The sequence below is a fragment of the Panthera onca genome, chromosome X (assembly GCF_046562875.1).
Source record: "Panthera onca isolate mPanOnc1 chromosome X, mPanOnc1 haplotype 2, whole genome shotgun sequence".
NCBI lineage: Eukaryota > Metazoa > Chordata > Mammalia > Carnivora > Felidae > Panthera > Panthera onca.
In genome coordinates, this window is record NC_138357.1 from 35,974,093 (window position 1) to 36,046,181 (window position 72,089).

Here is a 72,089-nt window from a genome sequence, read left to right on the forward strand (position 1 = left end):
GGTCAAAAGTCACAAATTTCCAGTTAGAAGACACATAGATCCTGGGGATATAATGTACTGCATGGTGACTACAGTTAACAATACTGCATTACATACTTGAAAGTTGCCAAGAGAGTAAATCTTAAATGTGCTTATCATAGGAAAAACATGCTAATTATGTGAGGTGATAAAGCTGTTAACTAACCCTATTGTGGTTACCATTGAAATACCTAAGTATATCAAATCTTCATGGCTGTACAATAAAGGTAGGGGGATAAAGTAAAGTAACGTGATTATTACCCTTCGGTAATTCACCGACTAGTAAAAGAGAAACATGTATAAAGGTACGCTGAATTACAAAAATGACTACAACGGGGGCAGCTGGGGTTCAGTCAGTTAAGCATCTGATTCTCGGTTTGGGCTTAGGTCACCATCTCACACTTCATGGGGTGGAGCCCCGCATCGGGCTCCATGCTCACAGCACAGAGCCTACTTGGGATTCTCTCTTTCCCTCTCTCTCTCTGCCCCTGCCCTGCTCATGCTCCATCTCTCTCAAAATAAATAAAGTCTTAAAAAACCAGCAAATAAAAAGCAAAAAGGACTACAGCAGAAGCTGTTACAATATTCTAAGAGAACAATAGCTAGGAAGCCGTTGGAATGATTCGGGTATTATTTTGAGCCTATACAGGGGTATTGTTAGGGGGAATGGATAGTACTGCCCAGAAAGAAACAACAGTTCCTAACTGATCACTTCAGGAGACAACGAATGAAAGAGAATCACAGATACTCTGAAATATTGAGCACAGGAAGACCATTGGGGATGGTGGTGCCATTGACTAAATTAGTTGAGGAAAAACAGTAAATCAGGGAAGAATGATGTACATGCATTTTACTGGAGTTGGTCCTTGCATGATCTGATTAATCTGAGGGTACTGTTCCCTCCGCATATATTTAAACATTTTGAGAGATGCTTTACATCCTTTGAATATGTATATGGAATTAAGCTAATGCTACAATCATCAGCATTCATTACAGTTTTTTTTTTTTTCAACAAGAGTAACGCTTACTGATAAACAGAGAGACATCCAAAGAAATAACCAACCACTTCCCAAAATAGGCTCCAGAGAATCTTGAAGAACCTCCATCACCCTTTCTTGGTGTCGTGAGAAACTCCAAGTGTTGGAGCTGGATGGTGTCAGGTGTTCCATTTAGCCAGCGTCATGATTTGCAGGTACTTACTTGCCTTACTCTCCAAGCGTCCATTTTTTCATGTATAAAATGAGTATAAAAATGATATATTATAGGTTAATTTTGGATATTGAATCCGATAACCGATATGTAAAATATCTACCTAAGGCCCTATCATATAGTAGGTACTCAAAAATAAAAACCTGTCTCATCCCCTTCTCGAGGTCCATGAATTCAGATAAGGTTCTTGTTTTCAAAAATTTTAAACGTGCTAAAGATAACATTATTAAAAATGGTTGTGTTTAGCATTCTTTGTTGTACAAATGTCCAATCAGGAGTTGAGATTGTTGCTATGAGATTTTGAAATGGGGTTGAGAAATACTTTGAACCATTCTAAATGTTTTGTAAACAAGAAATTCAATTCTTGAAAGCATCCTTTGTAACAATTATGGATTCTTTTTTTTTTAATTTTTTTTAACGTTTTATTTATTTTTGAGACAGAGAGAGACAGAGCATGAACGGGGGAGGGGCAGAGAGAGAGGGAGTCATAGCATCTGAAGCAGGCTCCAGGCTCTGAGCCATCAGCCCAGAGCCCGACGCGGGGCTCGAACTCATGGACCGCGAGATCGTGACCTGAGCTGAAGTCGGACGCCCAACCGACTGAGCCACCCAGGCGCCCCACAATTACGGATTCTTAATTAGGATTCCATGATTAAGTCTTCCCTCTCCTAGAAACATCTTTCTTTGATCCTTACTCAAAATACTGTGATCACTTCCTTCCTTACTTTACTAAAAAGCTTCTTTAAATAATTAGCCTGTCCTGGATTCTTTCACTTGTTTCCCCTTTTTCCCTAGATTCTAGGTGGGTCCCTCCAAGCTACTGATACCAATCTCTTAAAAATCATCCCAATTGTCAAGTTTAATGGCCCCTTTAACCGAAGAAGTATCAGTCGAAAGATACAGTGTTCCGGATTCACCTCTGTGAAAAGAACAGCACATTATAGGAGACCAATCGCCCCTGACATTCTGAGACAGACAACTTAGTAGTGATGTGCAAGGAGAGTTGGCTTTGTTTGGACGGATGGTAAAGAGAGTTGGCTTCGTTTGGATGGACAGCAAGGAGAGTTGACTCTGGATGGATACTAAAAGTATCAGACTTCAGTGTCTTGTATAGGGTGGGGTTAATTCCTCCAAGAACTGAACAATTATAGAAGAAGGAAAGATAATTAAGTTCTCCTGTCTCACTTCTATTTGTGCTTTCTGCTACCGAATACACTGAAATCATGAATGACATCTTGCGGTCTGCGGGCAAAGACATTTTCTGCTAAGTCCATGACTAGGATAGCATCATAATAGGCCATCAAGACAAAAAGGGGGAGAAAAAAAAGCATCTGCTGGAAGCAACAGAAATGCCAAACAGAAAACCCTGATTTGGAATACCTTCAATAAGTAACGATCATCACTTGAACTTCTGCAAGCACACTGTCAATTGTGATGAAGGACTTCCTTCCCAGTGAAATCACCAAGAATTCACCTGATTGGCAACACTGCTTTGTAATTGGATTATTCACAAAGCACTCATGTTTTCCACAGTGTCGGACTTCGCTTTCATCTTGTAGTACCAGATAGGGCTGAATCCACTCTAGGAGCTCAGAGAATGAATAGGGAGGAAGACTGAAGGCCCCTGAAACTATCAACTCTTCAAGCTCTTCTCCCTCTACCCTTGCCCCATCCCTCCAAAATGAGAGAGAGAAAAAAAAGTATGTTCCTAAATTTTATGATAAAATCACTTCAGTTTCCCTTTATATGCTCTTATTTTCCTGGAACATACCCTGGGGAATCTGCTGACAATGCCTTCCTTTAAACAGTCTGTCCTAAAATCACATTTGCCTTAGATTCGAATTCCTGATTTGTCTGAATTGTTTTCTTTTTCCGAAAATGTTTTTGAGTCTTGCCTTTGCAGCAAGGAATGGATATATCTTTCTGAGAGAACAGTGTTGTAATTTAGTTTCAAAAGCACTGGCTATACCAACCTTTTATTTGACATTGTAACCTTGGAAAACATAGGGTCTTTGCATCTTTGGCAAAAGGTAGTTTTAAAATGATTTTATAAGATATGCCTTTATCAACCTTTGAGATACCGAGTCGACTTTAATATTATAGTGTTGGCTATTTATTAGGGCAATATCTGGAAATACCTTGCCTTCTAGTCTTAGAATAGGACAGAGCTCATATACCTTACTATCTAAAAAATAATCCAGATACCAGGTAATCCGAAGTGCTCTGAAAGTTCCTTGATTTCCTTCAAATGAATTTCAAAAGACGTTTCTCTTATGAAGACTTTCCATACTGCATTTTACTACACTGGGTTCTGTAAACAGACAATTAGTGCAATCATTTGCATCTCAATGAGAGCTTTTTACTGCCTGAGTTGATTGTTGGATCTTCTGTGACATGAGTTTTTTTTTGACCTGGCTGTCAAAAATTACAATCATGGCAATTAATTTCATTCTTTTGCCAATTTGCATGAAAATGAGAGAGTAACAGAGCATGGAATAGTGGCCAAAGCTTGGTAGATTACCGAGACATTCGAGTTTTAGTCTTGCCTCTGATACTAAAGAGCTAGTGACCTTGGATATGTCTTTTCCATCCGCTAAACCTTGTTTTCTTCGTGTCAGACTACGGTGTAGTTTAAGAGGCATGGGCTCTCATTCCATTCTCTGTGGACTGAAATCCTGGCTCTGCTTTTACCACATGTGTGACCGTGGATAATATATTTAATTTATGTGTCCCGCAGTGGAGACAATAATCTTACTTTATAGGGTTGCTGGGAAGATTAAGTGAGTTTAAGGCAAAGAAATTTGAACACTGTTTGGCGCTTACAAAATTTTCACCTTATATTAGAAATGCTGATGTAAAAAAATAAGGCTAGTGGACTAGATAAAATTTATAAAGTCTTCCAGTTCTACAATTGTTTCCATAATCGTATATTGTAAACTCCTTAAGAACAGTGCCTGTGTGACTTATTTCACTTAGCATCACACTCTCCAGTTCCATCCACATTGCTACAAAAGGCCATATTTCATTCTTTCTCATTGCCAAAGAGTTTTCACTCTTCTGTGGATCCTGAGAAACTTAACAGAAGACCATGGGGGAGGGGAAGGGGAGAAAAAAGTTAGAGAGGGAGGGGGCCAAACCATAAGAGACTCTTAAAAACTGAGAATAAACTGAGGGTTGATGGGGGGTGGGAGGGAGGGGAGGGTGGGTGATGGGCACCTGTTGGGATGAGCCCTGGGTGTTGTATGGAAACCGATTTGACAATAAATTTCATATTAAAGCAAACATGAACAGTGCCTGTGTAAAATTATTCTCCCAGAGTATTTATTAAGCACAGCATTTGCCACATCGTGCATGCTCAGACATGCTTGATGAATTAAATGTACCAAAGTAATAGAAAAACCTATATTAAAGCAAAGACAACCCTTTGTTATCTAGTACGGCCAGGTAATTTTCACTGATTGGTATTTCAAAACCTGTACAGAATTTTTATTTTTTATTTATTTATTTAAAATTTTTTTTTTAATGTTTATTTATTTCTGAGACAGAGAGAGACAGAGCATGAGTGGGGAAGAGGCAGAGAGAGAGGGAGACACAGAATCCCAAGCAGGCTCCGGGCTCTGAGCTGTCAGCACAGAGCCTGACTTGGGGCTCGAACTCACAAACCGTGAGATCGTGACCTGAGCCGAAGTCGGTCGCTCAACCGACTGAGCCACCCAGGCGCCCCTGTACAGAATTTTTTAAAAAAGTTTTCTAAAAACATCACTACCAATTAGGAAGAACTGCTTTAATTTGTTGACAAGATGGAACTGATGCTCTCTCATGAGTAGTGTTAGATTGTCGGAGAAGCAGGGCACTTTTAAAATATAGTGGGGCTGCCTGGATGGCTCAGTCGTTAAGTGTCTGACTCTTGATTTTGGCTCAGGTCATGATCCACATCGGGGTTCAGCACAGAGCCTGCTTGGGATATTCTCTCTCCCTCTCTCTCCCTGCTCCTCCCTCGCTTGCTCGCTCTCTCGCTCTCTGTCTCAAAATAAATAAGCTGTAAAAAATAAAAATAAATAAAATATAGTGATATTTTAAATCCCCTAAGCTATTTAGACAGTTCAAGATGAAGAGCAAAGTAAATTTAGAAAGCAATATACAATGTCAATAGATGGTAAATCTGACATTTAAAACTTATTTTATAATTTGCAGTTTTCTCCTATGGATATGAAATTCTTTTATGTTCTCTTAAAAATGACCACAAAGTCAAATTAGGGAAAGAGCGCAAATGTACACTGACCGAAGAATGGATGAAGCAGATTGGTGTATACACATACACACGTGTGTGCGCGCACCCACACACACACACACACACACACACACACACACACACACACTGGAATGTTACTCAGCCATAAAAAAAAAAAAAAAAAAAAGAATGAAATCTTGCCACTTGCGACATGCCCGGAGCTAGAGTGCATTATGCTAAGTGAAGTCAGTCAGTCAGAAAAAGACAAATGCCTTATGATTAAACTCCTATGTGGAATTTAACAAATGAAACCGATGAACATAGGGGAGGGGGTAAAACAGACGGGAGGCAAAGCATAGGAAAGTTAACTACAGGGGCATCAGGGTGGCTTAGTCGGTTGAGTAACCAACTTCTGCTCAGGTCATGATCTTGCAGGTTCATGAGTTCTAGCCCTGCTTCAGGCTCTGTGCTGACAGCTCAGAGCCTGGAGCCTGCTTCGGATTCTGTGTCTCCCTCTCTCTCTGCCCCTCCCTGCTCCCTCTCTCTCTCAAAAATAAATAAACATTAACAAAAATTAAAAAGAAAACTCTTAACTACAGGGAACAAACAAGGTTGATGGAGGAGAGGTAGGTGGGAGATGGGCTAAATGGCTGATGGGCATGAAGGAGGGCACTTGTGATCAGCACTGGGTGTTATACGTAAGTGATGAATCATTAAATTCTACTCCTGAAACTAATATTACACTATATGTCAACTAACTGGAATTTAAATAAACACTTGAAACAAACAAAACTTAAAGCCTCTGTCCTTATAAATAAGCTGGATGTTAAGCAAAAAGAGAGAGAAAAGAAAGTTGATAGGATGGTTTTAAAAAGTTGAATACCACTATAGATGCTGGAGAGGATGTGGAGAAACGGGAACCCTCTTGCACTGTTGGTGGGAATGCAAATTGGTGCAGCCTCTCTGGAAAGCAGTGTGGAGGTTCCTCAGAAAATTAAAAATAGACCTACCCTAGGACCCAGCAATAGCACTGCTAGGAATTTACCCAAGGGATACAGGAGTACTGATGCATGGGGGCACTTGTACCCCAATGTTTCTAGCAGCACTCTCAACAATAGCCAAATTATGGAAAGAGCGTAAATGTCCATCAACTGATGAATGGATAAAGAAATTGTGGTTTGTATACACAATGGAATACTACGTGGCAATGAGAAAGAATGAAATATGGCCTTTTGTAGCAACGTGGATGGAACTGGAGAGTGTGATGCTAAGTGAAATAAGCCATACAGAGAAAGACAGATACCATATGTGTTCACTCTTATGTGGATCCTGAGAAACTTAACAGAAACCCATGGGGGAGGGGAAGGAAAAAAAAAGGGGTTAGAGTGGGAGAGAACCAAAGCATAAGAGACTGTTAAAAACTGAGAACAAACTGAGGGTTGATGGGGGGTGGGAGGGAGGGCAGGGTGGGAGGGAGGGCAGGGTGGGTGATGGGTATTGAGGAGGGCACCTTTTGGGATGATCACTGGGTGTTGTATGGAAACCAATTTGACAATAAATTTCATATATTAAAAAAAAAATAAAAATAAAAAAAAATACCCCCCCCAAAAAATTAAAAAAAAATAAAAATAAATAAAAATAAAAATAAAAAGTTGAATACCAAGCCTTCCTCTACTCCCATCATCACTAATATATATTCTTCATGGTAACTATTCCATACATTAAAATGACTTATGTGTGTGACTTTCTCTTGAAAAGATTGAGTTTATACAGCAGGGACTTTGTGTCCTTACCGATGTTTGTATCTCCCATGTTTATTTCATTTCCTGATACATAGTTGGTGTTCAATAAATATTTGTGAAATAATTAAAAACATGGAAGGAAAAATGAACGAGTCAACTCACTATTATCTTTTATGTCTCTGGGAGTTAAGACATCCCAACAAAAGTTTCTTTTCAGATGTTTGTCCTATTGTTTCCTCCTGAGCAATTATTTAAACGGAATCGCAAAGAGAATGGATGAGTACATGGTGTGGGTTCTCAGGATTAGAAAAGTAATTCTGATGTCAGCCTGAAGCTACAAAGTGGTTGAAGAACAATTTAGTAATAGAAACCCGCAGAGAAGAGCAGGGAGAGACAAGTTGAAGAAGCCACATTCAGAGGGAACAGTAAATATGGTTAATGAGGTAAATTTGATGGCTACATACTGAATTCAGAAGTTCAATAATACCGAGTGGGTCTTCTTTTCAATTGCCCACAGATGCTTCACGGATCTGGCCTCTTTTATTCATCACTCCATCCCTAGCACACAGCACAGTGCTCTGTACGCGGGGTATGTTCAATAAACAGCCAATGAAGGTTAAATGGAAGCTTGTTAGATAGTGGTGTGTAACTCCTCCTCTTCTACAGAATATTTCCATCGATTAGTGTACTTGGGACAACACGAACAAATTACTCATTTGTGGAATCTGATGACAGTGTTCAAGATATCTGGTGTTGAGGACTTCCCCACTGTCCCTCACATTTGAAAACCTGTTGTCTAATGCATCTGTTTCCATTGCCATTATTCCCAAGAACACTTACTTGAAAAGGCTATTAATAGCCTTTTAATAAGCTATTAATTTAATAGCGCTAATAAGAAATTAATATCTATGGAAACTTTAATTTTTTTTGAATTTTTTAAATGTTTATTTATTTTTAAGAGAGAGAGAGAGAGAGCAAGTGGGGGAGGGACAGAGAGAGAGGGAGACACAGAATCCGAAGCAGGCTCCAGGCTCGGAGCTGTCAGCACAGAGCCCGATGCAGGACTCGAACTCGCGAACAAGGAGATCATGACATGAGCCGAAGTCGGACGCTTAACCGACTGAGCCACCCAGGCGCCCCAGGAAACTTTAATATTAAAATAGGGAGCTAGAGGTTTTTCTTCTTTTTCTTCAATCTTCTGTCATTTTGTGATACCATTTCTCTAACACTTTATATAATATTTTAACAAGTTTGGTTTGGCCCAAATTCATCAGCGACATCCTTGTTCACTATTTCTCCAGAGAATTCATAGTATCCTGAATATTGAGGGAAGAACTCAAAGAGCCTAGTACAAGACTGGTTAAATACAGCCTCCGTGTAGATTTACCAAACATTAAAAATGTCTTTACCCCAAAGACTTAAAAAGACACTTCACTAAAGGAGATATCCAGACGGAAAATAAACTCATGAATATCTGTTCAATATCACTAGTCAGAAGGGCCATGCAAATAAAAAATCACAGTGAGATACAACTCTGCATCTCCTAGAATGACTAAAATTAAAAAGGTGACCATACCACGTGCTGAGAAAGATACAGAGTAATTGGAACTCTCATAAATTGCTGGTGGGAATACAAAAGGAGGCAGCCCCTTTAGAAAACAATTTGGCAGTTTCTTAGGAAGTTGAATATAAACGTACCATACAAAATAGGAATCCACTCTAGGAAGCATACTCAAAGGTAAATGAAACATACCTTCCCAAAAGACTGATGCATGTGTGTTCTCAGAAGCAATAATTAGTTTCTCGATGGGAAGCAAATGCCCATCAGGTCATGATTGAATGAACAGTGATACATCTATTGTGATATTACTACTATGTGATACTACTCTGTGATAAAAATAAACAGAGTACTGAAACATTTAGCAACACAGATCTTAAGGGACATAAATTGGGCATAAAAGACCGTATATCATATACTACCAATTAAATGAAATTCTAGAAAAGGCAAAACTATAGTGACAGAAAGTAGATCACTGGTTTCTAGGGCCCAGGTAGGGGGCGGGGGGGAAGGGATTGACCGAAATAAGCACTGAAGAAACACTGTATGGTGACAGAATGTTCTGTATCTTGATTGTGGTGATGGCTACATGATTGTATGCGTGTATGTATGTATGTACTTATGTATCAATACTCTTGGAACAATATACTTAAAATTGGTTTTATTATATTTATTTATTTTATTATATGTAAATTATACCTCATTAAAGCTACTAGTCTAAAAAACACTTCGCCTGGGGGGCGTCCAGGAGGCTCAGTTAAGCATTTGCCTCTGAATCTTAGCTCGTGTCTTGATCTCAGGGTTGTGAGTTCAAGCCCTGTGTTGGGCTCTGCGCCGAGCATGAAGCCTACTTAAAAAGAATTTTTTTTTGGCCTGCAAAGGTTTCCCTCAGCAGCCAGCCATAATACTTGAAAGGACTCAACATTAGTCCTTCTCTTGCTGAAGTCCTAAAAGGCCTCTGCTTGAAATGTAAGTCGCGACTGGATGATGTCATATATGAAGTTGTTATTCTTCATTAACAATTTATGAATGTATTTTTCCATCTGGCTTTGAGTCCCCCACAGTGACATGTAAGAATGAGACGTGAGAGATATGATAAACTGGAAAGGAATACACATCAGAGGCCAGGAGAGAGGGGCTAGTAATATGGGGGATCATAATAGGTATCATAATAGAGATTATGCGAACCAACAGAGTCAGTATAGGACATGAAACGATGGAATTGGGAAGAAATGAAAGGATAATGGAATGAGAAAGAAAAAGGTCATTTACTGTATGCCTAATTAAAACTGCTTTCCAAATTTAATCATCAAAATAACCACACAGCAAAGGTAAGTATCGTCAGTCACCAGGGCAAATATACTTATCACTAGTCACAAGTTTACAGATGTGGAAACTGAGGCACAGGGAGGTGAGGTAACTTGTCTAACATCATAGCCAATGAGCAGCAGAGTTGGGGTTTAAAACTATGAATGTGTTGTAGTTGAAGAATAGTTCAAAGTGTAGTTCAAAATGTGTTGAAAGTACGTACATTCTAAAGTTCCCATGTTATCAATAAAGGGGATCAACAATTGCTACCGAAGTTGCACACACAATTCCTTATTTTTTGTTACCTAAGTGATGCATAGGTTTAAAGTTGGAAGTGGCAAATCCAATTTACTGCAAAAATTATCTTGAATTGGGAAGTATGAAACTAGGGAGCTGGCTTCGAATGGGTAATTAATCCTAAAAAGTTATTGTGACTAAGAAAAAGACTGAAAATGCAAGGCATAGAAAGACTGTAACCTATTTTATTAGCTATGGAATTGAATTTAGATCAAAGGACCTTTCTACAATAAACATGAAAAGGCAAGAAAAGCACTTTCGGCCCAACACATGGCCTGCCTCAAATAGTTATTTAAAAAAAAAAAATCTTGGGGCGCCTCGGTGGCTCAGTCGGTTAAGGGTCCGACTTCGGCTCAGGTCATGATCTCACGGTCCGTGAGTTCGAGCCCCGCGTCCGGCTCTGTGCTGACGGCTCAGAGCCTGGAGCCTGTTTCGGATTCTGTGTCTCCCTCTCTCTCTGCCCCTCCCCTGCTTACGTTCTGTCTCTCTCTGTCTCAAAAATAAATAAAACATTAAAAAAAATTTTTTTTAAAAAATCTTACTTACAGAGTTATGGAAAAAGGTTATATTTTTCATGAATAACATAAGTGGGTTTTTAGCTTCCTTGATACTCATAGTTTACTGTCACCAATTCTAGGTAAAATTATGTGATATTAACTTTATTTCCTCATGCTGATGTTTTCACTCTTTCAAATTTTACATCCGATTAGACACATACAGTCTCCTTAAGAAAGTCACAAGTCAACACAAGAACTAAGTCAGATGAGCAGTTGTATCAAAAAAAGAGTACATTTAAAAATGTATCATTTAAAAATTCTATTGTGGAACAATGACATACAATTAAAAGGGAGAGTTCCCATTGTACTTCTAATTAAAAGATATGAACTTCACTACTGACGTTGCCACATTCTAAGATTTAAAAATATATTTCAGTTCATTTCCTGACTGCAGGCCAAATTTCCAGAGAGGACCCCACCATTGGCTTCCTGCAGTTTTTTGTTTGTTTGCTTGTTTGTTTAATTGTTTAAATTGTTTAATTTGTTTGTTTCCATAATTGACAGCTGTAGTGACACGTTAGGTCCTATCATTCTTTGTTGTCTGGGCACCATCTTAGCACGACCTAGAGAAAACTACCTCAATAATCAGCTACTTTAGGGAAGCTGAATAGTGTACTTTACCAGGAGAAGCACATGGAAAGAAGAAATTTCTTAAATGTGCATGGTACATTTCACAAAGTTAAGTGTAAGATGTATTTAGCCCAAGTCAGGTCAGGTTGAAGCCCCAGGGGCAAATGTGAAGTATGAAGTGCCTGAAGAGGGATTCTCCATGTGCAAAAAAGGACATGTAGGTTAAAGAGCTCAAAACGGTGCGTTAAAAATAAAACAGTGTGGAGGTTCCTCAAAAAATTAAAAATAGATCCACCCTGTGACCCAGCAATAGCACTGCTAGGAATTTACCCAACGGACACAGGAGGGCTGATGCATAGGGACACACGTACCCCAATGTTTATAGCAGCGCTTTCAACAATAGCCAAATCATGGAAAGAGCCTAAATGTCCATCGACTGACAAATGGATAAGGAAGATGTGGTTTATATATACAATGGAATAGTACTTGGCAATGAGAAAGAATGAAATCGGGCCATTTGCAGCAACTTGGATGGAACTGGAGGGTATTATGCTAAGTGAAATAAGCCAGTCAGAGAAAGACAGATACCATATGTTTTCACTCATATGTGGATCTTGAGAAACTTAACAGAAGTTAAGGGGGAAGGGAAGGGGGAAAATAGTTACAAAGAGGAAGGGAGGCAAACTAAAAGAGAATCTTGGATACTGAGAACAAACTGAAGGTTTATGTGGGGTTGGGGAGAGGGGAAAGTGGGTTATGGGCTCAGAGGAAGGCACTTGTTGGGATGAACACGGGGTGTTGTATGGAAACCAAGTTGACAATAAATTATATTAAAAAAAATAACTAGGTATATTTGCACTTCCAACCTGTGAGCACAAATAATATCTCATGGATTGGGAGACCCAATATCGTGAAAATGTCCACACTACCCAAATCAATCTACAGATTTAATGCAATCCCTATCAAAATATCAACAGCATTTTTCATGAATGAAGCTAGAGCTAGAACGAAGAATCCTAAAATTTGCGTGGAACCACAAAAGACCTCAAATACTCAAAGCAATCTTGAAAAAGAACAAAACTGGAGGTGTTATAACCCCAGACTTCAAAATATACTACAAGCCTATTGTAATCAAAACAGTATGGTACTGGGGATAAATAGACACATAGATCAATGGAAAAGAATAGAGATCCCAGAAATACAGCCACAATTCTATGGTCAATTAATCTATGACAAGGAAGCAGGAATATACAGTGGGGAAAGAAACAGTCTCTTCAAAAAATGGCACTGGGAACACTGGACAGCTACATGTGGAAGAATGAACTGGACCACATACTTATACAATACACAAAAATAAACTCAAAATGGATTAAGAACCTAAATATGAGACGTGAAACCTTAAAATTCCTCAAAGAAAACACGGGCAGCGATCTCTTTGACATCAGCTATAGAAATATTTTTCTAAATACATCCCCCGAGGCAAGGAAAACAAAAGCAAAATTAAACTATTGAGACTACATCCAAACAAAAAGCTTTTTACAGCAACAGAAACCATCAACACAAGAAAAAATACAACATTCAAAATGGGAGAAGGTATTTGCAAATGCTATATCCAGTAAGGACTTAATATCCAATATATATAAAGAACTTATACAACTCAATACCAAACAAACAACCCAATTTATTATTTTTAAGAGTTTTTTTTAACATTTTTCTTTATTTTTGAGCGATAGAGACAGAGCATGAGAGGGGGAGGGGCAGAGAGAGGGGGAGACACAGAATCCGAAGCAAGCTCCAGGCTCTGAGCTGTCAGCACAGAGCCCATCATGGGGCTGGAACCCATGAACCGTGAGATCATGACCTGAGCCGAAGTCAGATGCTTAACTGACTGAGCCACCCAGGTGCCCCACAAATAACCAAATTTAAAAATGGGCAGAAGACATGAATAGACATTTTCTCAAAGAAAACATACAGATTTCCAATAAACAAGTGAAAAGATGTTCAACATCACCCATCATCAGAGAAATGCAAATCAAAACTACAATGAGATATCACCTCACACCAGTCAGAATGGCTAAAATCAAAAACACAAGAAACCACAAGGACTGGCAAGGATGTGAAGAAAAAGGAACCCTCTTACACTATTGGCGGGAATGCAAACTGGTGCAGCCACTCTGGAAAACAGTATGAGGGTCTTCAAAAAGTTAAAAATAGAACTACCATATGATCTAGTAATTCTAGTAATCTCACTACTGGGTATTTACCGAAAGAAAATGAAAACAATAATTTGAAAAGATATATGCATCCCTATGTTTATCGCATTATTTATAATATCCAAGATACAGAAACAACATGAGTGTTCATCCACATAGGAGTGGACAAAGAGGATGTGATACACACACACACACACACACACACTGGAATATTACTCAGGCATAAAAAGAATGAATGTACATATTATATTCATAGAAATTCATAATTTTTGAATAAAAATCAAAATTTCAAATAAAAAATTCATAAAAATTCAAATAAAAATGCTTTTATATTTGTAAAAAGAATGAATACACACACACACACACACACACACAACGGAATATTCCTCAGCCATAAAAAATTAATTCTTGACATTTGCAACAACATAGATAACATAGATGGATCTAGAGGGTGTAATGTTAACTGAAATAAGTCAGAGAAAGACAAATACCATATGATTTCACTCCATGGAATTGAATAAAGAAAGCAAAGGAAAAAAGGACAACCCAAAAAGCAGACTCTTAATTATAGAGAACAAACTGATAGTCACCAGAGGGGAGGGGAGGGGGGGATGGGTGAAAGAGGTGATGGGGATTAAAGAGTACACCTTGTGGTGAGCACCAAATAATGTATAGAATTGTTGGATCACTGTATTGTATACCTGAAACTAATATAACACTGTATGTTAACTATACGGGAATTAAAACATTCACAAATAAAAATTCAAAAGTAAACAAGGAGGTCTATGTCAGGTCTACCTTAACACTTGGGTAGTCGTAGGTATAATCTGTGGGGGAAGCTATAAGGTGAAAAACAAACAAATAGACTGGACACCCACCAAGGTCCTAATCCACAGAGGCACCTACTAGGCAGGTAGTGTTTGGGAAATTATTAATTTCTCTGAGCCTTAGTTTTCCAATCAGCTAAATGATAACTATCAGATACAGGATTCTTACAGTAAAATATGGTATCATAGCTCTCAATCTCTGCCCCCATATCTCCTTGAAACAAAACAAAGCAAAAATGAGAATGAGGAAAAAAATCTAGGAACTATATTTCCAGCGAATCTAGGAGACAGAAGAAACCTGCGAAATCTAAATAACATGTAATTCTGGGAAAAGCAGCTGAATCCAGCAAAGCCATATAGGAAACCTGGTAAGAAGCCAACACAGGCATCGCAGGAAAGACTGGAAACATAAGTGGTCCTCAAGACGCAAGATATCAAAAATCACCAATAAATATACATTGTAAAAGAAAGGGGATTACAAGTGTAACAGAAATACTCTTAATATTAGGATACTTCAATTCATCAAATTAAGACCAAGACTTAACTTAGTAGACGTAGTAAGAATAGAAGAAGATACCCAATGGCATGGTTAATGAAGTAAATTTGATGGCTACATACTGAATTCAGAAGTTCAATAATACAGAGTGTGTCTTCTTTTCAACTGCCCAGAGATGCTTCAGGAAAATGGACCCTATATATTTTTTCACAAAGACAACATAAATTCTTAAACAATACAAATGATACACATATTTGATTAAGATACTATAAAGTTAGAAATTAAAAACAAAGTCAGGAAACAAAAGACCCCCCCTTCCACCTCTAAATTGGTTCACATACCTCTCTCTCATATAACTCTTAGGTCAAAGGAGAATTGCAAACAGCAGGTGTAGAATTTCAAGAAAATAGTGAAAACAAAAACACTGTATTTAAAGAATCGAGGCAATACAGCTAAAACAGACATTGGAGGAAAGCCAGAGCTTTAAATGCTAGCAATAATTTAAAAAAAAAATAATGAAGAGATGGCCCCAAAAGTTAAAAATAAAAGTAGTAAAATAAAGGTGAAAAAATCTCTCAGTGTAATTCATCATGTCCACAAATCGAAAGAGAGAAAAGATTATATAGTCATTTCCATGGCAGGCAATTTAACAAAATTCAATGCCATTCCCGAATTTTAAAAAATGGCTGCAGTTGAAAACCCAAGCTTCGTCCTTAATGAAGACATTCTAAAGGGAATTCCCTACTGAACCCCGGGTGTACTGAAGTCACCACCCAACACAACTAAATCCAACCAGTAGAGAAAATCAGACATAGTAAATTCAGAAACAAAAAGTTGAAATTATCACCATTGTTAATGTTTTGTTTGTATACCCGAAAAACCAAAGATAATGTAATAGATAACATCCATATACAATTCAACAAAGTGAATAGATTAAAAAAAAAAACCCTTCATATATACAAATAGAAACTAGTCAGAATGTAAAAAAGCAAAAAATGAAAGAATAAGCTGACTCACAATTACAAAAATGATAAATCCCCTACGAAAATGACATGGACTGTCATTTTCTTTAAGGAAATCCACTTTAAAATCGTCCTAACAGATGCAAAAATAGACATGAACAGAATTGAGACATGTCATAGAAACAGTACGACTCAACCTAATTTTCACGAAGCCAGTTCATAAATATATTATAATTCCAGTAAAAATACCAAGTTATTTTTTTCCCACCTCGGGACTAGAGGGTTGAATCCAAAGTTCATAGGAAAAAGTTAATAAACAAGAATAGTGGGGCCAGGGTGGATGCATTGAGGGAGTACATAGCATGGCTACTGGCCGAGGCGATGTTCCTTGCCTGAAGCCATGGCCCACACCTAAGGCTACCACTCCATGCTCGGTGGGGGAGGGGGGGCGAACTCAACCAGCCCTTTTGTCCTCTGATGGTGGCTGCTCCAGGAACCACACGGAGCTGGTGGAACAAATGGTACAGAAGATTCTCAGCAACCACCAAGGCTTCAGCTGGGGTTGCATGGGGGGCACTCCTGACCTTCGCACAGATCTTTGAGAGACCACCGATGGGGACCAACATTTACCTGGAGTGGGAGGTCAGTGTCATCCAGGACTGTCAGCACCTAGTAGCCTTGTGTGCTGGGATCACGGGGTGCACTGCCTCTGGCTTGAAATGTCACGGGGCAGGATGGCTTTTGTTTCTTCTTCGTACGTTACTGTCATCCTTTTGGAAAAGACTGCTGGTCTGAGCTCCTTTGTCACGCTTTTCGGCAAGATTCTTAATTGATTTCTAGGCAAAATTACCATAAGTTCTAAGATTTTTAACCCATCTCTACCTGCCTCTGACCAGCCAGGTGAAGATTTGAGATGTGAAAGAACAGAACAGTATAAACGACCCTCTGAGACATTTTTATCCGCATTCACAAAAGAAGTCCTACAGTGGTGATTTGGCCAGTGTTTTAAGCCTTGATAAGTGTTCACAGGTGTGAGGACAAAGGCAGGAATGGGTCCCCTTTGACTGGGGGAAAAGGGGAGTCCAATGGATTATTATAAAGCACCAAAGAATTACAGAAGAAACTGTGCCATTAAATAGGAAATATGGTGCTATTTATTATTTGTGTTTAAGTGTGAATACTAATCTCTCATGTATCAATGATTTCATGTGCAGCTGATAATTTATCAAGGCAATGGTCAGAGTGAAATAATATCAAAAGTCCCAGTTGGATGAAGAATGTAGTATGAAAACCTTTTATCAGAAATTTTTTCTAAATCCTTTAATATCTAATTCCTAGGACTTTCAGGTTTCTAGAATTGATATGTTAAGAATGTATTTGTCTTGTTTCTGTAAGTTGCTAAATATCTTCAAAGTTTTAATAAATTTAAGCATCTTTAAGAAAAAAGAGAGGGGAGTGGGTGAGGTAGGAGGATGCTGAACTTAACTTCTCCCACCAACACAGTGACTCTACAGAGGAGGAATCTCCTCTGGAAAAAGAAACAAGCTAAACAACTCATACACATTGGGTAAAATGAGAAAAAAAGATACACATCAAAGTGGGTAGGCAAGGCTGAGACGCAATGTCACCCGAAACCCCACCCCTGATATGGTGACTCACAATCGGGAAGGAACTCAAAACCCCAAGCTTCCCCTTGAGGAGCAAAGGGTTTGTACCCTACATCAGGCACCCAACTTTTAAGACCGGAATCTCAGAGATGAGCCCCCCAAACATCTGGATTTGAAGACCAATAGGATTCTGAAGACCAATAAGACCTACCAGGCTGTGGTGAACTGTGGCTCTTAAAGGGCTCTTGTATAAACTCACTCACTCCAAGGGGCAGAACAAAAACAATCTGAAGAGTCCCTAGTGTTATGTGAAAGAAACTTACTTGCTAATTTTAAAGCTTTTCTATGAGAGGCAGGGCCTGTTGGGATACTATCTGGGGACAGACGCTGGTAGGTGACATCTTCTTGCTTTCTCCCTTCCTTGCTAAAGCTGGCAGATGTCTCCTTCTCCTCCTCCTCCTCTTCCTCCTCCTCCTCCTCCTTCCTCTTCCTCTTCTCCTTCTTCCTCTCCTTCTTCTTCTTCTCTTCCAGCAGGTGCCATCTTTGTGCTCCAGCATCTTATGCATCAGCAGACACCATCTTCCTTATTCTCCCTCCGCCTGCTAAAGCTGACAGGTGCCATCTCTTTTTCTCCTTCCATTTTTCTCTTTTTCTCTTTTTTTCTTTTTTTTTTTTGCTTTCCCTTCTTTGCTTTCATTTTCTTTCTTTTCTTTTCCTTTTTTTTTTTTTTTTTTTTTGGTAAGTGCCACCTTTGCACACCCCCTTCACCTTGCTCCAGCCAGTGGGTGACATTTTGTACTCTCCCTCTGCCACATTCCAGCACACCAGTGTCTTCCAGAGGGGAGCTTCTACACACATCTGGCAACCCAATTTTTACATCGGGTGATCCAGTTTTTGTGGCTGCCACCCAGGTTATGTGCTTTGATTGCCTGGCTCTGGAGACCAGAGGGACTCCTGTGTCCTATGGGACTATAAAAATTGGAGAGACAGTTCTTGGCAGACTAGTACCTCCAGGACACAATGCAGACGCAGACTGAAACATAACTTCAAGTCTTCTGTGAAAGAGGCCTATTTGCTTGTCCTGGGGCTTTGGCCTAGTTATGGCAGGATTGAACAATAAGGTTCATCTCTCATACAAGCCTACTTCTTTAAGTATGGGAGTGGTGTCTATTTTATTCAATGCATAGAAACCAACACAGAGAATCAAGCACGATGAAGAAAGAAAGGAATATGTTCCAAACAAACAAACAAACAACAAAAAAAAAAACAAGATAAAACCTCAGAAAAAGAACTTTATAAAACAAAGATAAGTGATTCACCACGTAGAGATTTCAAAAACAATGGTTACAAAGATGCTCATCAAGCTTGGGAGAAGAAGGGGTGAACATAGTAAGAATTTCAACAATGAGACAGAGAATATAAGAACATACCCAATAGGAGTGCTGAAGTATAAAATAACCAGACTAAAAAATACAGGAGAAGAGTTCAGTAGCAGACTAGATGAAGCAGAAGAAAGAATTCGTGAACTCAGGGCAGAGGAACTCACCTGGAGTAGTGACGAAAAGAAAAAGATGAAAACGTGAAGACAGCTGAAGGGAATTATAACATCAAGCAGAATAACATTTGCATTATACTTGATTAAAAGCACAATTATAACATTGACAGAGTATCCTCCGGAATACTTGTAGCAATGGAATTTTCTTTCAGCAGTTGATGAGTCTAATTCTTTCACTGCTTTCTGGCCAAGACTGATGGCTATGGGGATTATAACATTGCAAATCTGATAGGGCAAAATTAGCGTTCCACTGTTGTTTACATTAAGTTGTTTCAAAACTATTGCTACTGATTCAGAAGTAGTGACTCAGTATAGTTATTAAGAGCACAAGCATGAGGATCACAGAGACATAGATGTAGGTTTCAGCTCTACTACTCATCAGGAATATGATCTTAGGCAGGTTAATCATCTTTTCGTACTAGCAGTTTCTCAAATTATAAAATAGAAATCATAGTATCTACTGTAGAGATATTTCTTATGAGTAGCAATGCAATTGCTGGCATACAGTATGCAGGGGATGTTAGTTTCCTTCTTTCCTACCAATAATAAGCCTACCCCTGACGGTCCTATTGGTGGTCTTATCTCTGGAAGGAGAAAGGTGGAGAAAGGAAAGTTTGGCATTTAAATAGTGGCAAAAGGGCAATGAAAAGATATACGTATAGCTTGATATGGAGGGTTGGGAATCCCTAGGATCGATAAAGGATTTGGGGTATAGTGAGAAGTCACAGGCTTTAGAGAGTCAGCTATGAGTTCTTGTGGCAACTCCAAACCTTTGATCTGTTGAGAATGGAAATAGAGCTGAGCCTCTATTTTGTCAAGCATAAAAACGGAGAGGATTATTTGCTTTTTGTTTGGGTCGTCTCCAGGACTACTGCCAGGGTCAGTGATTCTCTAGACTCACAGTTCTCAAAAGTCATTATATCTAGGATTACAGTTTAGTGCAGTGAGAAGACACAAAGGAAACCTAGCAAAGGAAAAAGACACATGGGATAAAGTCCAAAAGAAACCAGGCACAAGCTCCCAAGAATCCTTTCCCCATGACGTTGCACAGAACGGACCTAATTCCTCTGGCAACAGAGTTGAGATGATCCATGTGAAGTGTTCTCTACCTGGGAAGTTGATTACAGACTCAGCAGCCAAGGTTTTAATTGGGGTTGGTCACATAGATACATTGGCCTTGACTCAGTTATGCCTTCCAATGCCCTAAATGAAGGCAGTTAAAACAAATCCCATTAACCATGAAGGTCTATCTTAGAAAGCCGGTGGCTCTCTCTGTAAGTTTCTATATTATTATTTTCTTACTTGGTCTGAGGTATCCATTCAGCACAAATGTAGCAGGTAAGTTGAAGGTGACCTGAAAGTCTTTCAGGACTAAGACGGTGTCACGATAGCCAGGGTGCAGACATCAATACAATGCCAGAGAATATATATGTTCCTCCCGGAAACATGAAGATTACATTGGTTGGGCACCCCAAACAGGACCCTAGACATACATTAGTCAAGCAGCACAGGTAAACAGGGTCCCAGCGTAGCCTCCTACTGTGGGGTCTTCCACACGAGGGTTCTTCATTCAGTCCAAAAAACATTAGTTCAGCCATTGGTTTCCGAGTGACTACCTGAAAGGCCATGAGTTCCTAACATTTTTGCTTGTCTTTGATCATAGTTTTTCTACCTCACGAGCATGGCCTACACGTGGAGGTGTTCTGTGTGGAAAGTTCAGGAGCTCTTTCAGTCGGTCTCATCATAGGCACTGTCCACACTGTCTCGTGTGACCGCACGCTCTGCAGTCCGTTTGAATTCAAAGCACTTGGAAGCACTTCAGGAAGGCATCATGGAATGTTCTTCCTTGGGAGGATGGGAAAACTTTTAGGAGTGGTTTTGAAAAACAAATATCATTAGTGTCCTTCCTCCTCCCCCGTGCCTTCCCAGGCGCTGGGTTTTTGTTTTTCTTCTGTTATAAAATCAGTGTGTTGCATTCCGTCTTCCTAACTTGAGGATTTTTTTAAGTTACCCCATACTCTCGAAGAGGCCTTTCATTTGGACGGGTTGTGTGCAAGAAAGACAAAGTCATGTTTATAGAAACACATGGTCATCTACTTTAACGAGAAAGACACTTCATGCTCAAGACACGGTCGGGATAAAATCTTGAATTTTTTGTTTTGTCTTTCAAAATAAGTTTACCTAACCCCCACCCTCATCCTTTTTCTCCCCACCATTTATCCAGTGAGCAGCCAAGAAAAACAAAACAAAACAAAACATAAAACCATTTTGGGGGACAGCAGCATTTAATAAACTGCCTTACTAACGTATATTTATTAGGAAAATGGTGAAGGAAGGCTAATAGCCCATTGTTGCCAACAGCTACTAATCCAGAAAACCAAAGAACATAAGTCAACAGCATGAGGTCTCCCTGAGCTGAGGATGAAAGTCCAATCTGTCAGGGGTGGGTGCAAGGGTCACTGTGTTGGTAATGTGCCCTCTCTCAACTTGCAGCTTTCCTGGGATTCACAAGTTAGAAATGCAATTAGCCTGTGTCAGAAACATAGAGCCTCTGGGCAGCGTAATTTCAGATGGCCCCATTGGAGAACAAGCTCTGTCCATGGGCATCTGCAAATGACCCAGAGAGTCCAGCCCGCATCCATAATGTTGTCATCGTTTATGGGTTCAGAAAGGGGTACCCTAAATCTGTAAAGGTCCAGGAGTCTGGGCTCTGCTCATTGAGCCCATGCCTGCTTTCAGTTCAGCACGTATCTTGCTGAGATGAAAATAGCCCATAGCAGACTGTAAAAGGTTTCAGTTCAGAGTCAGATCTAGGAAATTAAGATCTGAGAATTCAGGATTCCAAAAGCCAGTGGCTTTTCTTAGGGAGCAGCAAAGCCTAGATGTGGTAGAGCCAGACTGTGTGTTCCAAATCCAAGAGCCAAAATAAGGCTTCCCTAAGCCCATTTTATCTTGTTGGTCTTACAGTCCAAACTGACCCACTCTCAAGCATGCACATCAGGCGGGAAAATCATCAGCCTCTAGGGGTAAGAAATGTAATTTGATAAGAGCTCATTAGCAAACTAAAAAGTGCTTTTTAAAACTCTAAAAGCATGTCTCCATGTAAGGATCACCTCTCTTTTTATCATGTCTCCCTTCTTCCGGAGGCTCCAACAGGCCAAAAATCATAGCAAAAATCATCGCTTACAGAGAATCGTTTTGTTTCCAAAACTGAAAGAGTTTAAATTCCAACACACCCATTAGCAGTAAAAAGCAAGGAGCTTGTATCCCACTAAATTGTGTATGCATGTATATGGCTTTCCTTTTAACATTTATAAAAATTACAAGCATATAGCATTTTATGTTAATTTTTATCATGTACCCAGATGCTATAGCCACAAAATACAAAGCCATTTGTTAAAACCATCCTTCCCCTTTTATCTTGCTGCAAGTCTACTCAAAAAGCTAGCAGTTGGGGCACCTGGGTGGCTCAGTTGGTTAAGCACCTGACTTCAGCTCAGGTCGTGATCTCGCCATCATGAGTTCGAGCCCCGTGTTCGGCTCTGTGCTGACAGCTCAGATTCTAGAGCCTGTTTCAGATCCTGTGTCTCCCTTTCTCTCTGCCCCTCCACTACTCAGGTTCTGTCTCTCTTTCTCTCTCTCTCAAAGATAAATAAACGTTAAAAAATTAAAAAAAAAAGCTAGCAGTAAACTTAGCACTTTAAGATGGGGGTTAGGGTGATGCTACAGCAGTGACCTCAGAGAGGCTGGAGTGGCTCCATTATTTTTATTTCCCTCCTCTGGTTTATCTAAAGCTTTGCTCCAGCCCTGTGAACTGACTTCAACTTTTCTCATCCTACTTGGAAGAGAGAACAATGCAGAGCTTTTACTATTTTGGGTCCGCTCAAAGCCCAGCTTCAGGATTCTTTGGATTATGTCCCCCGCCACCTGGCAAAGAGAACTACAAACTACTTTTTCTTGACTTTTCCCCCATCCCAAGTCTGTTTCTGGGAACGTTTGGGTTCTTTCTCCTCATACCCAGGAGAAAACAAAACCCAAAGGCATCACCTGGGCTGAGCGTCCCCCCTCATTTTAGCTAGCAAGGCCAAAAGCGTCTGGGGGACCCAGGAAGGCAACTCTCCTGGGGTTGGGTCTATCATCAAAGACAGCTCCATAACCACCCAGGCACCAGGGTTTTGCCATCCCCCACCCCTCTCTCTTTTTCCCAAATAGCACTCTAGTCATATTTCAGAAACTCAGGGCCATTCTAGTGAAATCCACTACAGTCAGGGGTCCCCAAGACTACTCCCACATTTGCAGATTCACTATCATCAACCATCATGAAAATCAATTTTAGAAAACTGCCACAACCCCAAAACAAACTCTGTATTCATTAAGCAGTCGTCCCCTCCCCCTACACCGCCCTCTAGCCGCTGGCACTACTAATGTAGTTTCTCTCTCTAGATTTGCCTGGTTTGGACGCGTGGTATGAATTCGATCATATAATATGTGGCCTTCAGTGGCTGGCTTCTTTAAATTAGCATCATGTTTTCCAAGGTGATCCGTGTTGTGGCATGTCAGAACTTCGTTCTTTTTCATGGTTAAATAATATTCCTCTGTATTGACTAGGACACATTTTTAAAAATCCATTTATTAGTTGATACATATTTGGGTTATTTCCAGCCTTGGGCTGCTATGAATGGGGCTACATGGAATATCTCTGTAAACATATTTGTTTGAATACGTGTTTTTAATTCCTTTGGGTATATATCCAGGAGTGAAATTGATAGGTCTTATAGTAATTCTGTGTCTAAGCTTTTGAGGAACCACCAAACTGTTTTCCATAATAGCTGCACCATTTCACATTTCTGCCAACAATGTGAAGGTTGCAATTTCTCTATATCCTAGCTACTATTTACTATTTTCTTCCTTTCTTTCCTTTTTTCTTCCTTTCCTTTTCTCTCCTTCCTCCCTCTCCTTCTTTCTATTATTATAGCTATCTTAGTGGATGCTAAGTGAAATCTCATTGTGGTTTTGGTTTGCATTTCACAAATGACTAGTAATGTTGAGCATCTTTTCACGTGCTTAGTGGCCATGCATGTATCTTTTTTGGAGAAATTTCTATTCAGACCCCTTGTCCCTTTTAAAAACTGTTATTTTCTTTTTAATATTGAGCTATGAGTGTTCTTTTTATATGTTTGATACAAGACCCCTATCAGATATGCAGTTTGCAAATATGTTATTCCATTCCACAGGTGGCCTTTTCACTTTCGTTATGGTTTTGAATCACAAAAGTTTTTAACTTTGATGAAGCCCAGTGTATCAAATTTTTGTTTTGGCACTTACGTTTTTGGTGTCATATCTACGATGTTGCCTGTGCTGTGCCTAACCAAAAGTCATAAAGATTGACTCCCCTGTTTTCCTTTAAGAATTAAAAAAATACGTTATCTTCTACATTTAGATCAATGATTGGTTTTGAGTTAATTTTTGTACATAGTATGAGGAGGGGGTTCAATTTCATTCTTTTGCATGTGACAATCCATTTATCCCAGCAATGATCGTTGAAAAGGCTATTCTTTCCCCAATAAATTTTTTTGGCCCCTTTGCCAAACATCAATTGCTTATAAGTGCAGGGTTTATTTCTAGATTCTCAATTCTATTCCATTGATCTATATGTCTACATTTATGCCAATATCACATTCTCTTCATCAACTGTAGTTTTATGGCAAATTTTGAGATTGGGAAGTGAGAGTCCTCCAACTTTGTTCTACTTTCCCAATATTGGCTTATCTGTTCTAGATCCCTTGAAATTCCATACGAATTTTAGGACAAACTTGCTTATTTCTGCAAAAGAAAAAAAAAATCCCAGGAAGGGTCTATATGAGGATTGTGTTAAATCTGCGGATTGATTTGGAGACTATTGCAGTCTTAACAATATAAAATGTTCCAATCAATGCAAATGGAGTTTATTTCTTTTGAAATTTCTTTCAGCAATATTTTGTAGTTTCCAGAGATTTAGTCTTGCACTTCTTTTATTAAATTTATCCTTGGGTATTTTGTATTTTTCGACGCTATTGAAATGGAATTTTCTTGATTATAGTTTTGGATTGTTCACTGCAAGTACATAGAAATACTCATCGCACTTCATACATTGATCTTGTATCTTACAACCTTGCTGAACTTGTTTATTAATTTGTTTCCTCTTCTCCAATTTTGTGCCTATGATTTTATTTTCTTGCCTAATTGTTTGGATAGGTTAGCTTTTTTCTCTACACCTATACTCACGGGTCTTATTGCTGAACACCAGAGGAAATAAGGAATATGAAACTGCTTTATAAACTGTAAACCCTATATAGATAAATGTAAGTAGTTATTATTATAAATTTGGGTCACTCCTGGGTACCTGGATGAACAATAGAGGTCATGGCAAATTCAGATCAAATGTCTTGGTACTGACTGCCAGTGACCATCTTGACAAATTCTCTTTGCTTTGGAAAAAGATGGATTTTTTTCTCTTGTACAGTGGCTGGTTTCTCCACCTCCGTGTATCAGGGAAGCAATCCTGGCTTTCATTTAAATCTGTGAAATCTCATCAGAATTGGTAGAGTGATTGGGTAGAAGGTAAAAGCAGGACAAGAGAATTCCTAGTGTGTACAATCTATTTCTCTACTACTTCCTAGAGCTTGTCCTAGCTCAAAGAAGTAATAGTAACGATCCATCTGCCATAGGTAAGGTCTTAAATGAGAGATTCCAGAAGTCCTGGAGTGGGTCTAGGAAATGTCCACGTAAAGGAAACGATATATATTTGTTGCTCCTATACAAATGTGTCGAAAAAGTATGAAATATGGGCTTTCAGCTCTTCTTTTCCTATCCCCTAACAAATCTAAATCTCAGCAAATAAGATCTTGAAAATATAAGTAGAAAATGGACTCTTTCCTGCAGAAGAAGCACATCTTTAATATCTAAACATGAATTATACAGAAGTCTTCAATATTATAACGACCTACCCTGCTCATGTACTCACGCTGACTCTAAAATGTGATTATGAGGCTAATTGGAATTATATTGAAGTCAAACACAACTTTCGCTTGATTGATCTCAACTAGATAAGAGAAAGACGGCCAATTTTGTCCATTAAACTTTACTTAATCTTTGGTAGCATTAAGTTTTATAGATCTCATTCAGTCAGTATTTCTTTCTATTTTGCCTTCATGGCCTAGAACAGAACTATTTGTTGAACTTTGGGTCACTTAAGTGAAATATATTGGATAATAGATTACATGACCTCAAGGTATTGGAATTCAGAATGAAATGGCAAGTTAAAGGTGAAAATTAAAATGAAGCATGAAAACTTGGCTCACTGACGTGAATACTGTTTTTCATAGTAAGTGTCCAACTTAGGGTTGAAAAGGAAGTAAAAATCAAAGGCAATGCCTGGGGCTATAATCTATAGCTAATGCTGCCCAACAAAACTAAGAACCTCACTAAACTAACATGTTTATTACAAATTTTAAGAAATAAATACAGGGGTACCTGGGTGGCTCAGTCGGTTAAGCGTCTGACTTTGGCTCAGGTCATGATCTCACGGTCAAGAGTTTGAGCCCTGCGTTGGGCTCTGTGCTAACAGCTCAGAACCTGGAGCCTGCTTTGGATTCTGTGTCTCCCTCTCTTTCTGCCCCTCCCCCACTCATGCTCTGTCTCTGTCTCTCTCAAAAATAAATAAACATTAAAAAAATTTAAAAAAAGAAATAGATATAAAATATGAGCAAAATTCTGTAAGGTTTTAGTGATATTTTTCATCTTCTTTATGTTGCTACTAAAGAAAACACCAATAACTGGCCTTAACAGTAAAAAGGTCATCTCAATCCATGAGCAGCAGTTTTAAAAAAAAAAAAATCAAGAAAAAGATTTTTCTATTTTTATTTTAGTAATGTCTACACCCAACATGTAGCTTGAGCTAATGACCCCAAGATCATGAGGGTTGCATATTCTACCAATTGAGCCAGGCAGGTGCCCCTACAAAAGAGTTTTCATAGAAGTTTACTATCAGACAAAAGACCTTGACACTTTAAGGAGAAAGAGAGAAAAAAAAAAAAACAGCTGAGTTCAAAATAAGACCCCTTCCCCTCAGAAAAACACAAAGACTGTTACCTATTAAAAAGTCATAAAAACTAAACAGTGTGCCTCAATTTGCCTTGGAGGAAATGTGCCATAAACACATAGAATGAAATTATCAACGGCACGGATGCTATTTTTTTTTTAATTAGCATTTATTGAACACTTATTATATGTAGGCAAACTACAATTTAGCTTGCATATAATATTCTTTATTTTAAAATGTACTCCTCATAACAATCCTGGGGGGTAGGTACTATTCTGTTGTTATCTCTCATTTTTAAGACGAAAAAACTGACGTTTTTGCTTAATATCCTATAGCTGGTAGATTAGAAATAGAGGATTCAAGCCTAGATCTCCATGATACCAGAGAACGAGCTTTTAAAGACATTATGTTCCAGTATTATACACTTCATTAGAGGGAGACACAATATTGGCCATGAAGAGATTCAGAAAATTAAAATCAAAGTCATCTTTGGACCAGGAATGCTTTGCAGAAACCACTTTTTGTGATCGAGAGTTACATATAAAGATGTTTCTTCCTCTTTTTAAAACTGCCAGTATTTTCTTTCTTTTCTTAAATGTTTATTTATTTTTGAGAGACAGAGACAGGGCACGAGTGGGAGAGGGGCAGAGCGAGAGGGAGACACAGAATCCGAAGCAGGCTCCAGGTTCTGAGCTGTCAGTGCAGAGCCCGACGCGGGGCTCAAACCTAGGAACCGTGAGATCATGACCTGAGCCAAAGTCAGATACTTAACCCACTGAGCCACCCAGGCTCCCTTAAGCTGCTAGTATTTTTTTTTTTTAATTTTTTAACGTTTTTTTAAGATTTATTTTTGAGACAGGGAGAGACAGAGCATGAACAGGGGAGGGTCAGAGAGAGAGGGAGACACAGAATCTGAAACAGGCTCCAGGCTCTGAGCTGTCAGCACAGAGCCTGATGTGGGGCTTGAACTCACGGACTGCGAGATCATGAGCGGAGCCAAAGTCGGACGCTTAACCGACTGAGCCACCCAGGCGCCCCAAGCTGTCAGTATTTTCTAATGTTTATATAGGTAAATCTATGCTTTTCTACAATTTTGAAATAAATTTGGCACCGATTAACTGTATGTAAGTTGTGACATATGTATGTATATATGTGAAATCATCACCACAATCAAGATAACAAGCATATTAATTATCTCCCCCAAATTTCCTCATGCCTTTTAAAAATCTATCTCTCCTTGCACTATCAACTCCCTCTACCCCAGTCACCAGGTAACCACTGATCTTTCTTTCATTGTAGATTAGTTGGCATTTCCTGGAAGTTTATACAAATATGATCACACGGTGTATACTTTTGGGGGGAGTATGTGACTTCTTTAAAAGGCATAATGATCTTGAGGAACCTGGGTGGCTCAGTTGGTTGAGCGTCCAACTTCAGCTCAGGTCATGATCTCACGGTTCGTGAGTTGGAGCCCCGCGTCAGGCTCTGTGCTCACAGCTCAGAGCCTGGAGGCTGCTTCAGATTCTGTCTCCCTCTCTCTCTGCCCCTTCCCTGCTCGTGCACTGTTTCTCTCTTTCAAAAATAAACAAACATTAAAAAAAAAGCACATAATGATTTTGAGATTATCTAAGTTGTTGACCATGTCAGTAGTTATTCCATTTTGTACCATAATCCATCCATGTGTTGAACATTTAGTTTCTGGTTGGGGGGTATTACAAATAAAAATAATTGCGAATATTTGGATACAAGTTCATGTGAGTACACCTTGGATAAATATCTTGAAATGAAACGGCTAGTGTCTATTTAACTATTTAACTATTCAAGTAATCCCCAAACCTGTCAAAAGTGGCTATACTATTTTATATTCTTACCAACAGCATAAGAGAGTCTCAGTTCCTTTTTATCCTTACCAATAGTTTGTATGTTTTCATTAAAAATTTGAGCCATTCTAATGGGTATTGTTTGTTTCTGGTATCGCACTGTGGATTTAACTGACTAATGATGTTGAACATTTTTAACGTGCTTATCAGCCATTCACATATCTTCTTTTAGTGAGATGACGGTTCCTATCTTTTGTCCATTTCTTATTGGGTTGTGTTTTTGCTATTGAGTTGTAAGACTTCTTTATTCTGAATATAAGTTCCGTTTCTATATATGTGTTGCAAGACTTTTCTTCCAGTCTCTGGTTTGCTTTTTTACTTTTCTAAGCTGTCTTTTAGATAGCAATGTTTGAAAATAATTTTATCTTTTTTTCTCCTTTATGGTTGGCGCTTTTTGTATTCTGTCAAAGAGCCACCTATATGAAGGTCACAGAGATTTTTTATGTCTTCCTCTAGATAGTTGGCAGTTTTAGGTTTTAATCCACTTAGATTTAACTGTTCATTTATCTCCATATGGATATCCAGCTGAATCAGTACCACTTGTTGAAAAGGTTTTCCTTTCATCTTTGCATTGCCTTAGTATCTTTGTCAAATTGATTGATAATGCATATGTGTGGGTTTATCTCTGAACTTTCTATTCTGCAAAACTGATCCATATTTCCATCATTTCAGCAATGCCAAACTTGATTAATATAATTTATAATAAATCTTATAATCAGGTAGCATAAGTCCTCCAGCACTTTTTCCTTCTGTATTTTCAGATTTCTGTGGCTATTTCAGGTCCTCTGCACTTTGATATAGATATTAGAATCAGCTTGCCAATGTAATTTTTAAAAAAGCCATCCTAAAATGTTTTCCTGTTCATAAACATATCCTATCTCTCTATTCATTTAGGCCTTTGGAAATTTCTTTAGTAAGGTTTCGTACTTTGTAGGGCGGAAATCTTGGATACCTTTTGTTAGATTAATTCCTAAATGCTTTATATTTTGATACTACTTTAAGAAGTTTTTTTACATGTTTCTTTAGATGATGAACTCTAAAGAAACAAGCTTTATTCCTCTCTCATGTTTATATATATATATATATATATATATATATATATATATATATATAATATATTTATTATATTACACACACACACACACACACACACACACACACATATATATATATATGTACATATGTTACATATATGTTATGTATACCTGAGCTGAAGTCGGATGCTCAACCGACTGAGCCAGCCAGGCGTCCCCTGATACTACTTTAAAGAGACATTTTATTTACTGCTAGTATAAAAGAATACAATGAAATTTGATATCAGGGTACATACTTACATCTAATTTGGAAGGCATTACTAAATTCACTTACTAATTTTATTGTGATATATCTTTCCTGTTTTATGGATAAAAATGGCTTAACCCCAGTCCTCTTCTCTTTTCCTCTTCATGATCAAAGTCATCTTAAAAATGGCAAGCTTCTTGTTTCCACATTGCCTCACATTCATCACTTACTAAACTCTAACTCGGTTTACTCAGGCAATAATCTGCTGAGATTCCCATCTCTTCACTGAGATTTCTAACACGATGGCTGTCAATGTCATCATCTTGTTTGACCTCACTTCCATTTTTAACACTAACGCTAATGTCTAATGCACTGTTTTTCTGATTTACTTCCTACTTCTGTGCCAATGTCTTTTTAACCTTCTTTGTGTGAGCTTCTTCCTTTTTGCTCAGTCTTTAAGTTAGAAATCCTGTGTTCGGCCCTCTTCCCACATCACACACTCCTCTTGGGTAATTTCATACAATTCTGACTCCAATTACCATTGATATATTGATGACTTGGACATCTTCTACCTCCAGGCCAGACCCCTCTAATGAAATCTAGACGAAAGCTAGCCGTCATTTCTTGGTCTGGCAAACTGTTTCTTAGAGGACAAGGACTAACACAAAAGAAGAAACCTGGGTTTGATCCTTGATTCAACCAACCTCCAATCGGTTGTCAAATTGTGTCATTTTACCTCCTTAACATTTCACAATCCGTCGACTTTTTTCCCCACTCCCACTGAAGCTAACTTAGCTGAGGACAGTGCTATCTCTCACTATCACCCAGTACTGACCCTTGTCCTGGCCTGGACTCTTGCAACAGCCAATGCAGTGTGTATACCGCATCGAGAAGGCTTTCTTTTAAATTAAAAAAAACATATATATTTTAGAGAGAAGGAGAATGTGTGTGAGAGGGGGAGAGGGGCAGAAGGAACGAGAGAGAGACTCTTAAGCAGGCTCCACACTGAGTGTGGAGCCCAACACGGGGCTCGATCCCGCAACCCTGGGATCATGACCTGAGCTGAAATCAAGAGTCAGATGCTCAACCAACTGAGCTACGCAGGGGCCCCAAGAATGATTTAACACAAATCTTGCCACGGATTATCAAATTACTCAATTATAAAACAAACAAGCATGTTGTTCAAACCAAAGATATATAAATGAAAGTTAACTAATCTGAAGAACAGAGATAGATTGAAAAGAAATGAACAGAGCCTTACTACATGGGAGATACTATTAAGTATCATAAGAAATCTTTTACTACTCTGAACTGCTAATGCATACAATAACATAGATAAATCCTAACAGCATTATTTTGAGAGGAAAAAAAGAGACAAGAGTGAATACTCTATGATACCATGAAGTTTCAGAATAAGCAAAATGCATCTAGAAATTAGAAATGTGCATGAGTTAAATTTATGTTGAAAAAACTTAAGCCTGGAAAGGTATATTTACTTAAAAATTCTGAATCAACTAAAGAGCTTTGAAAATGATCTATATACCTACACCCACACCAAACATAATATTGAGTGTAGCTTTGAGAATGATCTATATACCTACACCCACAACAAACATAATATTGAGTGAAAGAGATCAGATATAAAATCAAAAACCCTTAATGATTCAACTTACATAAATTTCAAAAGTAAGTGAAACTAAGCTGTAATGCTTAGCAATACAAAACTTGGTGATCCAAGTATAAAAGAAAGGCAAAATGGCAATTTGTAGACAAGCTGACTTCGTGGCTGTTGCAGAGGGTGACGATAGAAGGGGTTGTAACTGAGACTGAGAATTCTGTAATACTGTATTTGATCTGGGTGGTGATTATATGGGTATTCACTTTATAATGATTAAAGTGAAAGATACTGGTTCAATCAATAAGTGTGTATTTGCTACATGTAAGTTTCATGAAACTAAGGACTTGACAAAAGTATTTCTCCCCTTCAGCGCTTAATCTCTAGTACCTAGCACAGAGTGAATGCTCAATACATATTTTTGAGAAAAAAATGAATGAATGAATGAATGAATGAACCGAGCACTCATTCTGTGTTCAACATTCAATTGGTGGCTGCTGCTATGGGTACGCTCACGTTATGATAACCTTGTTTGCGAGAAAGGAGAGTCTCTGAAACAGGCATAGAATAACTTGTAAATTTGTAAATTAACTTCGATTTGTTTTTCACCTTACAAGGTCATTTATTTAGGTGTTAGAGTTTATTAATCTCCATCAAAGAAACATTCAGGAAACTCCTATTCTGTAAGGGTTAACAGGTTTGGCACTCCACTTTTACAAACAAGAGTTTTCTATAAAGAAACTCTTTTCTTGTGAAATAAAAGAGTGGTCAAGTTCTACCCCATCTGTGAACATACGCTTTTAAGAAAGTCCGTATTTATCAGTAGCCCTTCAGAATAATGCTGATAAATGTGTAACCTGATAGCTAAACAACTTGTTTATTGGAATTAGAAGTAGAGTCTATCTCATGATCCTACTAGTTAGATTCTGGTTAGCCAAAATTCTGTCCGCAGCTGTAACACAGCCCTGTTTGTTTTCAAATATCCAGATATTTGTTCTCCTAGGAAAACTGTATAAAAGGCAAATAAATGAGTAGGCTACGACTAATAGCACAATACCTGTAAATTGCATTAGGTTTGCTATTGCATTTTCTTGTTTCTGAAACTGTCGCCAAAGCCTTCTTTATAATGGACTTTCGAAAGTAAATAAATTCAATGTCATCAAGCTGAACAATGCTAAAGGTCAATGCAGGGAACAGAAAATAAGCAAATGTCATTTTAGTTCATAAACATAAAAATGTTCACCTAATAACATCTTAATGGATTTTAAAAATATCTCTTGCACACAGAGGTTTGTTTTCCAAAATAAGGGACAGACTCCAAGGGACTGTTTCTATTTATTGTAAATTGTGAAACTTTAAATCAGAGAGAGGAGAAGGAAACATTTAAAGAAGGTAAATACTTCTTTTTTTCAATTTTTTAATGTTTATTTATTATTGAGAGACAGAGATGAAGTGCAAGTGGGGGAGGGGCAGAGAGAGAGGGAGACACAGAATCTGAAACAGACTCCAGGCCCTGAGCTGTCAGCACAGAGCCCGACGCAGGGCTCGAACTCACAAACCGCGAGATCATGACCTGAGCCAAAGTCGGACGCTTAACCGACTGAGCCACCCAGGCGCCCCGTAGAAGGTAAATACTTCTTAATGCATGCTACTTCCCATATTAACAGGTATTAAAAAATAAAGCAAACATTACAACCAGCAAATGTATTAGTAGTGCTTGGTTACAGACCTTAGAGCAATGCTGTGTGCACTGAATTCCATCGATGGTTAAAAAAAAAAAGTAATTATTTTTCATTAAAGGTTAAGATGGTATTATTATACATGAAAACATTTGACCAAAAAACCCATAATTATCCTTATTAAGTAAATGAAGTGCGCTCATATTTGTTCTGTCCCTTTGCTGTCACCTTAAAGTAGCATTCTTTCTATATCCTGTTTGTAGGTGAAAAGATGGGTAAAAGGAGAACGTGCTGCTGAGAGTAGTTGGAAGGGTGGGTAGGTCCAAGGCCAGGATTAGAAGCAACAGAGGAGAGACAAGCTACAGATTTTGTCCAACTTCCATTTATTTATGTTTATATTTCTTTAATGTTTTATTTATTTTTGAGAGAGAGCGAGAGAGCGAGCAAGAGCGGGGGAGGGGCAGAGAGAGAGAGGGAGACACAGATTCCGAAGCTGGTACCAGGCTAAGAGCTGTCAGCACAGAGCCCGAGGCGGGGCTCCAAACCAAGAACCACGAGATCATGACCTGAGCCGAAGGCAGATGCTTAACCCACTGAGGCACCCAGGCGTCCCTGTCCAACTTCAATTTAGTGCACAATTGAGTACTCATGAGATTTCCAGTAGATACGGCTGAAACCGTGAAACCCGATCTCAATCCTCTTTGCATAAATAATACTAGATTAACTGACATTCTATTAAGCTACACAAATCCTGACCCCTGCACCACGGTACTTTTGTTTCACTTCTGCCTTCCCTGTCAAGGAAAATAACTTTTTCCTTAAATCAGATATCTCGAGGCATGACTTCCGTAAAGTAAAATTCAGCCTTTTAGGTGTATGAATTGTGAAAAACGAGTAAAGTCAAATAACCATACCCACAACCAACATATAGGCTATTTCTGTCACTTTTAAGACTCTCTTTTTGTACATATTTGTAGAGTTCCCTCCTCCATCCCAAGCCCCTAGCAGCTACTGATCTGTTCTCTGTCTCTACAGTGCTTTATCAGAAGCTACCAACCTGTATTCCAAAATGTCTTTATTAGTTCGCATTGAGTTCTGGTTGTGCCACATCCCTGCCCACTACCTTTTCCCTCTTTCCAGTAGATGGGAGTTTATGGCTTTAATTTGCATGTCTCTGACCGCTAAGGATGTTGATCGTCGCTTTGGGTGCTTGTTTGCTAGCTGTATCTCTGCTATGATGAAGTGTCTTTGCAAAGAAGATACTCAGTAACTAAAAAGGGAAAAATGTATTTGGTGCATGCTGGAATTCCTACGCAGCCAATTCTCCTCTTCTCTGAGATGACTCTCCTCGCAGGGATGGCTCCTAGCCGTGTACGTTTGTATTATGTGCTCTCACTCTTCTCTCACCACAGATGATTGGACCTAACTCAAGGGAAACCAATCCAATGGCTGGGCTGGATAAATCCGAGCAATCTGTAGAAGCTGGATCATTTAGCTACAGATGCTGAATTTGGAAGACTGCTAAATACATTATTTTGAGACCGCTATTACGGCCCATATATAAATGGAGCCAGTCTGAAGAGAGACAGAGAGAAAATAAAAACAGCTGCAGGGAGAAAATCACCATCGAGACTATGTGGACCCAGAAAGAGCGTGAGAGGGAGAGATGGCTTCTGGATGCTTCTCAGTTTTGGAAAGTCTTTCATGTGTCCTAGATTCACTTCCTATCTTTGATTCTCTGGGAGATGACCCTATACCCTTCCCCCATGTTTCCCCCTTTGCTTAAACTAGCTTAGATTAGCGTGGTTGTGTTTCTTTTCCTTGCCACCAAATGACCCTTGACTAAAACAACAACATGATGGCTCTGAATGAATGAGAAGAAAGAGAACAATTAAAATCCAAAAGAATTTCAAGTTTTATAGGCACTAAATTGCTTACTGGACAAAAATGTATCAAAGTATTAAAAGCTGCCTGGCCTAGAGCTCCTTTCTGAGCATTTTCCCGTCTAATGTGTTGTTCCGCGGGCTTGCGACACTAGGCCACAGCTGGTTGGACCTGATGCTGATGTCTGAAATAATGGCAGCAATCTAAAAACCGGACAGCAATCTCTGGGGTACCTGGAATCATAACACGAGCGAGTAAAGATTCACTAATATTGTACGATGATTGGCGAAACTAATATCCTCATCTGGACAAGTCTAAATGCGCGAACAGAAAGAAAGCTAGCCAGGAACTTCGGGATCAGTAGAAGCAGAGACAGAATTAGTTGAGTCACCGTGATACTGAAACGCTAGCATTTAGGAGTAAATAATGTAATCGCAAGGGATGTTCCTTTACCAAGCTATGTGGGGGAAAAAAAAGATTACATTGAAATGACTCTAAGCTCAAATAAAACAGCCACGGGACATGGCACGCAAAATTTAAAAAACAACAACTATTGTTGTGTAAGACTGGATCCATAGAAAGGTAGTGTCACGGAGGTAATGAGACTCCTTTACTCTATCTAGTCAGGATGGCTCAGGAGCATTGTTGGAAGCTCTGAATTACATACTTTAAGAAAACTCTTGACATATTACAGGTGTATTCAGAGAAAGATGTGCAAAATGGTGAACGATAAAGAAATCATTCCACTTGAGAAAGAACGGAAGAACTGAGGGAGATTAGCTTGGGAAAGAGAAGCTTGGAGGACTGTGTGGCTGGCATTTTCATATATATAAATAAATATAAACAGAAGATAAAGTGTATTTTGTGTACAAACAGAGGAAAGAAGTCAAGTATAGAGTAAAATTTTAGGGGGGCTTGGCTGGCTCAGTCGGCAAAGCGTCTGACTCTTGATTTCAGCTCAGGTCATGATCTCAAGGTCATGAGATAGAGCCCCGTGTCGGACTCTGTGCTGACAGCACAGAGCCTGCTTGGGATTGCCTCTCTCCCTCTCTCTCTGCCCCTCCTCCACTCTTTCTCTCTCTCTCAACATAAACAAACTTAAAACATTTAAATAGATTTCGCATCAATGGAATGTGTATTTAATAACTAGAAGTTCGAAAAAACAGAACTGGGGTGGCTTCCGATGTAATTAACATCCCCAAACAACAAACCCCGAGAGAAGTCAGACAGGAATCAGTCTGAGACATTTGCAATAGAAATTTCCTTCTAGCCCTGACATCCTCATTTAAGTAAATATTACTCTTGGAACCAATTTTCTCTCCTCCTAGATGCTTAGCTCCTCGAGGGCAATAGCTTGGCCTTTACAGTGTGTTAAAAAGTATCCAAATTCTGGATGTAATCCTTGTAAAAATATTCATTAACGTTTTAAAATGACCTTTCATATTTGTGTCCTCTCTTTCCTCTCTCATCTGCCAAACAAACACATCATATAAAAGTGCCAGTGAACAGCAAATACTGCTGTCCGTTCTTTTGAAGGAAGACACTCTTTCTGTCATATTTTCCTTGGGGGACTTCTTAACATTCTTGCTTCTTCTCCAAAGAGGTCTAGTGAGAGGCTGTGGGCCAATCAGTGGAGTGTCATTCCCATAATACATCATAAGACATCGTGCTGGCAGGAGCAGGAGGTCACGAGCTGCCCTTTGCAAAAACTTTACCGAAAAATAATACACCAAGCAACTCTGTGTTAAACAGGCTCAGAGGCAAAGCTTGGCCCCCACCTATGAATGAGAGGGTTTTTTTTTTCATACGTATACAATTCGGTGGGGGGAAGGAAGAAATCACGTCCGGAAATAAGCACAGTATTGGGAGCCAACCTGTGGCTCAATCTGGACTCAATCTCAGTAATGCCTCTAAGCTAAAGGTGCCATCGCAGACAAACTGCTCCTTTTCTCTGTGCCTCAGTTCCTCTATTTACCAGATAATGTGGCTCCCTAATACCTGGCCTCATGCGCTGGTAGATTCCCCAGAGCCACAACCTCCTGAACGTAACAAGGGAAGTCTTCCCCATAAAAAGAGAAACCCTGGTTCCACTCACAGGGACCCCCCAACTTTTATCTCCATTTCTCTCTTCTTGTCCACTAAAATGCACCGTATTTTACCATACGATACACAGACTGGGCACATAATAAGGCTTAATTGAAATCTAAAGCAACATCAACAAACTGCCTGTCACAGGGGGCTAAAGGCTTCTCCTGGCCATGTCCTGTCCAGCAATCTGATAAGCAGCAATAGAAATGACCACTGTTAGACGCTTCTGCTGTCACGTCCCTGGCGTCCCCGGAATTTTTACTTGCTCGTTACGAGATCCTCTTAATTGCATACATATCTGAATCTGAGTCTTGTACCAATGACACGTCAGCTGTGCAAGCTCTGGTAAGCTTTCACCTCTTTGGCTGTCAGTGGGTTCTCTGTAAAATGGGTATATCAAGACCCAGTTCACGGGTACGTCAAACACCTAGGCTTTGGTACTGGATAGGTCTTCCTCAAGTACTACTGCCTTTCCCCTCACCTTTCCCTTCACGACCTTGGATCCTGGAATTATAGCTATTCCTACGTGACTCCTCCAAGGCCTTCCCGCTAACCTCAGGCTTCCCTTAAACACATCCCTGGCTTTACCTTACCTCCTCTGGACTACCGTACTCTGTGCCTGGACTAGACAGCATTTTAAAGCACAGTGTCCTTTTTAAAAAGCAGCCCCATGAATTTCGAATTCCCTTTTAAAATCTTTGGGGAGCCATTGAAAATGTTGACATAAAAGAAACATCCCCAGACCTCTCTACAGAGACTGTACCTCAGTCCCCTGGGGAAGAGAAATGTGTTCTCCCAAGGGGAAAAAAAAAAAAAAAGGCCACCTACCTTCCTACCTTGAAAGGCAGCTTTGAGGATAAAAAAAGGTAATAGAAGTGAAGCTTTGAATAACTCCCAGGAGGAGAGAAGAATTCTTATTTAAATGGAAGGATCTGCTCTTGAATCAATGGGGGAGACTTTATTTTTCTGACAATGAGCGTGAAACCCCATAGCAATTAAAATTATCTTTCTAGCTCGCCACATCAATGTCCCTTGTATTGTGCCTCTGTAAAGCTCATTCTGGTTCTACTCGCTCTCAGCAGCTCGTGACTGCTGAAGCAGTCGTTGGAGTAAGAAACCCTTCCCCAGCTTTGCAGAAACTTAATAGCGTGTTCTTCGTTACACAGAGCAAATTCTGATTGTGAATAAGATAATGCCACAGTGAAAACACATTTAATGGGGAAGAAAACACCGGTGTTTGCTTTGTCCTCTTTCTCCGCATATTCCGTGGTGACAGGACTCCAGGCAGGAGACAGTGGATGCCTGGTCCCTATTCCCATGAGGCATTCACATAGGAATTATTGTATCAATTATAAACAGCTTTATCGCTAAAAACTACCATGTGAAGGGCGCCCAGGTGGCTCTGTCGGTTAAGCGTCCGACTCTTGGGTTTGGCTCAGGTCACTATCTGACGGTCTGTGGGTTCGAGCCCCACACCGGGCTCTCTGCTTACAGCACGGAGCCTGCTTGGGATTCTCTCTCTCCCCTCTCTCTCTGCCCCTCCTGCTCTCTCCCTCTCTCTCTCTTTCTCTCAAAGTAAATAAATAAACATTTAAAAAATAAACACAAACTGCCACATGAAGTGTCAGGGGATCTAGTCACCCCACATTTAATATGAGGTCTGTATACGGAGATGTTCTCGCTAACTCAACGACACCAGGGTATGCAATTTGAGCTCTACCTTCAGTGGTGACATTGGGCTGTGGAGCCATCATACCAACTCTGTCTCCGATTTCCCTCTTTAAGGAATTTGCCAGATCCCAGAATTAGGAAAGAGGGCAACGGCAGAGAAAAAGAAAACTGACCACCTCTGAGATATAAAGTGACTTTGGTTCTATTCGTTCATTCACTCATCAACCGTATCAACTACTCTTATGTGCCATGCATTAGGCTGGGTGTGAGGATACAAAGATGACTCAGTATCCCCAAGAGAGCTCATCTTCTTACGGAGGACGCAGACGCTTAATCCGTTTGCTCTGCAGTCTACCGAGTCTATACACAACAGTAATATACCTACACACGTAGAGAGGGCAATGCAAGTTCAAAGGCAGCAGCATCTAAGTTGGCCTGAGACAATCAGATGGGGCCTAAAGAGTAGAGATCATTTTAGCAGAGATGAAACAGAAAGGACAGAGGCAAGGAGGCCACGAAAACGGGTGTGTTTATGAAACTCCACAGAGTTTGCTCTTCCCACGGCATCACAGAGTCAAATTAAATATACATATATGGTCAGCCATGCAGAGTGACTCTGGCGTGGCTTAGTCTTAAAAAAAAATCAGGTTCAGTTCAAATGAAGCCCAACTCCAGACGAAGAGGAATTTTAACGACTCTCAGAACCGAGAGAACTCAGGCTACCGATGTTTACTTTCCACAGGTGCACTGGCCCTACCCTCTGTCAAGGTGGGAACGAGTGGGAAAAACTGTTCAAACAAAGATGATTAGCGTGTAAGTAACACTTACCGTCTCTTTCAGCCCTGAGAGTCCGTATGGTACAAACTGGAATTTTGTGAATTGAAACCACAAACAAACAAACAAAAATCATGGTCAAGAGATGTGAGAGAATTAAGTTGTAAAACTTAACTCTCAACTGAAAATGGCATTTCTCCTTTGCCAACGGTATAAAGCTACCTTTTAGAAGCAAAAACTAATGACTAGTGCATCACTGTTGGGTGAATTAGGTATTTTGAGTTATTTTTCTCCAGTAAGGTATATTTGACACGTCTATTATCTCTCCCATTTGTTGTCGCCAGCAAATATATATATATATATATATATATATATATATATATACATATATATGTATATATATGTATATATATGTATATATATGTATACATGTATATATGTATATATATGTATATATGTATATATATGTATATATGTATATATATGTATATACGTATATATTTGGAAATATAAATTAAGTTCATCTGTGCTAGGGTATGTATATTACGTATATATCATTTAATTTTCACAATAACCCTAGGAGATAGATGTTGCCATTTGCTTGTCAGTTGTGTGTGTGTGTGTGTGTGTATGCACGTGCACACACACACTTTTGTTTTTGAAAATGGAGGCAGAGAGAGGTTCCGTGACCCATCTAGTCACTGAAGAATCAGAATTTAACTTTGAGGTTTGTGCTCTTACATTATATATCATGCTATCAAGCTCTAATGATACAAAAAGTTGACCAGGATCAAGGGTGTAGACAACTACTTTATGTTAATGCCTCTCTTGAGTCATGTTGCTTCAAAACATGCCTTGCATAGTCTTTGTTTTCCTTACTGCTCTGATCTATGTCCTCCTTATAATCAACTTATCTACATACCCTATGTTCTTTAATAATGCCCTACCTCCTCCCAGAAATGTTGGACCAACCCAACCATCTCTTTGTCGTTAGAATTCTGGTAGCATTTATACTGCATTTATCGTCTGTGCTGCTAATTTGGCACTTACTGTGTGTACAGCTATTTATCAGATTATTTGTACTGACTGTAGGTACATGTCTTGCAATACTCTGCATTCCCTATGTCTGGTGCAGTCCAGTGACTTATAGACGTAAATATTTAGTATGTTTTCTCGATTATGGCAATCAAAGAATATTTACTGGAACATTGACTTCTTTTAGCACCAGGTACTAATTTAGAAACATAATCCTTTTACTCCAGTACTTATTTCTGTATATAGTTCTCAAAAATGATAGGCCATCCAAGTTTTATGTATAACTACAATTAAGCACAGGGAAACAGCTTGAAGTATCAATGCTGAAACATAAGTAAGACAGGCCCAAAGACAATAGTTGTGATTCTTTCAGAATTGTACCGAATTGTTAGCTAACAGAGGGATTATTGGCTTGTCCACTTTCTTTTTGCATTTCCTTGGGTAACCTTTTGACAACGTCACCAAGGGGCTGAGGTCCAAACGTGGCAGATGCTGTGGGTCTGATGAGTTTGTTAGATGAGGAAAGGTATTCAGACGCTGTCTATAGATAGTACATGAACCAGACTGTGACATTGTGGCATGTTCGTTTAGACTGCCTACATGATGGATGCTGATGACCACAGCTAAATCCATTGAGAAAACTGCCAAACTGAAGTAATCATCAGGATCTGGGCCATTTAGAGGTCGAGGATGTTTCCTTTTTTTTTTTTTTTTTTTTGGTAGTTTTAGAGAATTTAGTTCTTTTTTCGGCTCTACCGTTCTAACTTTTCCAATTTGAGAACTCTCACGACAGCAAAACACACATAAATAACAGAATAATTTACATGATATATACAAATATATATATTTTTATATGCAGAGTTTGCTTTTCCTGAATACATTTATCAAAAGTCACTATTGACAGTCAGTTAATAAAATCTGTGTCTTATAGGAAAAGTTTCTCAAATTTATGGGTTGACCACAATTATTTTTCTCCTACTATGTCCCTTCTTGCTTTATGTTGAAAAAGGTTGTTAAAGAAAAGGCCAGATAAGAACTTAGCTTGCCGATAGCCCATCAACAGATTATTTTTCTCCTGGAAAACTGTCTTCATGCAACAGGAGAGAAAATGAAAAGCATCCCAATTATAACACTGCTTTCTCCAAATTCTGATTCAATGAAGTCCTTACGTGCAAGTAGAGACCACAGTAAGTGTTCATATGAAACAGAAGTTGTAACTTTTACTTCTAAGGACTTCTCAGTCAGCTAGGGAATGACAAGGCTAATCAACCTTTGTACTTGACATTATTTTGGGCTGACAAGGACATCTAGGCCCTAAACTTATATGAACTTGCCATACTTTAACTTGTTTGCTCCATCTGAGGCCCAGCCTTACCCTCATGTGCACGCATGACCTGCCTCACTTGTCTAGTTATTGCAATATTTGGTGTAATTTTTAAGCTCAAAGATTCCTCTAGCAGTTTTTAGCAACTCCCCTTCCTTTTTTCCAGCCACATATCCAACAGTCTCTACTTATAGGCTTTCTTTGGCTTGGTCTTTGAGTGTTTCCCTGTTGCAATAGGCCCTCTGTCCCTATTGCAACAGCCCCACTTAATAAAGTCTTTCTTTACTATGTCTGGACTCGTGTGTGTGTGTGTGTGTGTGCAGGGGAAGTTTAAGGGGGCAGAATTTAGACAAAACTACCATATTTTAGAATTTCTCAATGAATAATTATATAAACCAGACCCCAGTTTTTTATCTCTAAAATGAGGATAATGGTTTCTTCCTGTTCCTACCAGACATGTGCAAGTGACACATGAGAAGTCGCATTTTGCTATGAGCCATTTCAAAGTATGGTGCTTCATTAGATAATGAGAAGTCCTTATTACTATCCCCATTAATATCAAGGATGTCTTTTTCTGATTCAGTAATTTTCCAAGTGAGGTCCTCGAAGGTTCCTGGTCCAGCAGCCCCAGTCGCTCAGAAACTTATTAGAAATGCAAATACTTGGCTCCCACTTCAGACCCATCAAATCAAAAACTCTGAGACTAAGGCCCAATGATCTGTGTTTTAATAAGCCTTTCAGGTAATTATGGAACGTGCTCAAATTTGCGAACTTCGTAATCCATTCAAATATATGCGTGAGTTTGAAAACAATGCATTTGACTAAGAGCTTTGGAAACATTTGTATGAGACACCAGTTGCATTTAGCCACACCTAAAAATAATGCCTGAGTCCCTGGAAAGCCTTTCATTCTCAAGGATTCATCATAGATATTCTTTCTGGTGGACAATATGGATGTTAGACTCATTTCTTAGTCTTTAACTTATTTCCTTGCTTCTTGAAGAGATGTGAATGAACATTTTGTAAAACAGAGCTCTAAAGTGCCTCTCACATCCTCCTCTCATCACGAAAACAAATTCACTATTGAGAAATGACTCCTGTACTCTGTGAGACATCAAGCCCTATTAGTCACTCATTTATGCAATTGAAAGGCTGGATTTTGTTTTTCAGTGCTGCAGACCCATTACCAAAGAGGGCCCAGCTGTTACTTTTTTTTTGCTTCAGGGACATTCTCCGCAAATGCCATGGGTTTTGCTTCAATTCAGAAAATGGAAAGCATTAGGGTTGTAACAATAATTATATGTCTCTCCAGGGCTCTCGTACTATCAAGCCAGAGAGGAGACTAGTAGTAATTGGTTAGATTCATCAAAAGGGCAAATTTATTCTTATATCTTTTGGCAGTGGGCAAGGGTCCACGGAACAGATGGGCCAAGAGACACAATGTTCGAATTCTATGGATACCTAGTATGTGGGTGGCACTGTTGAAAATACATTCAGTAACTAGTTTTTCCACATTGACATTCACTCTTGGGTTAGGTAGGACTGGTGATACAGAATTTGAGCAGATAACATCCGCTTCTTTCGGCTCAATATTTACCTCCTAGAGTGGGAAGACTTGTGCAATTGACAATGGAGAACAAATCCTCGTCTCTTCTTCTCAAAGAGAAGGTACTTCTTTGGCGCATTTAATTCCTTCTAACACTCTCCTAAGCCTTCTAACTTTTCGTTTTAGCAAAGGATATTTTTCACTCTTTTTCAGCTGTTCCAAGTCTACGGAATAGCTAGACTCCACTCCTATCATCAAGCAGCGTAACCTGACAACGATGTTAAATGAAATGAGAAAGAAAGTCGAGGACATGTTTGCATATTGGGAGTAGAGCGGGGATACTAAGGGGATAAACGTGTACAAGTGAAAATACTGAAGGGAAAGACAAGAGTTCAAAGCTCCTGGCTCCTTTTTATGTAGTAAGATTTCTCAGTTTTGAAACCCTTTTCTTACTTTTTAGAAGTCGCACCTAACATTAAAGGGTAACGTTCCCCTACTTTTTGGTGGTTGTGGTAGGAGTTACTTTTCATGAAAGCTTTAAAACTACCAAGGGATTTAGTATGCAGGTATGACCCACGCAGGGTAGGGCAGGGGAGAGGGCACATAACACCAACACCCACGGCTAAGAGTGAAACAATTGACATCATGGGATGTGGATGCTGTCGCCAGCACGTTCCCTTAGGAAGCTGGCAAACTGGAGCCTGAGTTGGGAGCAACATAAAGATATAGAAAAAAATCTATTACGTTATTTTTCTGAGATAGATTTATTAGCAATTTCAACAAGAAGGCAGAGCCTGTTAAAAGACTTCTCTACAGCATTCAAACCTTTCAATAATGAAGTCCATTAAGATATGGAGTCCATAACTTCATTGCTTGGACAAATCCCTTGGGCATGCCACAGGAGACACATGATGTTTGAGCAAGTGTGAAACGAACCCACAACCTCCCAGCCTTTCTCTAGGTAGCTATTGGGATTTTCTTTTCAACTTGCAATAGTGTCTGACATTTCCAAATGTCAAATAGTAGCTTAAAAAGAAAAAACCATTAATTACATTTAAATGATTAAAATTCGATGCCAATTTCTCACAGTGTTATTAAGCATTTAATGATGAATAATGTGTACCTAAAGACAAAACTTCATCTAAGAAACTTTACTTTATTCTCACCTACTACTTCTTGGTAAGAAACAATGGAGCAGAGGGGCCCCTGGGTGGCTCGTTCAGTTGAGCGGCCGACTTCAGCTCAGGTCATGATCTCATGGTTTGTGAGTTTGAGCCCCGCATTGGTCTCACTGCTGTCAGTGGAGAGCCCAGTGTGGATCCCCTGTCCCCCTCTCTTTCTGCCCCTCCCTTGCTCATTCTCTCTGTCTCTTTGTCTCTCTCTCAAAAAAATAATAATGGAGCACAGTTCTTACAAGGGTCAAAATCTGGCTCTTCCATTTAATTCCTTGCGTGATTGTTTAGCACACACTAGTTTCTCTCTCTTCTCTGAACTCACACAGCATACATCTCCAACACTTTTGGTCATCATTTTATCCCGGTAGTGAAAAGAGTTGAAAGGCTCACGCTTACTAGTCATGCATGGTCAAGTTACTTAAACACTCTGAGCCTCAGTTTCTTCATTTGAAAAAAGTGATTAAGAAAGAAGGCTTTGGATCAACCTAAACTTGAATTTTGGCTCTGCCTTTTTACAGTGGAGAAAAAGAAACCCTTGTATACTGTTGGCAGAGAAATAAACCGGTACAGCCACTGTGGAAGACTGTATGGAGGTTCCTCAAAAAATTAAAAACAGAATTGCCACATGATCCAATGGTTCCGTTACTGGGTATTTACCCAAAGAAAACAAAAACACCAATTCAGAAAGATATATGTACCAGGGGGTGCCTGGGTGGCTCAGTCGGTCAAGCGTCCACATCTTGGTTTTGGCTCAGGTCATGATCTCGTGGCTTCGAGGTTCAAGTCCCATATCGGACTCTGCAGTGACAGCACAGAACCTCTTGGGATTCTATATCTCCCTCGTTCTCTCTGCCCCTCCCCTACTCACACTCTCTGTCTCTCTCAAAATAAATAAGTAAACTTTTTTAAAAAGAAAGATATATGCACCTCTATGTTCGCTGCAGCATTATTTCCAATAGCCAAGATATGGAAACAACCTTAGCATCCATGAATAGGCAAATGGATAAGGAAGATGTGATGTGTACACACACACACAGGAATATTACACAGCTGTAAAAAAAAAAAAGGGGGGGGGGGATGAGATCATGTCATTTAGACAATATGGATGGACCAAGAGGGTAATATGCTAGGTGAAATAAGTCAGAGTGAATCCCAGGACTCCTATGAACATCAGCTTACCCATAGCACCTACTATATATGGGGGATGTTTAAAATTAAATGAGATAATGTATGTGACACACTTAGCATAAAATAAATGTTCATGTCATGTTTGCTGGTTCTGTGATGATGAATGATGGTGAAGGTGATAGTGATAAAAGGTGACGAAGAGATGATTTTGAGGATGGTGATCACACCTGTCTTACTCACCTCACTAGAAAGTGAGGCAAAGATAAAGGAGGGCCGGTAAGGATCTGCCCAGCAATATATGAGCCCTTCTGAGGGAAGAAGCATGTCTTTTACTTTGAGTAACGATATTCTCACAGCTTCTATCGCTGGACTGGACGCAAGGTAAATGCTCATTGTGTAGCCAACTATATGACAATCATAGAGCGCGTTGTATGCTGATGGGTATAACCCATCAGTGTTAAAAGGAAACTGATGGAGAAGGAGAGAAGTGCTGATCCATGTCCTTAAACAGGGAAGAGGGAATGGGATTTGGTGCACAAATGGAGGGGTTGTGAGCTTCTCTAGAAGTGCTGACAGTTTCTCTAGGCCAAAATGAGGGAAGATGGAGTCTACGAACGTAAATGCCAGTGGGGGCGCAGATGTGACAGAACCTACAGGGCTCCTCTTCCGGTGGCCTCACAGAAGTACTCGAAGATGACGGAGGAGGTCTTAGGGGCCCAAAGAAAGATGAAAATCCTAAGCAATCACCAAGTAGGACTGAACTCACAGCTAGAATGGAGCGTCAAGTTCTGGGGAAATCCTGCTTTAGGGTCCTAAACAGGACTATGTCCAGTTGTTGACAGCCCACTTGGAAGTGAATATTTGTGGGGAGCCAGATAAACCCACCATCCCCAATTGTATACTGAGCGAGAACCCCAACCCATGTTCCTCATTAAAGAAATGAGAGAGGCGCCCATGTGGCTCAGCTGGTTGAGCCTCTAAACCGTGATTGCGCCTCAGGTCACGATCTCACGGTTCGTGAGTTCGAGCCCCGCTTAGGGCTCTGCGCTGACAGCAAGGAGCCTGCTTGGGGATCTCTCTCTCTCCCTCCGCCCCTGACTCACACCCTCACTCTCTTGCGCTCTCCCTCAAAGTAAACAAACTTTTTTGAAAAAGAAGAAAAGGTAAGGCCCAGATGAAGCTTTTTAGAAAGTATTAATTTGGCATAGCCTCTTTTCTAATGCTTATCTTCTCAGCGACACATGGCTTTTGAAGCGCTCTTGGAGGTTTCGGCTTACGCGTTTCATCTTTTTCCTTAGCAGAGGTGAGAAGGAAGGATGTAATATGTCAAAGTCTAACAGCGGTGAAAACAAACTTACTCTGTGGAACTTAGCTATTGAGGTGATACGAGGGCTGTTGTCTATGTGCGGCGTTGTACCTCTGTGTTAGAAATTGGATTTTTGTTCCCGAAATGAAAAGTGTGTTTTAGTTTCACGCTACCTAAAGAGGAAAATGGCCGCCTGGGGTCAGGATATGAGATTGACTGGTGATAGGGAGGAAAAAGAAAGAATATGTTTTCAGTGAAACAATGCATGTATGCTGAATTTACAAATGCCACGGCTTCAAAATATTTGGTTATACTGAACTGAAAAACGTATTTTCATTAAGTGACTACTTTATGCCATTATAGTCACTCTGCATTTTGGCCTGTTTTGTCATTATTTACCACATTGCTCTTTTTCACTAATATTGTTTTCCATTTGATTTCAGGGTTTATCTTTCTTAATTTCTCCCTCTTTCTTTTGGTCCATTTTATTATTCTTTCACTTGTGTTCGAAGCTCAATCTTTAGCTTGTGTTCAGTCTTTGTTTTATTATTTTTTTATTTTATTTTTTATTTTTATTTTTTTACGTTTATTTATTTTTGAGACAGAGAGACACAGATCATGAACAGGTGAGGGTCAGAGAGAGAGGGAGACACAGAATGTGAAACAGGCTCCAGGCTCCGAGCCATCAGCCCAGAGCCTGACGCGGGGCTCGAACTCACGGACCGCGAGATGGTGACCTGGCTGAAGTCAGACGCTTAACCGACTGCGCCACCCAGGCGCCCCAAGTCTTTGTTTTAAATAATTAAAGTAGAAAAACAATAAATACTTTCCCCTGATTTCAGCAGAGTCTGTATGCCACACATTGAGTAAAGCATCCCTATTTTTACCATTTTGTAAATAACGTATCACTTATGCTTTATGTTTACCTTCATTTAGAGCTTATTTAACAAAGTTTTTTTTTTTTTTAATGTTTAAGGTTGGCAGTGTGTCTTCTTCATGTTGGCTTCTAAACTTACTAAATTGCAGTCAAGAGAATGATCTAATCCAAGCTCTATTCCATGAAATAGTTGCTCATAATAAATACAATAATAAGAAGATATTATTTTAATCATTATTCACATCCTTGTGACCAAATGCATGATCAATTTCTTTGTATCATGGCGATTTGTATTCTCTATTTATACTGTTCAAAGTTTTATATCACATTTACTGAGGCTATTATACAAATTCTACTTTTTTTATAGATAGAGTGCAAGCAGGGGAGAGGGGCAGAGGTAGAGAGAGAGAGGGAATCTTAAAGCAGGCTCCCTGCTCAGCACAGAACCCAACACAAGGCTTGATCTCACAAACCTCGGATCATGACCTGAGCCAAAACCAAGAGTTGGACACTCAACGGACTGAGCCACCCAGGTGCCCCCTTTATTTTTTTCAAATGTATTTATTCTACCAAATACTGAAGGATGCATACTAACATCTCCTGCTCTAACGGTGGTTTTATCCATTTCCCTTTGCATAATATATTTTTCTGCTATTTTTTATGTTGTCACTATGTTTTTATATTAAATGGTTAACACTGTTACATCTTCTTTATTACTCTTGTCCCAGCGTCATTAATAATGCCTCGCAAAAGTCTCCCATTTGGATGCAAAATTATCTCTATATAATCACCGTAACTATATATCATTATCATTCCACTCTTTATCTTATTTGCTGCCTTTGATCTTAAATTCTAGTCTCTCCAATATTAATACTGCCAGTCTGATTCCAGTATCTTCTTGGCCGTTGCTTTTAACTTTTGTGTCACTTTGTTTTATGGAAGTGTCTTACAGAAAATATTTTTTACACCATCTGAAGGATTGTCTGTTGCTATGGCAATTTAGCGCATTAACATGCAAATTAACAGGTGAGCTATGTCTTATGTTTGCTGTATTGTGTAGATCCTTTCGCCTCTCAGATCCTTCAGTTTAGCCAGAGTAACCAAATTTCCTTTCAGTACGGGCACCACACATCAATTGCCATAATAAGTTGGAAGCTGGTCTACGAATCTTGAATATATACCTTCTGCTCCATGCCTGCTTGCAAATCCTCACAGGGCAAGAAGAATTTGCTGATGTCCAAATTGCTGGGTCGTTAATTGACCCTGCAGTGAAAAACAACATCTCCGAATCTGCATGTTCCTCTGGATGAACTCACAATCTCAGCTGTATCTGACCTCATCTGCCAGTCCCAACAATCAGACGGAGTTGTTTTAGTGATTAGCCATCCAAGCGGTGAGACAGGAAGGGGAGAGCCCTAGAAACGTATACCCAGGCGACTGTTCTCTTTATTCATTTTAATTTATATTGGATTGTCAAGTTCTTAGACCTCCGGCACTGAAATTGTACATTTCCGCTTCCCTACGATCCGATTTCACAGAAAACAAAAATACTGATTCCTTCTCAATTCTAAATACTATGGAGGGGCAGAAAATGGATTGAATTCTTTCATTTGTCTTTGCTTTTTCAAAATCAAAAATGATATGACCACTCCTATTAGGAAAATGTTTTCATTCAGAATATTAAAATAATTTTAAGTCTCTCTCTCTCTCTCTCTCTCTCTCTATATATATATATATATAGCCAGGTTTATAGACATCCAATTTACTGTTCATCACTCCCCATGCTTGTTCTTTGACAATCTAGAAAGAAAATTAGAATAAAGTAAAAAAAAAAAAAAAAAGAGTAATACCGGGGCACCTGGGAGGTTCAGTCAGTTAAGCATTGCACTGTTGATTTTGGCTCAGGTCATGATCTCACAGTTCATGGATGCAAGCCCCGCAAAGGGCTAACATCCACATGTAAGATCCACATGTATCTTACTTTACTCATTTATCAATCATTTGTTTGTGATATAGACACAGCCCGAATGTCAGCTGATAATTGAATGCTCCAAATCATCATGGGCTCACAAGATTCTTTGTTTTCAGTTGATAAAACTGTTTCTCCACAGTTTTGTTGCCCTCAAGAATATCATATCTATAGAAACAGCAAAGAAAGACCGTTACACTGGCGTGAAACCTACTGAAGCAGAGAAATTTCAGAGCAAAATAAAACTTCCGGAGAGGGTGTCATAGCCAAAAGTGAGCTCAGGTAGGCTCAGGGAAATGACTAAGTGACATCCATTAGCTGTGGTAAGTCTTCTCCACTTCTCTGTCAGGCCCAAGGTGACAGCCAGGCTACCTCTTACCCACCAGGTAGAACTAATGCCTAGCATTCATATGGTAATGGAAGGCCTCATAGCACATCCCCATATGTTAACAAACTTGAGACCCACAACAACCTTCTGTGGTAGGCCAAAAAATAATTATGCTAATTTTGCAGGGGCACAAGGAGGTAAGGCACTTTTTCCAAAGTTGTGCAGTTATTTTAATGCCGAGATTAAATGCCCAGGGATTTTTCCACTATGCTGCTTTCTGTGATTACGAAAACTTTCTACTCAGTGAGTGCAACCTCCTAATGCAGAGTAAGTTTTTCAATCTGTATGAAAATAGCTAAAATGAAAATTCGTACTGGTTTGTGACCATTATTCAAAAAGAAACACTTTATCGAGGTATAATTGAATGCACAAAGCTTACATATTTAATGTATACCACTTAATGAGTTTGGCGAAAGGTGTACACCCTTGAAATCACGACCACAATCAATGGCATAAATTGTTGTGGGAGGATGTGGTGTCTGAAATATTCTATCAGAATTCTGCAACTCAAATCCAGGCCTCTCTCAATATTTGATTCTAATTTGTTTATTAAGATACTTTGGGATGTAAGTTCACTGATAGTAGACATCTGTATTTCATTATTTTAGGTAGGAAAGCTGACAATGCATTCCCAGCTCTTCTCCAAAATTCTAGTTTCCTCAAATAGCACTAAAACATTTAAAAATGCCTAAATGAATCTCTTTTGCACTGCCGGTGGGGATGCAAACTCTGGAAACAGTATGGAGGTTCCCCCCAAAATTAAAAACAGAACTACCCTCCGACCCAGCAATTGCACTACTAGGTATTTATCCAAGGGATACAGGGGTGCTGTTTCGAAGGGGCACATGCACCCCCATGTTGATAGCAGCACTAGTAACAACAGCCGAAGTATGGAAGGAGCCCACATGTCCATCGATGGATGAATGGATAAAGAAGAGGTGGTATCTAGATACAATGGAGTATTACTCGGCAATCAATAAGAATGAAATCTTGCCATTTGCAACTACGTGGATGGAACTGGAGGGTATTATGCTAAGTGAACTTAGTCAGAGAAAGACAAATATCATATGACTTCACTCATATGAGGACTTCAAGAGACAAAACAGATGAACATAAGGGAAGGGAAGCAAAAATAATATAAAAGGGAGGGGGACAAAACATAAGAGACTCTGTTTTGTTTTTTTAAGTTTGTTTATTTTTGACAGAGACACAGTGTGAGCCTGAGCTGGGAAGGGGCAGAGAGAGAGGGAAACACAGAATCCGAAGCAGGCTCCAGGTTCCAAGCTGTCAGCACAGAGCCCGACGTGCGGCTCGAACTCACGAACTGTGAGGTCATGACCTGGCCGGAAGCCGGACACTTAACCCACCGAGCCATCCAGGCACCCCAAGAGACTCTTAAGTATGGACAACAAACAGAGGGTTACTGGAGGGGTTGTGGGAGGGGAGATGGGCTAAATGGGGAAGGAGCATTATGGAATCTACTCCTGAAATCACTGGTACACTATATGCTAACATTGATGTAAATTAAAAAAATAATAATAAATTAAATTTAAAACATAATGAAAACATTTGGAGAGTGTGAAAAAAAATGCCTAAATTACCACCCATCAAGGATTTCTGCATAATATACAGCAGTTAAAATACCAAATACGTATTTGGAGGTGGGGGCTTTGGGGGTAATCAGGTTTACGTGAGGTCATGAGAGAGGGATCCCCATGATGGGATTAGTGACCTCCTAAGAAGAGACCTGAAAGCTAGCTCTGTCTCCTTCTCTACCATGTGAAGGCACAACGTGAAGGAGGCCATCTGCAAACCCAGGTGAGGGCCATTACCACAAACTCAACCATTTTGGAAGCTTGATCTTTGACTTCCTAGCCTTCCAGAACTGTGAAACATTAATGTCTATTGTCTGACTCCTCCCCCTAAATACTAAATACATAATCATTTAATACTGCAGTCATTAGTGGATGTGTTTTGGGCAATATCCTACGATATTGAACAGTATTCAATACTAATCACATTTCTTTCTACTTTGCAAAGAATAGGTACTATGAGCAGTGAACAAGCAAACACTGGGACTAACAAAGGGTTAAACCCTGCAGGGTTGGGTGGGGAAAATGATAATGATAATGCACAACAGATTAAAACAACTAGAACACCAGATGCAATGCTATCAGGAGAACAGTTGAAATACTGTTGGGTGTATTCTATATCCTCTGGACAGGACTCCTGTGCAAGGTAATCCTTTTTACTGGAGTACCTAATACCAAGAGTAAGTCTACAATTAGGCAGATTTTGAGTTAATGTGCTTTGCAAATGGCTAGACCAAATAGTTAGACAGTGGGACTTCAAATACTGAGGGCTATGTATACTGTAAATTGTATTTAACTGATTTGCTTTCTCTATTTTACTCATCTTTGCGCTCCCAGAAAGTAACACAGTTCCCAGTACATTGTTTGTAATCAATACATGATGAATCAATGAAGGAAGGAAGAAGGTGGTGATCTGACCAAGAAGGTGATAGTTACTTCTGCACATGCATGGCTTCTGAATCTTTCGTCAAACTACTACGCTTATTTACTTGAATGTGTTTTCCAACACTTCAGTGTCAGTAGAGACAGGGATATTCTCGGGTAAAATATTTAATTGATTAATTTACTTGTAAAACCTCATTCTCTTTCACTAAAATTTAATACAGTATGATAACATATAGTATAATAATTTATTGTCTGGAATGCAAAGCCAGTATTATTCTTTACAATCTCTATTTCTCCAAGGAACTATCTAACTCATGATTTGTAGCCCATTTAGCCCATCCCCCCTCTCACCACTCCTCTAGTAATCCTGTTTGCTCTCCATATTTAAGAGTCTCTTATGCTTTGTCCCCCTCCCTGCTTTTATATTATTTTAGCTTCCCTTCCCCTATATTCATCTGTTTTATATCTTCAAGTCCTCACATGAGTGAAGTCATATGATATTTGTCTTTCTCTAAGTTCACTTAGCATAATACCCTCCAGTTCCATCCACGTAGTTGCAAATGGCAAGATTTCATTCTTATTGATTGCCAAGTAATACTCCATTGTATCTAGATACCACCTCTTCTTTATCCTTTCATCCATCGATGGACATGTGGGCTCCTTCCATACTTCGGCTGTTGTTACTAGTGCTGCTATCAACATGGGGGTGCATGTGCCCCTTCGAAACAGCACCCCTGTATCCCTTGGATAAATACCTAGTAGTGCAATTGCTGGGTCGGAGGGTAGTTCTGTTTTTAATTTTGGGGGGAACCTCCATACTGTTTCCAGAGTTTGCATCCCCACCGGCAGTGCAAAAGAGATTCATTTAGGCATTTTTAAATGTTTTAGTGCTATTTGAGGAAACTAGAATTTTGGAGAAGAGCTGGGAATGCATTGTCAGCTTTCCTACCTAAAATAATGAAATACAGATGTCTACTATCAGTGAACTTACATTCCAAAGTATCTTAGTAATATTAGGTAATATGGTTAGAATGATTTACTTTACTACAATGCATGAAGATCTTGGCAACAGTTGGCTATCTGGTACTTTGGAGACACGGCTGTAGTATAAATTGATTAAGACTGGTTTAGAAGTGAAAATATTACTATTACAATTCTGGAAGCTAATTGCTTATATGATACACAGATGTTGCCTCATAAATAACTATTTCCATGGGAAACACTTAAAAATGTTTGCAGGAAGGTTTTTAAATGACTTGTGATATATTCAGAAAAAACACTAAATATGTATTCCGCTACCATGATTTTCTTAATATTACCTGAAATACTTTGACAGTTGTTCATTGTTCTGGATTTTAAAGATTCAATTTAAAGAGAAAGTTGACGTGATAAAATAAACATCTAAAAAGATAAGTCATTTCATCATTCATAAGAGTTACCCTTACTAGTCAGTTTTTCAGAAATCTAGATGACAGCCATTAGCAACATGACTTAGAATTTCTCTTGAAAAACCACCATTGACCAATAGACAGTATTTAGCCATTTTGTACTTCTTTCAACAACACAAACTTGATGCTATACGGTAGCAAATGTAAACTTTCCAGAAGACACCTGGTAATAACTAATGGCATCATGTTTTAACACTGAGGGAAATCCTTTCCTTTGGGCCAAAAGCTGGTCCTGACGGAAGTGGCAGTAGCTTTTATTTTGATACGTCAAATATATTTTACAAATACTTCTAGAGATTGTCTTGCATTATTTCAATAACGTCAATTTTGAGCAATCTATTTTCCATCCGTATACCCTGAAACTATCCAAGTATTTCCACTTTGGTTGCCCATGTTCCAGTTGAAAGCGAACCGTGAGGCACATAACTTTGTCCACGTTACGTTGTTTCTGCTGTCTGCCAGGTTGCACTGATGTAGAGGCCAGTGGTTTGATATGGGGAAAGGGAGAAAGGAAGAAATACAGTGATTGGAATGTATCTGTTAAGGTGAGTGACTAAACAAATCCAAACAAAGAACTAAGATAATCGGATGGTGGGGGGGGGGGGGGGGGAAGTCTATGCAAATCCAGATTAAGATGACCTTTATTCATTGTAGAAAGATTAAGATGTGTGTGCTGAGGAGGTTGGAGTGAATGAGTATGGAAGGGTAAATGGGTATGGCTACAATCTAGCCACATGGGTATGGCTTACAATGAGTTGTGAAGTGTAAAATACTCCCAACGCCACTTACAGGATTCAACTAAGAGAAGGATATAACTTGTTCTCCACGTTATACATCAGTTCCTGTCTACCTATCCCTGTCCAGCAGCTGATTCTCTATTTGCTAAACGTAATTATTTTAAGACTTTTATATTTTTTTAGGTTTTTATTTAAATGCCAGTTAGTGAACATACCGTGTAATATTGACGTCAGGTGTACAATAGAGTGATTCAGCACTTCCATTCAATACACTGTGCCCATCACGATGAGTGTCCTCCTTGATCCCCATCACCTACTTAACCCATCCCCCCTACCCCCCTCCCTTTTGGTAACTAGCGGTTTGTTCTCTAGAATTAAGAGCCTGTTTCTCGGTTTGCCTATGGCTTTTTTCCTTTTGCTCGTTTGTTTCTCAAATTCCACATATGAGTGAAATCATATGGTATTTGTCTTTCTCTGACTGACCTATTTTGCTTAAAACTTTTCGTAAAGTATGGCAATAGTATAAGAATATAAGTTTTATGAGAGTAGGACCGGTTTATCTCTTGCTCACAGCCTTATCTCCAGTGGCTAGCACAAAACTTGGATATAGCAATCGCTTAATATTTATGGAACCAACGAAAGAGATTCTTCCAAATAATTTACATACGAAAGACAGGTTATCTTGGCCTGTCTTCTCTTCTTTTCATGAGCTTATATTATGAAATCAAAACGATCTTCCATTCAGAGAAATCCAACATCATGACGGGCACAAACACGTACACATATCAATCCAGCTTTTGTCTTCATTAATTTATCATGTAGTTATTATTTTATCCTGAGAGGACAGTACCAACGGAAGAAGTTTGAAGGCTTTTCCAGGGATTATAATGCTCACTGTTCACTGAAGTTTAATAAGCTCCCCAGTGGCAGCTACACATGCCCAGAAGCCTCCTCACTTGCTCAGTGATTTTTTAATTTCCCTGAGCTTGGTAGCTGTCCAGTGTGTAATCACTTACTTATTATCAGTTAGACCATTTATCTCACCTCTGTTTTATTTACCCAGGGGTGTAGGTAAGTTGAGGACTTGGTTTCTTGATTGTTCCACTAGAACCAAAGCTTTACTGTTTATCTCAGCATCCTCAGCTCTAATCCAAGCAGTGGGCTCAAGTCCTCCTTCCCACGAACCACTCAGTATATCTAATGCTCTTGCTTTGATTATCACGTAAACCAGTGGCTTTCAATCTTGACGGGGATTAGAATCTCTTTGTTTGGGACGGGGGGATGCTTTAGACAGCCAAACTTCACCCGAGACCAGTTGAATGAGAATCTCTGGATGTGGGCTTAGCATAAACCTTTCAAAGCTCTGCAGGTGATATCCATGCACAACCATGTACAAAGGTTAAGAACCATTGGGCTGGACAGTTCTGCCTCACTCCGTCAACCACAATGAAGCATTTGTATGGTGAGGTCAACCAGATGGTACCAGAGCTCACCCACCACCAGCCTTTGGCAATGTAATTGGTAATGACTCACCCCGTCAGCCAGATTAGTGGCCCCTAGCCTCAGCCTTGCTTGCCCATCACTTCCTCTCTTTTTCTTATTAGGTACGTGGGCAACTGGGGCCACTTAATTTATACCAAAATACACCACTTTACTAATTTAATATTTTAATGTTTTCCGTCAGTAACAAGCTCGCTTAAACTCCTTCAAATGCACTCTACTCTTTGCCACATAGCTTAAAAAATAAGCTATGAACGTAAAATTAAGCTGAGAATAAACTAGTTGAATGACAAGAGCATAATGTCTAGCTATGGAAGGTTCAATGTGGCAAGAGAAAAATGGTCATGGTAAAATATGTTGCCAAAGAAATTACTGTAACCGGAATATTTATTAGAGTCCCCAGAACTATTTGTAACAGGAATTGAAGATAAAATTAAAATCTTCATTTCAAGCCTTCCCAAACTTCACTTCAGTATTTCTTTGGTTTCAAACACAGAGGTAACACAGCTTAGCTGAAAACAAATCAACCAGCCAACAGGTTTTACATGAAAATAAAGTAAGAGATACTAATATATTAATGTTTTTTACTCTGTTTTTATTTCTCTGGACAAAACATTTCAGGAAGAAAAATATGATTATACCAAGTTTACTGCCTAGCGCTCTCAGCACCACAGCAAATAAGGTATTCTGCACCTTAAAACAGCAACAACAGCAGCTATCACTAAAGACTAAAACAAGACACTGTTCTTTAGAAACCTGTTGACAGTGAATTTCCATCAAAGGGCAAAGAAAATATAATGAAACCCAAGCCCCCCTAAAATATGCAAATATATAAAACATTAATAAAATTGAGGTGGAAACCCTAGAAATTTTTGTAAATATTCTCTATAACCATCAGTCGCGCAGGAAAATACCTAGGAAATAAAATGGCTTAGTAATGAGTAGAGAGAGCTACATTTTTATAGGACAAATCCTATTATACATGAACATTTACCACAGTGACTATGTATAAAATAATGATATCAGCACCACTAAAGTCACCCCTACCTAGGGTCTGATAACTGTATATGAACCAAAATTAGGAAAACAAAGCTGAAAGGGAAGCATATCTACTAAACCAGACTTCTATATATATCTAGCAAAGAAGATTCAAGAAAATGCTGGCGAACGAGGGGCAGCTTGTGTTAGAGGAGAGTGGAAAGTTTCAACTACAGAGAGGGATCACTTAAGGAAAAAAACAGGTAAAGATGACATTGAGAAAAAAAAATGAGGGCCAGTTCATAGGGATTGCACCTAGCCTCTTGGTTATCTAAAGAATTGATAAATATCAGAAAGCTACTATTAATAATTTGAGAAATCATTGAGCAGAAATGATCTTCAGGACTGGAAAAGAAAAATGTGGACGTACTTAAAAGTTACAAGACCCTCCAAGTGATAGACTGAGTATTTTTACCTTGTTATTTTTTAAAATATATTAGGAAAAGATGATGTACGAACCAGTTATAAACCATACAGGAACAATCATGCACACCAATTAACGTAGATTTGGCAAAAGGAAATCATGGACTTGGTGGGTTTCAGGGACAAAAGGAAAACTTCTTTAATCAACTTAATTATGCTTTGATTTTGTTCTGTTTATTTTGTGTGTTCCTGCTAGAGGTTTTTTCTAAATAAAATTTGTTTATAAAATTTGGTTTAAATGATGTTACTAATTTTCATACATTTTAAATGAATTGATTAATTTTAATAGGTTTAATTTTTAAAAATTTATTTTTTAAGTAAAATTTGGTTTCCTCATAAAATTTCATGTATAAAATTTATTTTTGTAAATAAATTTTTAAAAATTGAAATTTAATCAAATACGAATCAACTTCATATTTAATCAAGGCCATTGATTCTTTCTCACATAACATTCTCAAAATGAGAAGTACGGACTTGACTTTGGGGCACTGACTGGACACCACCCATGTGCTGAACATGAGCTAGGCACTATTATATAACTGTGTCAACGCAACCTTCTGAAATACTATTAACCACAGTCAACTAATGCACAAAGGGAGCCATTAACATAAAGGGTGTAAGTAGCTTAACCAAAATTATACACTCATGAAAGAAATGGACTTCAGATGCTATGTCTCTGGTTTTTCCAGATACTCTTTCTTTATGAACTAATCATACATAGGGGAAGAGCCCGCGTGGATTGCGCAACTTGCCATCTCCTCTCTGCCACCATCGTTAACATCACTGTTTATCACCACTGCCATTATTATTACTATCGTAAGAATCCATGCCATTAAGACTTTTACTCTGCTGCCCAAACTACCACTACAGAGCTGCTGTCCCTATTCTCTTCATACCAGTGAAGGCCAAGAGGGCTCTCTTTCTCACTGCCAGGACCATGTTGGGAGACATTTGCTGCACCCATTTCTAAAGGAGCAAGCAGGGGGCACCTGGGTGGCTCAGTAGGTTAAGCATCTGACTTTGGCTCAGGTCGTGATCTCACACTTTCTAAGTTTGAGCCTTGCGTCAGGCTCTGTGCTGACAGCTCATGGCCTGGAGCCTGCTTCAGGTTCTGTGTCTCCCCCTCTCTCTCTCTCTGCCCCTCCCCTGCTTGTGCTGTCTCGCTCTCTTTTAAAAATAAACCAATAAACATAGGGGCGCCTGGGTGGCTCAGTCGGTTAAGCGTCCTACTTCAGCTCAGGTCATGATCTTGCGGTCCGTGAGTTTGAGCCCCGCGTCAGGCTCTGTGCTGACAGCTCAGAGCCTGGAACCTGCTTCACATTCTTTGTCTCCCTCTCTCTCTGTCCCTCCCCTGCTCGCGTGCTCTCTCTGTCTCTTTCTCTCTCTAAAAAATAAACATTAAAAAAATAAAATAAAGGAGGAGGAACACGTTTCTACTGACTCCTAGTATTGATTAAAGTAGAGGTAGGAAAAGAGATGTGCCCTGAGTGTGCTAAATGTATTTTCTTAATACAGGTATGTATGGAACTATCCACCTTTGTTTAAAAGGTGATTAGGCTTACAATACAATTAGCAATATAGGTCAGTTATACTGGAGATTAAAGAGTTTTTTTTTTTTGTGGGCTAGCATGGGACCTGATCTTCATTTATGAGGGTGTTTCTATAGGGAAATTCCTTCTGATTTCAAAATAACTAACTTTTATTTTTTTTAAAAAAAAAACTATTGATTTTTGAGAAAGGCAGAGAGAGTGCAAGTGGTGGAGGGGCAGAGAGAGAGGGAGAGAGAGAATCCTAAGCAGGCCAGGGCTCGAACTCCCAAACCGCGAGATCATGACCTAAGCCGAAATGAAGCGCCAGAGGCTCAACCAACAGGTCCACTCAGGTACCCCTCAAAATAACTTGCTTTTGAATGAATTTCTATTTTACACACACAAAAAACCCACTAAGTAACAGCATGTAAGTCTATGACAGTATGTTTTAATTTACTGATTAAGATGAATATATAATAACACAATATTCTAATAGTGTAATATTGGTACAGAAGTCAGTTTTAACTCAAGTATGAAAGTTAAAAAACAAAAGCATTAAAAATAAACTATAGCCACAATAATCTCTTAATGGAAACACGATATACAATGATGTAAAGTGTGACATTAGAGTCATAAAACGGGGTGGGAAAAGTAAAAGTGTAGTTTTTGTATGTGATTGAAGTTAAGTTGTTATCAGTAGAGTGTTCTAACTATAAGATGTTTTGCATAAGCCTCACAGGTAACCAGAAAGAAAAAAAAAAATTCCAGCAGGAACACAAAAAATGAAGAGAAATAAATCAAAGCATACCACTTAAAAAAAAAAAAAAAAAGAAGAAAAAGAAAAAAAAGAATCAACAAATTACAAAGGAGAACACTAGGAGAAAAAGAAAGGAACAAAGAACTAGAAAACAGTCATAAAACAGTTTAAAAATGGCAACAGTAAATCCTCACCTATCAATAATTACTTTAAATTAAAATAGATTAAATTATCCAATCAAAAGACACATAGGGACTGAATGGATAAAAGCAAAGCAAAACCAAACGAAAACAAGATATAAAAGTACGCTGCCTACAAAAGACTCACTTCAGCTTTAAGGATACACATAGGCTCAAAGTCAAGGGATGGGAAAAAAATATGCTATGCAAGTAGTAACCAAAAGAGCAGGGATGGCTACCCTAAATGTATCGGACAAAACAGACTCCCAGTCAGAATCTGTCACAAGACACAAAGGTTGCTATATAATGATACAGGGATCAACTCCAAGAGGATATAACAATTGTAAATATATATACACCCAATATTAGAGAACCTGAACTGAAGGGAGAAATAAATAGCAATATAATAATAGCAGAGTACTATCCCCCTTTGAATAATAGCAGAGTCAATATCCCCCTTTGAACAATGGATATACAATCTAGGCAGAAAAGCAATAAGGAAACAGTGGACTTGAATTACACCACAGACCAAATGAACCTTACAGACATATACAGAACATCCCATCCAACGACAACAGAATACACATTCTTCCCAAGCATACCTGGAACCTTCCACAAAACAAGTCTTAACAAATGTAAGAAGATTAATGTCATATCGAATATCTTTTCTGACCGCAATGGTATCAATTTACAAGTCAATGACAAAAGGAAATTGAAAAATTAACAAATATGTAGAAATTAAACAACACCCTCCTAAACAATGTGGCCAAAGAAGAAAACATAAGCAAAATCAAAAAGTATCTTGAGACAACGAAAATGGAAACACAATGGACTAAAACCTGTGGGATGCAGCAAACGCTGTGCTAAGAGAGATGTTTCTCGTGATAAATGCCTACAGTAAGAAAAAAAGAAAGATCTCAAGTAAACAACCTAGCTTTACACCTCAAGGAACTAGAAAAACAAGAACAAACCAATCCTTAGCAGAAGGAAGGAAATGATAATAATAGCATTAGGGCAAAAATAACCAAAAAGAGAGAAAGACGACAGAAAAGAGCAAATAAACTTGACAACACTTTAGCTGGACTAACCAAAAGAGAGAGAGAGAGAGAAAAAAAGAGAGACCTCATATAAATAAAATCATAAATGAAAGAGGGCACATCACAACTGATACCACAGAAATATAAAGTATCGTAAGAGAACACTATCAAGAATTATATGTGAATAATCAGATAAGCTAGAAGAAATGCATAATAAATTCCTGGAAATATACAACCTATCAGACTGAATTATGAAGAAACAGAAAATCTGAATGGACCAATAACAAGTAAAGATATTGAAGCAATAACCAAACAGCTCCTAACAAAGAAAAGCCCAGGATCAGTTGGCTTCACTAGTAAATTCTTCCAAAGATTAAAAAAAAAAAATTAATGCCAATATTTTTTAAACTCATCGAAACCCTTCCAATCTCATTTTCAAGGCCAGGATTACCCTGATACCAAAAGCAGACAAGGACACTACAAAAAAATATAACGATTATGGGCCAATATTCCTAAAGAACAGAGATGGAAAAATCCTAAAGAAATATTACCAAACTGAATTCAACAAACATTAAAAGGATCAGACACCATGATCAAGTGGGAATTGTCCCTGGTATGCAAGTATAGTTCAACATATGCATAATAAGCATATATAAGCAACAATAAGCATGATATGCTCCTTTCACAAAATAAAGGATAAATATCATATGATCATCTCAGTATATGAAGAAAAAAGCATTTGACAAAATTCCAACATCCTTACATGACACAAACTTTCACCAAATTATATATAGAAGGAAAGTACCTCAACATAAAAGGCCATTTTTGGTAAGTAGGGAAAAACTGAAAGCCTTTCCTTTAAAGTCAGGAACAAGAAAAGGTGCCTGCTTTCACCACTTTTGTTTAGCAAAGTACTGCAAGTCTTAGCTAGGACAATTAGACAAGAAAAAAATAAACAAAGGTCATGCAATTTGGAGAGCAAAAAAAAAAAAAAAAAAAACAAAAACAAAAAAAGCTAAATTGTCTCAGTTTGCAGATGGCTTGATCTTATATATAAAAGTCCTGAAGACGTGAACAAAAACCGTGAGAAGGAATGAATCAACAAATTCTGTAAAGTTGCAACATACAAAGTCATACAAAAACAGTTGCATTTGTAGATGCCGAATACAATAAAACGTTTGAGAAAACAATTCAGTTCACAACACCGATGAAAAAATCCTCAGATGCAAAATTAACCAATTGAGGAAAAATATCTTTTCACTGAACACTGTAAGACACTGAGAAAGAAACTGAAGAAGACACATAAATGAGAAGAGACCCTGTGTTCATGGATTGGAAGGATCAATATTGTTAAAATGTCCTTACTACTCAACATGATCCACGGATTCAAGGAAATATGTATCCAAATTCCAATGGCATTTTTCACAGAAATAGAAAACATAATCTTAAAATTCGTATAGAACCACAAAAGACCCCCAAGTAACCAAAGTAACCTCAAGAAAGAACAGACGTAGAAGCCCCATGGTTCCTGATTTCAAACATTACAAACTTATAATAATCAAAACAGTATGGTACTGGCATAAAAACAGATACATAGGTCAATATAGAATCAAGAGTCCAGAAATAAAACCGCACATCTACAGTTAACCAATATTTGACAAAGGTTCCAATAACCTCAATGGGGAAAGAACAGTCTTTTCATTTTAAAAGAATTTTTGTTAACTTTTTAATGTTTTTTTTTTTTCATTTTTCTGAGAGACAGAGACAGAGTGTGAGCAGGGGAGGGGCAGAGAGAGAGAAAGAGACAGAATCGGAAGCAGGCTCCAGGCTCTGAGCCATTAGCACAGAGCCTGACGCAGGGCTCAAATACATGAACCACGAGATAGTGACCTGAGCCGAAGTCGGACGCTTAACCGACTGAGCCACCCGGGTGCCCCGAGAATAGTCTTTTCAAAAATGCTAATGGGAAAACTGGATATCCACATGCAAAAAGAATGAAATTGGACCCTTACTGCACACCATACATAAAAATTAACTCAAACTGGATTGAAAACTTAAATGTATGACGTGAAACCACACAACTCCCACGAGAGAAGATAGGGAAAAATTTACTGACCTTGGTCTGGTAAGTGATCTTTTGGATATGATCTCAAAAGCATAGGCAACAAAAGCAAAAACAGACAAGTGAGATTATAGCAACTAAAACACTTGTTAGCAGCAAAAGAAACAAGCAACAGAGTGAACAGACAAAATACAGACTTGCATAAAACATTTGCAAACTATCTATCTGGTAAGAGGTTAATATCCAAAATATGTAAGGAATCCTTATAACTCAATAGCAATAAAACAAATAATCAGATCTAAAAAAAATGAGCAAAGCGCCTGAATAAACATTTCTCAGAAGAAAAAAACACATATAAATGGCCAAGAGATACATTGAAAGGTGCTCAACATGTCTAATCATCAGGGGAATGCAAATCAAAACCACAATGAGATCATCTCATACCTGTTAGAATGACTATCATCAAAAAGATAAGAAATAACAAGTATTGGTGAGGAAGGGAAAAGGAAAAAAAAAAAAAACAACAACCCTTGTTCACTGTTGGTAAGAATGCAAATTGGTTCAGCCAGCATGGAAAGCAGTACAGAGGTTTCTCAACTAATTAAAAATAGAATCCCACTAGTGGGTACATATCAGAAGGAAATAAAATCATTATCTCAAAGAGATACCTGTGCCCCGTGGCCACTGCAGCCTTTTTCACAACAGCCAGGATATGGAAACAATCTAAATGTCCACCAACAGATGAATAAAGAAAATGGTTAAAGAAAAAAGATGTATAATGGAATATTACTCAGCCATAAAAAAGAAGGAATTCCTGCCATTTTGACAACATGGATGGACCTGGCATATATTATGCTAAGTGAAAAAAGTCAGACAATGAAAAATACTGTATGATCTCACTTACATGTATAATCTAAATTAACTGAACTCACAGAAAACAGAAAACACAATGGTGGTGACCAGAGGCCGGGGTGGGGTGGGGGGAACAATGAAAGTGGTAGAAGTTGTGCAAAAGAAAAAAAACTAAGTAAAATTAACAAAGGAGACACATGAAGTCTACGTAGAAAATTTTAAGTCAAACTCAGAGAAGCAGAGAGTAGAATGTGGTGACCGGGGCTGGGAAAAATGAGATGTTGGTCGAACGGTACAAATTTTCAGTCACAGGACAAATGACATCTAGAGATCTAATGTATAGCGTAGTGACTATAGTTAATAATATTCCATTGTACGCCTGAAAGTTTCTAAGAGCATAGATCTTATGTCTTCTCACTATACAGCCACACAGATGGCAACAACGTGACGTGACGGACGTGTTAATAGCTTAATTGAGATAACCGTCCCACAATATATATGCATATCAAATCGTCGCAATGTACACTTCAAATATAAATTTTCTTTGTCAACTATACCTCAATAAAGCTTGGGAAAACACCCAGTGACGTATGCTAAATCTCAAAATCACAACAAAACAACAACTTCTTGACAGGTGGGGAAAGAACACTGGGCAGTTCCCTGGAGATTATACATATCATCGGTAGTCCACTCTTTTTTTTTTTAATTTTTTTGTTTAGCGTTCATTGATTTTTGAGACAGAGAGAGACAGAGCATGAACAGGGGAGGGTGAGAGAGAGAGAGGGAGACACAGAATCTGAAACAGGCTCCAGGCTCTGAGCTGTCAGCACAGAGCCCGACGCGGGGCTCGAACCCACGGACCGCGAGATCATGACCTGAGCCGAAGTCGGATGCTCAACCGACCGAGCCACCCAGGCGCCCCTCGGTATTCCACTCTTAAGCAGAGGACCCCACTTGGATGTGAGTGCCTCAGACATGAACCAGGGTGCAGAGAAGGAACCAGAGTCCATCGTTTCTTAAAGTCTACTCCAATGGCCATGATCTGAATTTTCGAACTGTAACTATGAGTTTGTCAGGACTGCTAGAATAGAATACCCAAGGCTGGGTGGCTTACACAACACAGATCCGTTGTCTCACAGTTCTGAAGGCTGCAAGTTTAAAATTCAGGCCTCTGCAGACTGGCTTCCTTCTGAGGGCTCTGAGGAAAGGACTTCTTTCAGTCCTCCCCCCCCTTGGCTTGGGGATACCCATCTTTTCCCTACGTGTCTTCACAGTGCTCTCTATGCAAGTCTGCTTCTGTGTCAAATTTCGCATTTTTGTAAGGACACCAGCCATATTGGATTAGGGCCCGCCATAGCGACCTCGTTCTACCTCGATGACCGCCGTAAAAATCTATCTCCAAATCAGGTCACATTCTGAGGTATGGTGGGCAAGGACTCCAACATATCTTTTTTGGAGGGACATACGTCAACGCGTAACGAAGAGTCTCCCTTACGCGCAGTAATGCGGCCACTAACTGCTATCAACTAATGACACAGATTGTTACCCATAGACTTACAGTAGATTTTCTTGTTTCTGGGGAACCGCGAGCTGATCTGTAGTCATATTTCACCTGTCACCTGGGCTTCCGAGATAGAATGATGGGTTCTGCAGCAGTTATAAATGCTGCACCTTTATATAAAAATGGGAGAAAAGTTTCCTCTCTTCTCAATGTTGGCTTTTGCTGAGGTCTCACATATGTTTGGAAGTTTTAAAATTAGAAGCTTACATTGCTCTCCTCATTCATAATGTGAATAATTGGGGACAAGGAGAATATACCCTGGGTAGTTGGTAATATACCCCAGATAATCAACTCAGCATTTTTGCTAGGTGCCATATATTTTCATAAAGCAAACAGCATCTATGTGGCAGCAAGAAGGTGGACTCGGCCAAAAAATACAATCGGGCCTGGTGTTAGGTTGATCTCCCAGAGCGCACAGCACTCTTCAATTTGGCAGAATATTAACGTCTGGTGAAACTAAGTGTATGGTTCAAGATTACACTGAGTTCCAGGAAGGAATGTGACTGAACAGCTTCCTGAATGGGACAAGACTGATTCATCCCGCGATTAGGCACTGGGCACCTATTTTGTGTTCTGTGCTATGCCAGGCGTTACGAAGATAGTCACGAAGGGACACAGCTTCTATTCTTCTACTCTAAGTCATACAAGGAACTGAAGCTAACAGGGAAGGTAAACATGTACGCAGCTAACTTGAACGCAAAGTAACGTGAAATAAGTGCTTTAATGGAGATCGAAACAAAGTGCTGTGGGGCCCAGAGGAGAGGCACATTAATCACGTCTGGATTTCTTCTTAGGAGTGCCCATTAACACCAGTTTTTATTTTTTCTTTTGCTTTTACTCAAAAATCTGGAAGGCGAACTTGGGAAAACTTTGCAGTCACGTTTTGAGAACTGATCTTTGAAACCAGAAGGGTAAAGCCGAGTCCTGCAGCTGATAAACACAGGCTTATGTATGTGCGTCACACGAAAATGCTGCTGCATTAGTTCAGCAGTTGAATCAAATGCACCTAATCCTACATCAGCCTCAACAAAACACAGCCGTACCTTTTCCAGTCCAAGCATCAACACGCACGCACACACACACGCGCGCGCGCGCACGCACACCCTGCCAAGAGAGGGGAAATGAAAGTGGAATCAAAATGCCAAAAATGCCATTTCACTTAAGCTGCGGCTAGAGAAACACGTATTTAGTTAAATGCATGGCAGAATAGTCAGTTTCTTTCGTGGGGTGGAGAGGGGCTCACCCCACACTATCCATTATGGTTGCCCACAGTTCTTGGCGAACAAACCACTTTAAAGAAAGGAAGAAACAGAGAGAGAAAACGTGATGCTCTTCCTCCGCGAAAAGGAGAGAAAATTATTCAAAAGTCAGGAAGATTCTAAAAGAAACTTCAGTGTGCTTTTATGGTAATCAAAATCAGCAGCATGTACCTATTATATATTCCAAAGCTCAAATGAACTTATACCTCCCACTGAAATTCTATAGCTGCTAAAAGGAGAGGATTAGAGTGATTGTTATCTAAATCACATGAAGCGTTTTCTGAGTAGATACATAATAAAATTCTGAATAACCTTAAAAAGAACTAATTCTTATAATGTTTGACAGAAGCAGACTTGCAGAGGATCTTAAAATTATTCAGCAAAAATCCATCATTTGAGAGATCAGGCAAATGAGGTCCACAGGGCAGAAAATGACCTGTCCACGGTTCCTACAGCTAACTGGCACCCAACTTTCCAGCTTCCCAGTCTGTTTATCTTTCCCGTATACTAATGATTTACCCCTCAAGAATACAGAATTAAACACATCAACTCATGTTTTGGGTATAAAAACAAGGCTGACTATTATTCCAAGTTTAAATACACGGGCTCTGGAAATACAGTGCTTAGATTGAAATCCTGGCACCTCCACTTACCAATTGTCATGTTTAGTCATGTACCGAATTGCCCTGGGCCTTGTTTCCTCATCTGTAAAATGAAGATGAGGTATAGCCTACCTCTTAGAGTTACTGTCAGCAATAAATAAGTTCACAAGTGTGAAATGACGGGATATGCGCGAGAAACATAATGTGCTTTACTGTTATTATTTCAATAATTTAGGCCAATGATGTGAACATCTTTCCATTTTGGGGACACTGCCTTCCACCAGCCTGATCTTCACAAAATGTAGAAGCAGCTAAGTTTATCACCTGTGTGCCCATTCTTTCTTGGTGAGCTTCCTTTACTCATTTTTCTTTCATGAGCCCTCTTTTCTTTGTCTTTGGGTATCCGTTGTCCAGACTACGTTACCCATATGCCATAATAGCAGCGTCTTGCTTGATTCCATCAACCTCCGGAAGATACTTCTATTCTCAAACCTGCCAACCACTTCTCCCTCACCAGAACTGTCTGGGTGCACTCACGTAGGGCCCTGTAAAGTAATATCTGAAATGTTACAACGTACTTGCTTAATTTGTTGTCTTTTCTGAGAATACTGTGATTTTAAGAGAGACTGTTTATAGCATTGCCACCTGAACATTAAGATGAATAGACATTCATCTTAGATCTTAGATCTAAGATCTAACATCTCAGATCATCATCATTTTAGATACTGTGGTAGAGCAGCAGGAAAGGGACAGGGAATCGACGACTCTCAAGTATTTGCTGTTATTTCAGTCAATTCACAAACACGAAATATATTATTCTCTTCCATTTCAGAGATAAGGCGACGAAGGATCGCAGACGGGAGGTGACTTCCTCGAAACCCTACATCGAATAAATCCCAGCAGTAGTTGCCAAACTCTGCTCTGTCTGCTTCCAAAGTCTGTTTTCGGTATTTTTGATAACAAGTTCTGTAATCAGTTCTCCCCATATCACACTGTATGTGCAAATGGCTCTTCTGTGTGTCTTAAAGGCAGCTCTTTTTCTCCAGGGACTGCCGACCTGCCCTCAGGTGGGCATCACCATTTAAAATATACCCAGAACACTTGCTGTACTATGTATTGTAAATATATAGAAACTGGAGGTGGCGAATAAAAGGCATACTGTATCTCACATGGCAGTTTTTGAATATACTATAAACCACACACTCAGGTCTGTGGCACATGTGGGCTCTCTGTTGGGCTACCATGAAACAAATGGATAAAGCAGAAATAAAATAGCTATAATAAACACGTTTTCAACATGTCAGTGGATCTAATTGACTAGTTGCTCCATAGTAGAAGAAAGCGCAATGTGGTGATTGTATTAAGCCAACAAAGTACATTTTGCACCAATAATTATTGGCAAGAAGGACGAAAATATTGCATGAAAGCGTAAACACACAATGCCTTTGCCTTAAATCTGACATATATTGGTTGCTAAGGTGGAAGAGCCCAGGACGTATGAACGAATCTGCAAGCACATGAATTAGCATAAATATGTCATGAGGTTGTCAAATTCTATTCAGAAAGGCTTAAAGGTTTTATATCTGAAAAAAGCATTTTTATCATAACTTATTCTTTGCTGAATCACCTCATTTTAGAGTTCTAAGAGAAGAAGAGCCAGCTGGAGGGCTTATATTGATTTATTAACTTCTCTAGAGTGTTTCTTTGATAAATGTATCTTCTTAGAGCTCCTCAGAATGACCTCTGAAAGGGACATACCAAAACCTTCCTTTTATTTCCACCATTCATTGTATATCATCAGTCAATAAAGTGAGCACCCAGCATATACAAAGCAGTCTGCCAGATAAGGAGAATACAATGATAGAATGGAGCTTAGAGGGCGCACAGGAAGACAAGCCATCAATTTAAAGAAATAACAGTTAAAACCCATAAGCTAAGCGGCATGAACAGTGATTGTTCTAGATCTGGTGGACGTTTCTACCAGCTAGGATATCAGGATGAAAATGGGTCACGCTTCATAGTTGAATTTATTGCACATAATTGAGGTCTTACCCAAACTATGTTCTGTCCGCCCTCATGAATGCGTAATAAGGAAAGGTATATGCATTTCTTCAAAAGAAATAGGTAACAAAGGTTAAGTAAAAATTGGTTTTATACAGTACAAAGAGTGTGAAAGTAATCTAATAACTTGTAGTTTTCAAGATGAGATGGTATAAAATATTTTTTTGGCGGCTACGATAAAAGGTGACACAAACTACAATCGAAGCAGCAGAAAGCCAACTGAGAATGAGAACCACTAAAACAGACACACTGGCTTCCACTTTGCTACTGCAGCAGGGAGTGCCCTGTGGTACCAGGACACCTCATTCTTTGGATACATAGCAAGGTCATGATACCAGGGTAACTGATTCTTTGGACACATAGCAAGGTCATGAGCAACAGTGGATAAGAGAGAATAGGCTTATGAGTCAGCACCAGAAATGTCAAAACACCATATAGGAGAAAAGGGAAGAATAAATACAAATAATAGTCCAGCCATAGGTTATGTCCAAGACCCGGAGGACAAGAAAGCGATACGAGAAAATTTGAACAAGTAACCAAGGACCAGGGATGACACAGAACTAAGGTATTAAAATGAAGCAATGGATCAAAGCTGACAAATCACTAAGAGGAACAGAGGTAAATAGAATGTGCAGAGAATAAGAAGGCAAGACTACTGAAAGAAAGCCTAGTAGGCCAGTTTTATTAGGCCATGGCTAGCCCTAGGTGGGAATCGTGAAAAGCTGCTACAGTCTAAAGACTTTACATACTTGGGGCGCCAGGGTGACTCAGCCGGTTGAGCATCCAACTTCAGCTCAGGTCATGATCTCATGGTTCATGGGGTTAAGCCCCGCGTCGGGCTCTGTGCTGATGGCTCAAAGCCTGGAGCCTGCTTCGGATTCTGTGTCTCCCTCTCTCTCTGCCCCTTTCCCGCTTGTGTGCGTGAGTGCTCTCTCTCTCTCTCAAAGATAAGTAAATAACATAAAAAATTTTTAAATAAAATGATACATGATGGGGACTGTAGAGTCCTCATTTCATACCAAAAAGTTACCTCGCTATTGAATTGGTAAGCTAAAATAATGGAGAAAATTGTGTTTAGAGTCAGACCTAAACTGCTCAGCCCAGTTTCTATGTTAATATTAGAAATAACGTTTTATTCCTATTGAAAGTGTTTTATGAAGATCCATTTGAGAAGCTCTTTAAGTCCTGAAGGCAACTGCCAGGATTTTAAATGCCTTGCATGTTTGTATAGCAGAACAAGAATGGGCACTAAAATGGTTTCAAATATGGAGTCTGGGCAAAGGATGCTACTTATGGTTTAAGCAAATGCTTTTAGAAATGCTGCCTCTGAATTCGACTCGAGCATGGTTCAGTCAATTTATCACCTGATTGTCATCCTGTTATTGTCATATTTAGAAAGATTCCCACCAAAACAGAGCCCTGAAATGCTCATAACACATCAGATGGTTTTGTTGCTGTAGCGACGTTGACGCTTTATGAAGACTGCATTTCTAGGAATAATTTCAAAACAGAGCAGCTGAATTGGATTTGTAGGAAGATGATGTGGGTTTTTCTTAAGGAATATGTCAGCACTTGGGAACCCTCACTTATCTTTAGCATATTCTGTTTGCACTTTTGTCAGGCATGGGGAAACAAAGCACAATGCATTTGTAGAAGATGACATAAAAAAGAATACTATCCTGGGGCACCTGAGTGGCTCAGTCAGTTGGGTGTCTGAC